Source organism: Physcomitrium patens, chromosome 3 (assembly GCF_059467195.1).
Source record: "Physcomitrium patens ecotype Gransden chromosome 3, ASM5946719v1, whole genome shotgun sequence".
NCBI lineage: Eukaryota > Viridiplantae > Streptophyta > Bryopsida > Funariales > Funariaceae > Physcomitrium > Physcomitrium patens.
Genome location: NC_143412.1, coordinates 24,870,300 through 24,921,030, shown reverse-complemented (window position 1 = coordinate 24,921,030; position 50,731 = coordinate 24,870,300). Strand labels below are relative to the sequence as shown.

The following is a 50,731-nucleotide window of genomic DNA, read 5'->3' as shown; positions in this document are numbered from 1 at the left end:
GTCTTAACTTGTAAGACAAGTTATCTATGTACGTGCCACATACTTAGTTTATTCCACAAGCTGTCAACATGTGGTTAACTTTTTGGCTAAGTTTTTATCCTATAAATACATCTAAAGTCAAAATCGTATCTATAAAGCTTCTAGGAAGCTTTTTTAGAAATCTTCATGAAATTAATTTATATTTACCTACTTCTATCTAATTATATAAGTAACTATTGAGATAAATGTATATGTCCATGACATTACCTCCCCTTTTAGGAACAAATTCCATGAAGAGTAGTCATCATCTTTTATAAATCTTTGCAATTCTTCATCTTGGTTTTGATGGAATTTGTCAATAAAAGGCTTCAAGCTTCTTTGTTGCATTTATAAGATTCTTTGTTGGCTTCCATGTGCATTCAATAATATCATGTCCATGCCAATGAATAAGATATTATAACCTATTTTGGCAGCATCTTAAATCTAAGACTTCTTCTACCTTGAATTCTTAATTATTATCTACTTCTATAGGAAGAAGTAACATTTGTCTTCTTTCCAAGATATTCGCTATCTCATATGGCTCAAAAAAAGACATGTGAAATATAGGGTGGATTTTTATAGACTCTGATAGATATAATTGATAAGCAATAGGATTGACTTCTTTATTAATAGGAAAAGGTCCAAGCCTACGACAATTCAACTTATTACAAATGCAAGTAGTGTTGATATTGTGACAAAGTAATCATACCTTATCTCCCACATTGAATTGTGGTTGTTCCTTGCAATAAGTATCTACATAGATCTTTTGTCATTTTTAAGCTTCTATTAATTGTGTCTTCATTGTTGCATGTAGCTCTAACAAATAATTTGTTAAATCTTCTGCTACAAGATTATCAACTTTTAAAAATTTTAAAATATCAAGTTGTGGATGATAATCATAATTAGGAAAAAAAGATGTTTGTTGAGTAGAAGAATGTACCAAATTATTATATACAAACTGTGCTAATGGCAAAAGAGTTGTCCAATCATCTTAATGATAATTGATACTACACCTCAAATACTACTCCACAACTTGATTCACTCGTTTTATTTGCCCATCAATTTGAGAATAAAAAATCAAAGAAAGCTTTATATCTATCTTTAGAATCTTAAATAGAATTTTTTAAAATCTTGATACAAATTGAGTCCCCCTATCCCATATAATATTCTTTGACAATCCATGATAGTGATAGATATTGTCAATAAAAAGCTTAGTTGTTTCTTCACATGAAATAGATTTTGTACATGATATAAAATGTACCATTTTGGTGAAGCAATCTACAATTATCAATATAGAGTCATATGAACTTGAACTTGAAAGATCTGTAATAAAATCCATAGAAATAGAAGACTATAGTTGTTTAGATATAGGCAATGGTTGGAGAAGTCCATAGGATTGATGACAAGGAGTTTTTGATCTTGAACAAAAATCACATGGCTAGACAAAGTCTTTTACTGCCTTCCACATTTGCAGCCACCAAAAATCTCTAGGTATAAGCTCTAAAGTCTTATTGTATCCAAAATATCTTGCTGTTAGAAAGTTGTGATGTGCTTGAAGAACATGTAAATGTGCTTCTCCTTTTAGAACATATAGGCATCTTTTAAAGTAGAGAAGGTTGTTCTTGAACTTGAACTTTGAAATATGATAAGACTTAAAAGAAAGATTCTTGATATCATGAATAAAATGATCAGAGGATATACTTGATTGAATTTGTTTGAAAAAGGTCAAATCAACAATCAATGTTGATTTCATTGCTCAAAGATGAAAATGCTCTAGCTTTAAGATGACTGTTCTTTGTTGATCAAAAGATATGTCTCCTTCTTTTGGTGCAAGATAAGAGCATCGAGAAAGAGCATCTGATAAACCTTATTATTTTTAAAGTCGATATGTGATCTTGAAATCAAATCTTAATAATGACATACTTCAACAGGCTTGGCAATGATTCAAAACATGTGCCAATATGAAATACTTAAGATTCTTGTGATTTGTATATATTGTAACTAGAAGCGCATTTTAGATAATAATGTCATTCTTAAAATGAATCCACAATTATAAGTTCTTTGTCATAGATCTCATAGTTAATCTCGGCTGCTAAAAATTTCTTAAAATAAAAAGCTACTAGATGGAATTTGTCATCTATTCCCGTTTGTGATAATATTGTATTCAAAGCAAAGTCTGATGTATTTTTTTCTATAAAGAATATCTTAAAAAAGTTGATATAATACAAAGTTGGTGTAAAAATAAATTCTTTTTCTAAAGCAATAAACAATGCTTTGACTTCTTTATTCTACTTAAATTTATCTTTATAAGTCAAATGTGTAAGCAAAGCTGCAACTTGAAAAAAGTTCTTGATAAAAATTTGGTAATAATTGGCAAAGCTTAAAAAGCATTGTACATCTCTTACTATTCTTTGGATCTTCCAATCTTTGATAGTTTGGACTTTCTTTGGATCCATTGTAAGGCCTTCATTGAAAATGATGTATCTCAAAAAGTCAACTTCAATAATGTAGAATACACTTTTTCATCTTTGCATATAATCTTGTATCTCTTAGTTTTTGTAATATAAGTTGAAAATGAACTTCATGCTCTTTTATGTTCTTAGAGTAGATTGAAATATTATTCAAATAACAAATGATAAAATCATCAAGAAATTCATAAAAAACATCATTCATTAGTTGTTAGAAAGTAGCTGATACATTCGTGAGTCCAAAAGGTATGACATTATATTCAAAATGTCCATACTTAGTTCTAAAAGTAGTCTTCCATTCATCTCTTTCTTTGATGTAGATCAGATTATATATTCTTCGTAGCTCTATTTTTGCATAGAACTTTGCTTGATTTAGTTGATCAAAAAGTCCTAAAATCAAAAGTAGAGGATACTTATTTTTTATGGTGATCGTATTAAGTCCTTGATAATCTATACACATCCGCAGAGATTCATTTTTTTTCTTCACAAATAAGATAGGAGCATCGATTAGAGATTTAAAATGACGTATAAAGTTCTTAGCTAAGTTTTCATCAATGTATTTTTTGACTATAGCCAACTCATTTTGTGATAGGCTATAGATTAGCCCAAATGGTAGTTAAATTCTTTCTTGAAGATTGATGGTACAATCATAAGGACGATGCTCCAAAAGAATATCTGTATTTTTCTTTTCAAAAACGTCCTAAAAATCTTGATATTAGCTAGGAATATCACTTGATATCTTCTCGCCATCAATAATAGGTCTGGCATATATAGCAAAAGATAGCCCTTTATTTGCAACATGCATGAAAGCTTTCACACCTACCGATAAGGATTTGGATATACTAGACTCATGAATTTTTATTTGCCTAACAAGACCTTGGGCTAAACTATGTGAAAATTTGAGATTGTTAGAAATCTAGTCTATCTAAGGATTATATCTTTCTAACCACAATAATCTTAAAATGAGTGGATTAGAAGGAGACTTAATCACATAAAATATTTTTTTAACTACTGTGACTTCCAATTACTACTTCTATAGGAATAGTTTTATGTATAACATCCCCAGAAGATAATGAATGTCCATCTATTACTTCTACATGCACAGATTTGATTTTCTTAACTAAAGATATATCTTATTTTTTGAAAAAGTCTCTATCTATAAAAACAAGCTGAGACTCTTGAATCCAACAAGGCTAAGACTTTGTATTTTTTTGGTCATGAATAGATTTTTATTACAAAATAAGGTGAGGGGTCAAAAGAGAGAATAGGACCTTTGCTAAATGTTGCACATGATTCCAGCCGCACGGTCCCTATTGTAGCTAGAGCAACTTGTTTTTTCACACATTGTCTTCTTTGGCAATCGTACTTCTCATTTTATAATTACGTTGTTTCTTTGAATAATTTTGAGCAGTATGTTTAGCTTCTCTATAATATAAGCATAAGCCCTCTTCATGTCGTCGACTCTTTTCCTGCTCTGTGAATGATTTAAAATGTACCCTAACAATTTTCATTAGTTTTGGTTTTGATAAATAAGTTTTAAAAAACTTGAGGGCTGCCATCATTATTTGATTTGTTCCTCTCCAACCATATCTTTGTTCTTCACATCTTTCAAATAATCAATTATTATATGCAATAACTTGAGCAATAAATTATTCTAAAGATTTTATCTTTGGCATTGTCAGTAATAAGTCTTTGACATTATCCTTCAACCCATATCAAAATTGATTGATAAGGATATTTTCATTCCAATCCACATCGCAAGCTAGGTTTTGGAATTTAGCAATATATCTGGTGGCTGACCGTGATCTTTGCTATAAAGATAAGAGCTTGATCTTTGCTATTCTTTCTTAATTATTTTCTTTGAATGTGGCCATAAATACTTCTATGAATGAATTCAAATCATAAAGGAGTTGCAAAACTTTTTCCATTTAAAGATACAAACCAAGAAAGAAATTTTCTTAATAGAAGTGTGCCTATAAATCCAACTTGAGTAAATCCATCGGAGTATTGGAAAGGTTGCAATCTTAGATAGAGCTTGACTTATTGCAAAAATCCTTGAAATTTTGATCTTGCTCCATCAAACTTCTTTGATATACTAATCCTTATTTACGTTATACTTGTAGAAGTAAAACTCCTTGGATTTGATTGTAAGACTGATTTACTTGCTTCGTTTAATTGCACAACTTCTTACTGTAAACTCTAAACTTCTTTCATATGCATAGGCATAGTACTTCCATGATTCATATTAGAAATACGTAAAATTTCTAATCTTAGCATATTGACAAGCTTATGAAGATCTCCAATAATTACAAATCTTTTCTTACTTCTACTAAGAATAGCATCTATAATCTTTGCTTCGATAAACAATTCAAATAAATTCAAAAAGTTAAATTAGAGATGAATAATCTACAACTTTTAATAAAAATTTCCACAAAGAAAGGTAATTTACTCTCTTTAAGGAAAAGATTAGTGTAAGAAAATAAGATTTTTTTTATTTAAAAGTAGGTAGTCTAAAATCTTCAAAATACAACAATAGAAGTGGGATAATCTACTCATTTCTAAAAAAAGATAAAAATAGTACATTAGTACTCTTTTCAAAGAATCAAGGATATAAATCTTGAAAAAAGAAAATCCTTAACACATTCTTGTATCATTGAAAGCAATTAGAAAGTCACTCAAAGATGATATAATATTGAACTATAATGGCTATTGCTAAAAACAAGAAGATAAGAAAGTCTTGAAATAAGATTAAGGACTAGAAAGGCATTGATAAGAGAGAAAAAGGCTTCACTCTTGCTTCCATATATACTCTCTAACTAAGAACTACATGGCCATATTCTATAGAACCTTCAACATGTATTGATTTTGCTAGCCATATGTCTTAACTTGCAAGGTAAATTATCTATGTATATCCGACATAATTAGCTTATTCTACAAGCTACTATACATAATTAAATTCTTCCACAAGCTGCCAATACATGGTTAACTTATTGGCCAAATTTCTATTCTATAAATACATCTAAAGTCAAAATTACGTTTATAAAACTTATAGAAAGCTTCTCTAGAAGATTTTATGAAATTAAGCTATATTTATATATTTCTACTTAATCATATAAGTAACTATTGAAGTGAATATATATGTTTGTGGCAGCTATCACACATGCTTGGTAGCACGAATCTTTACAATCCTTCTAATTTGAATGATACTAACTGTAAGTTGGTTGCATGACTTATTAAACAATAGTAAGATTGTGGAGAGGAAAAGTGCCTTCTTTCTTTGATGTTTATTAATTCGAACACACTCTTGCAATGCATAACTAGCAATCTACAACAAGATCAATAAATAGTAATAAGAACAAGAATCTCAACGTATTATTAGCAACCTACAAGAATAATTCCTATAATATCTTTTGGATGTGTTTTAATAGAAGCACTTGGTTGTGAACAACAACGATGGTTTGGCAAAAATTATATTACCTATAGTATAAATTGTATTGATTTAGTTTGCATGTCCAGCTGAAGAAAAAAAAAGAGACCACTAGGGCTTGATCATATTGGAGAACTTTCTCAGTCGGCTGCAATTGACAAGACTTTTTTTGCGTAAAAGAGTTGTGACTATTTTTTAGAACATTAAGACAAAATCATTCTTCTCTATGACTTATGCCCAATTTTAAGTCATAAGATAACTTCAATAAAGATGGTGTGATGGTGACAACTACCGTCGTCACCTGCCACATTTGACTAGCTAGAGAACATCACTAGGATGAATGAACTAATCAATGGTGACAAGAACACGATCAGCAAGAGGAACAATTCTAAATCAATGAATATCAGTTGCTCCAAGGGATGAAAAATTGACAAAAAAAAGAACGCCACTAGGGTGAAGCAAGAAAATAAATACACAACAAGGTAATGTGGCAAGATCTTGGAGATTAAGAATTAGTGCATGAAAAATAAAAGGAATATTTCTAAAGATGAGTCACTTCCAAAATCAAAACAAAAAAATAAAAATAAAATAAAATAAAATAAATAATAGATTCCTTGGCCACTTTTACAACTATGAGCCATTGAATTGACTCACTTGGATATTTAATATAAAAAATGCACTTATTATGCTTAAAACACAAATTTTATGAGTTAATATTGGAATTTTAGGAAAAAATAAAAAATAGATTTCTAATAGCAGATATGCAATCTAAGATTGAATTTAGTACAAAGAAACTATTAAGACTATATTTTTCTAGTTAGCTAGTAGTAAAAGAATTGCAAAGTAAGTAATCTTGGTATCAAAAAAAGAAAAAAATCTAGTGAGGTTTAATTATAATGGATTTGAAGATTTTTTCCAAATTCAATAAATTCAAGCGGTAAAGTAATTCTTCTAATTTATAGAAGCCTTTCAAATGCAATGGAGGCATCAAATGCACCATGTGGAGTGAAGAAAACAAGATCAGCACCCTTTTCTTCAAAGTACAAGTAGAGAAATGAAATTCTCATTTTTTGAAGAATTTTACAAATATTACCAAAATCTTTGTAAGTAAAAAAACCTTCATAAAAGTTGCAAAGGAGCATAGATTGATGCATGGGAGTAGTCAATTTTAGCATAAAAAGGTGTTTTAAACACAATGGTTAAGTTAGATTTATCAAAAAGTATTTTTTTTCCCACTTACAAGAGCCATGAGCCTTGGTTACGAAATTAGCTCTTAGATGAAGGAAGGCCATAGATCTACATTAGGAATCTTAGAGGTCAAGGGTAGAGATGTGGCCGCCCTTCCACAAGCCACCACTCAATTGTATAAGAGTAGTTTGGTTTTCTAAGAATCTCTCTCTTTCTTTCTTTTAATGAGGGCAAAGCCATACCAAAATGTGGTCTCAACTTTAACCCTAATCTTATTTTTTTGCTTCTTTCTTGATCTTAGATCTCATTGTGAACTTTAGGAACATATGAGCATTGGTTTTGTGTTGTGGGTGGTGCTTGTAGTGGTTTAAAGGCGCCCTTTTGCAATTAGTGGTCACCAACCATTTCCATAGTCAAAAGGGTTTGAGGGGCCTCGGATTTTTCTCAATCAGTTTGTGGTTTTTTATGATTTGTAAGTGAAGATTTTTCATCACATAGCTCTTGTTATTAGCTTTCTAACGAGCTAAAGCTTGCTCAATTTGGAGTTTAAGCAAATTTTTGGAGAATTTTTGAGTGCAAAGGGGGCGGCTGCCTTAGTAGTTTCAATAATCCAATTTTGAAAAGGCATTTCTCAGTACCTTTTCAAGAAATCATTTTTGAAATTTTGGAAGTAAAAGCACCATCAAGCTGAGCTTCTATTGGCATAGATTGCTTTGAATTTGAAGCAATTTCAAATTTTTAACGAATTTTTGAGTGAAGAAGGGTCGGCTGTAGTGATGGGCCCAATGATCCAACTTTGAAGAAGCATTCTCGCAACTAAAGTGCTAGATTTCCACGAAAATTGCAGAGCAGGAGTGTCTTGAAGTTAAATTTCTAAAAAAAAAAAAAAAAAAAAAAAAAAAAAACCTACTAGATTTGGAGCTAATTTGGATTTTTGGAAAATTTTGGAGTAAAAGGGAGGTGCTTCCCTCAATCCTTGGGCGTTGTCAAGGTACTTCTGTTGGTATCTGTCTTTATTTTATTTTTTCTTTTCTTTTCTTTTTTATTTTTATTTTATTTTATTTTTTACAATAACTTGTAACTTCTACATTTCACTTTTGGCTTTAATTTTTAACTTTTAATCTTCTCTCTTTTACTTTTATTTTTTATTTTTTAACTTTTACTTTTTTACCTTTTAATTTACTTTTAAATTTTAACTTTTAATTTTTAATCCAACCTTTAAAAAATTTATAATTACAATGGATTAAGGATAATAACTTAATTAATTACTTTTACCATCAATTATTTAAGAAGTAAAAAATTATGTGTTTTTAAAAATGATAAAATAATAAAATAATAATACATAATAAATACGATCTAATAAAAAAAGTTATAACAATAAAAGAAAATAAATAAAAAATTAAACCAAATTATTTAATTAGAAGTAGAAGAAAGAATTATTTTGCATGAAATTAAGGAGTGAATTATCATTATGAATGTGAGTAATATTAGAGGATTTGATTAATAATTTGGTATTTTAAGAAGAAAAAGTAATAAGTGGATTAGAATTTAAATAGTAGCTTTATTTTAAATTCACATAGTTAATTCACTTATTGTGAGTTAGAATAAACTTCCAATTAGTGGAGGTTTATTTTAGCTTACAACAACGATGTAGGTAATTGTAGCTCTATTGTAGTATGAATACTAATGCTATTTTAGCCACAACACCTCGAAGAAACCAAACTTGTTCCAATATTGCTACAACAATACTAGAATTGATCCAATGTAGTCTTTAATTACTAAGTCATTTGCAAAACACCAGCTACTATAATCAAGCATGATTTTGCTCCCTCACAACCTTTCCAAATATAGTACCACTGTACACGCCTAGTAGAGATAGAGAGCCACAAACTTTGATTCATACAGAGCTCACCCTACACATCAACTCAACGAAGTAAAAAATAGTTCTAGAGCACCCAAAGCTCGTGAAGATGTGAAAAAAAAAACCAAAAAATAAGAGAGAGAGAGAGAGAGAGAGAGAGAGAGATCTAGTAGCCAGATCTTTATTGACAAAGAGGTTGCCGCCATTCAAGGACAGCCTCTTGCTACCTTGATTACTTTTTTATTTTTTTTTAATTTTTTTTCTTTTCTTTTCTTTTCTTTTAACAATGAAGGCTAATTCCATTGACTATCATTTAATGTTAACTATACAAAAACCTATTCATCATGGAAATTTATCTTAATAAATTCTATCTTAGGTTGCATGTCTACTATGAGCAATCTAATTTCTATTTTTTTCTAAAAATTCTACTATTAATTCATAAAATTTGTGATTTTAAGCACAATAAATGCATTTTTATACTAAATATTCAAGTGAATCAATTTAGTAACTCACACTTAACAATATCTATTACTTAAAGATATTATATTAGATAAGGAGACTCAATTTATATCAAGTTTTTAAAGGATCTTTTTTAAGATTTTAAAGATGAATATAGCTCTCTTTGACTTTTCATCTTCAAAGTAATAGACAAACATAATAGGAGAATCAAGTTTTAGAGTAGTATTTAAGATGTACCATTAACTATCATCAAGATAATTGGACATTTTTTTATCATCGGTACAATTTCCATAGAATAATTTGGTACATTCTTCTACTCAATAAACACCTTTCTTTTCCAATTATAGTTATCATCTATGACTTGATACTTTTGACTTTTTAAAAGTTGATAATCCTATTATAGAAGATTTGGCAAATCGTTTGACAGAGCTATATATAACAATGAAGGCGTGATTAAAGGGAGCTCAAAAATAATAAAAAATTAATACAAATACCTATTAAAAGGAACAACCATAATTCAATATAAGTGATAAGGTATGGTTACTTTGTTGCAATATCAAGACTATCTGTTGTGAGTGGATTTTTCTCCCCTCAATTAAATTTGATTTAATTAGATTATAACTTAGATTAGAGTTCAATATTAATTGATGAAGAAATGCAAATCATATATAAGATAGGAAAAATAAAATGATATGATAATCAAGATTAATTCAACAATACAGTAAGTTAATTATTCACTTTTATGATTTAATTTTAGCATTTCTAGTTCATTTAGTTAAGTACATTCCATGACTTATCCCATCAAACTTAAATTCTAAAAATTACAAATTAGAAAAAAAATTAAAATAAATAAATAAAGAAATAAATAATAAACAATAAATACCACACTAGAGTGCTAGTCTAAGGCTTTCCAAGATGGTATTAACCATGTAAATTGGAGTTCTATATAGGAAGTTATCTACAGATGAAGTTTTGATGATAAAACTTCATCTAGAATTGGAAATTCAGTAATAAATAGCCTTAAATATTTAAGTTCACCACTAACATGATGTTAATATTTTTAAGATAAAAGATGAAAGTTGAGAGATTAAAAAATTAAAAATAAAAAGTAAAAATAAAATTAAAATTAAAGTTAAAATTAATAATAAAAAGTTAAGTGAAAGTTCAAAAGTAATGGAAGTAAAAGTTGAAGTTTAAAAGTAAAAGTTTAAAGGTTAAGGTTAAAAGAAACGGGAAAAAAATTAAAAGATCAGATTAATTTTTTTTTTTTTTTTTTAATTTTATCCTTAAAGAGTAAAAATGAATGGAAAGATAAGAATTTAAGATTAATTTCCAGAGTGAGGTAAAAAGTTCTTTGAAATTATTCATTAATATTAATTAATGATAATAAGATGAATGAGTGATAATATAGCAATTTAGGTGTTAAAGGATGTGATTAGAGGGTGATTAGGGAAGGAAAACTTACTTAGAGTATGTTGAGTTGAGGGCAGCAGATTCCTTGTCGTTCAAAAATTTGCCAACATTCCCTTACATCTCCTATGTGCTTGAAATTTTTTGTGGTTGAGGTTGACTTAGAGTTGCTTCTATTTACCAAATTTTATGGTGATCCGAGGTTTGACGTCCAAGATATGTATTTTCATATTAAGGTGACTTGAGTCGCCTAGGCAGCAGACCCCTTTTTACTTAAAAATTCACTAAAAATTGGTTAATGGTTTAAAATTAACAAATATAATTTTTCCTAAAATCACACTTATTAAAGTTCTTTTTCTAATAAATTTCAGTACAAAAATATAGGTAAGTACTAAGATATAATTTTTCAAAGCTAGTTGTTCAAAACTACTGAGGCATCAAATCCCTTTGTATTTAAAAATTCATTAAAACTTTGTTATAGCTCAAGAATTAGTGATTTAAATTTTTTAGTGAACTAAAATTTTGAGTGCATTCATTTCATTAATCTATATCAAAATTGATTCAAAGGTCATTGAGTTATAGATTTTTTAAGCCAACACTCTTACTCTGCCAATGCAGTAGATCCTTACCTCCTTGAAAACTCACCAAAAATTCGTCACAACTTCAAATCAAGCGTGCCTTACACCGTTACAAAGCTAAGAGTGAGTATAATTTTTTTACAAAGTTTTACAAAAATAAAATAAAAAGAGATAGACTGAGCGAGTTAAAACTGAGGCCATACAAGTTTAAAGAAGAAGATTTGCATTCACAAGATGGGGGGACATTTTGCCATGGCTTTGCCACAAGAAGATGGAGAGAGAGAAGGAGTTTGGCCACCCAAGCCCTCTTAACCAGGTGGGAGGAGGCCCAAAAGTAGCAGACACATCTCCACCATCAAAATCAAAAAATTCCTAATGAAGATCAAGGGTCCTCAATAACTATCACCCTAATCCCGATTTTAAGATTGGAAATACCTAGAACTCAAAAACTTACATCTTTTTGGTAAAACTAACACCAAAAATATCTTTAAAACATATTTTTATCCTAAGATCGACTATTCATAAGCCCAAATCTGAGTTCTAAATCATAAGAACCAATTAATTTGCAAATTTAGTTGTAAATTTCAACTACAATTCTAATTCTAATTAGCCTACTTGGAAATCAGCAAGGCTTCTTACAATCAAAGCCTTCATAATCACCATTCTTCAATTTAAACTCTCTTAAGCATGAATTCTTGCCAAATCCAAAACCTAATTGTAAATTGGCCTTGAATTAATACGCTTGTGATTTTTTCCAATTTTTCTTTTTTTCAACTTCAAGTAGTGATTAAAATCACTATGAGAGGAAACTCCACCAAAAAATTTAGCTTGTCTCCATCCTTTTAAGATCATCATTAATTTAAAAATTAGACTTTATATTTTTAATCCAATTAAATTGCAAAATAAAATTTAAGCTTAAAAATCTCAAAATTAATTAAGAAGATAGAGCAATTAGGTTTAAGGGACTTTCTAACCATAGTCAAATTAGAAATTAGCTTTTGGATTGAAAATTAAGATTGTGAATTAATTTAAGATATAATTCCTAAGAATTAGAAGAAAAATTCTATTAAAATTATAATTTTATCACTAAAAAAAATTAAAGAAATTCAAGAAAAAAAAATTATAAACTTTTTTAATTTACTATTTTTTCTTTTGAGTTTTAAAATAGTCAATCAATCTACTAATTAGAAGTATCCATCTAATTAACAACCTAAAGATATGATTAAATTCATAATTAACTAAAAAACTAATTTGGATCTATTAATTAGTCATATTAATATCAAGATTAGTAAAAATATGTTAAAATTTACAAAAAGAATTGTAACTAACCATTGGAGCTTTTAATTATGCTCACAACCGTCTTTGTGACAAGTTAGATTATCATAGGCTTGGACTTTTTCCTATTAGTGAATAAGTCAATCCTATTTCTTATTGATTATGTCTATCGGAGTGTATAAAGATCCACCTCATATTTCATGTATCTCTTCTTGAGTCATATAAGACAATGAATATCTTTAGAGAGAAGTGGATAATAATTAAGAATTTAAGGTGGAAGAAGTCTTAGATTTAAGGGGGCGCCAAAATAGGTTAGAATATCTTGTTCATTGGCATGGATATGATATTAGTGAACGCACATGGAAGCTAGTAAAAAATCTTGCAAATGCAATAAAAAGAGTTGAAGCTTTTCATCAATGACATCCAGTAAAATGAAGATGAAGAATAGCAAATCTTTGCTATAAAAGAAACAAGTTCAAAAGAAAATAACACTCTACCTTCTATTCTTCTTTATAGCTTTTGTGTATTTATGATGGTAAGGATATGGAGAATCAACAATCAATAGATTTTACTCAAGAGCTTTCATTTGTTGACTTACCATACGAGACATTTTTATTGTCACAACCTTTAAGATGATGTAATGAAGATGAAGATCCTCAAGAATGACCTGTCTTTCCTCAAATAAATGGCAAAGTACAACATGTTTGGTATGACGACCTTCAAAGAGAATTCTAATGTTTGGTGATTTTATTGGAGGTATGAATAACTTCTAATAATGATTCAAATGTTTTCTTTGAAAAAAGTTACGATGGCCTCAACAACGATCAAATAACAAGGTGATCTTCTTACTTTGGTATGAGATACTATCAATGGCTGAGATGACCTATCAACTATCTTTAAAGAGAAGAAAGATCAAAATATGTGGCAAATACAATTGATCCGTATATTTGAGCTAAAGAGATATGCAATTATGGAAGATACAAAGAAGGGAGTTATCTTTGATCATATTGTTGCATATGTTAATACTATTGAATTTTAAAAGAGATGTCCACTTTATATACACATCTTCATTTTTTTAGATAGAGAAAGCAAAATTAGATGCACTCAAGATGTAAATCATATAGTTTCTATAAAATTTTCAAATAAAGACAACAACTAAAAGCTATTTGAAGTTATTCTACAATGCATGGTACATGATCCATGTAGAATACAAAATCCTCAAGCGCCTTACATGGTCGTTATAAAAAGAGGTATCTAATCGAGCAAAGAGATTATGAATGAATCAATTTATTTAGATATCATGAATTAATACATCTAGATGTCATTTAAATAAGAATTTGTCATGAATTAATTTCAGATAAAGTTCTAAATATTTTTCATCATGATTATTATACAAAAAAGTTATGATTTTTTTAATATAATTTAATATTTTTTTAATATTTTCAAAATTAATTCCTTGAATATATATATATATATATATATATATATATATATTTGCATATTATCCATGACAAAAACATTGATTTATCTATCCTACTTCATAGCTAAAAGCTCCATTGTGTATTTTATTTTTTTATATGTATTATATTATATTGGTATTTTAAAAATATTCTTTGATTCAAAAAATGCTTCATTTGAGTCACACTTTTTGTAACAACAATATGGATTCACTTATATATATATATATATATATATATATATATACATAATACACATAAGACATTGATTAACACAATAATAATTAAGAATCTATTGTATATTTTAATACTCTTATTATTGAGTAGGTATTGGAAGTCTTTAGCATTAATATATTTATAACTTATTTATCAAAAAAAATTATTTGATGTAAATATAATTAGTTTGAATATTTTTTTACTTAAAAAGTCAAGATATAGGTATTTAGTTGAACACGACAAGAAAGTATTTAGTAATATTTTGTTTAAAGAAAAATTAAAATTATTATTAGGATTATGTGTGTAATACAAATTAGTCAAGAGAAAAATATTTCTTATTACAATAGAACTTGTTCAAGTTTAGAAAGATTAAATGGAAACTATGAACCAAAGTTTAGAAAGTTTAGAAAGTTCTAATCTAGTTCTAACTAAAAAGTTTCTATGTGAACTATTTAGGAAACTAGTTTAAAAAGTTCTAACCAATTCAAAACTATTTTAGAAAGTTTTAACCAATTTAAGACTAGTTTAGAAAGTACTAACTAGTTCACATGGAAACTAGTTTAGAAAGTACTAAGTAAGTCACAAACCAAAATAGCGAATTGCCGATACAACATCCAAAGTCTGTATATATAAGGTGAGCTTTACCCATGGGATCTTCCATTTGCTTCCGTTCCACGTTCGCCCATGACACGGTTCTAAAATTCGCGCATTGTCGCTGCCGTTGTGTTTGTGAGATCCCCTTCTCAAGTGCCTGGCCCAACTGTTCGAGAGGAAGGGAATGAATCCAGATCAGGCGGATTGATTCTTGGCCAGAAGGTAGTTGTTGCACAGGGTAAATGAGACGTAAAGTTAGTTGTGTGTCCTGCTGGTGATTTCGTTGTGAAATTGGTATGTAGATGGTTTGAAGAAGGACCAAGGATTGCGGTGAGGTTATGGGTTGATGGACGTTTCCGGATGTATTTTTTGGTTGGGTGTGTTGGTTTTGGTTGTGTTTTGGTTTGGTTTTCATGTCTTCAGAATTGTCACGGGTAGTTCAAAGCACAGCTGCTTGTTCAGAGTTTGATATCAGTGGAGTTTTCGGTTCCATTTGCACTGAAATTCCAGGCTAATCGACTAGACCTATGACCATTTGTGATAACCGTTTGTGAAGTTTGCATTTAGAACGCACTTGATTTCCAACTTGAGAATGTGCCGGTGCGCAATGCATCACTAATTACTGTAAGTTTTATTGCGCATATCATGCACGCTGATTCGAATGAGAGGAAGATTCGGCAAATCAGCACTGCGACAATTCCTCTGGGGGATTTCCTAGTAGACCGTTGGGAAGAGAGGTTTTACTAAATGGAAGAAACTGATGCCACAATCTATGTAAAGTTGCTGAGGAGGAGGGTTCAAAAGTTGATTGCAGTGGAAAACGCAACACCCGAGGCATCTTCGTCCGAATGGCATGACCTTGCGAAGGGTTTCATCCAAGGCATGAACATCATCAAGTTCACGAGTGATGTCATTGACGTATTCTCACAACAAAACTGACGTTATTTACCTATGATCTTATTATACACCGAGGTGAACCATAACATATATTGTATATATGTTATAAAATTAATATAATTAATATACACCTAGTATTATATATAATAATTATTAATTATATTATAACTGTTAATCTTATTATATTATTAATCATATTATACTATAATTTTATATTATAAAAATATTATATTATAAAATTAGGTAAAAATTCTACTAATTTTTATTATATATCTTAAAATTAAAACTAAGTGATTTATATAGATATAAAAATCAATCAATTGGTGATTAATAGTATATAGATCAATAATTTACATATATATATATATATATATATATATATATGAGTACTAGATTTTTCTATTAATAGGTTTTTAATATTATAATCTATATAGTATATATTATTACAATTATTAATAGATATCATAATTATTATATATTATTATATATATTAGATATGTATAATAATCTATATGGTATATTTTTTAGAAGATTTGATAGATTCTACTCTATATACTTCTACTCTAAAAGTCAACTTATTCAAATTTGAAATAATAGATATATTAAAGTTCTAAATTTTTCAACACTTAATAAATGTAATGAGTATATAAATAAAGATTTATATTTTAAAAAAAATACTTTTATTATTAATCTAGAAGATTTTAGTTTTATTTTAATAAAATCTTGAAAGTTTTTAATAATTATTATAATTAAAAAATATAGTTTTTGAAAGAATCTTAAATAAAGCCATTTATTAAAATTTTATATTAAAAAAAGATATATTTAAGTTTTTTTTTAAACTAATTTAAGGAATTATTATAGTAAAAATATAAAATCGTTTATTTTTTAAAATTAGTTTTTGATGTTTTTTATATTTTTTAATTTTTTTAATAATAATAAGTTTAAATATATAGATTTAGTTTTTCGTCATTTACTTAAATTAATATTTGTTAGTAGTTTTATATTTAAATTAACTAAAATAGTGTATCAACTATTTATTAAAAAAATAATAATAAATAGTATATCAACTATTTATTAAAAACTTTTTTTATTTATTGCTCACATCTTCACATTATTTTAGCCAATCTCCAACATATTTCCAATCAATATGGATGTCAAACCTAGTCATTGGATTAATGGAATTAGGTTGGCTTATATGTCAAAAATGGAGGGGTGGTTGACAATGGGTTGGCTACCTTACTAATGGACTATCTTCACCTAGGCTCTTTACAATGCCACAATAGAAGAATTGTATATAAGTTTGTAGGATTCTATAAATGTGAAGTTCATTTATTTGCAAGAAGATATTAACTTCCATTCATTTATTTTTGTTGCAACTTAGTTTTACAACCCACCACATATCAAAATTAAATTGGCCTATGATTGGAATTAGGTTGGCTTATATGTCAAAAATAGATAAATAAGAATCTTCTACTAAAAATTTAATTAAATTCCATTTTTGGACCAAATTGTATAAAAACAATTAGAATCCTCCTCATTTCTATTTCCCTACATGCAAGTATTTTTATTTTATTTTTACACTTACTGCAAATATACTAAAATGCTTAAGTTATTGGAAATGGATTGTCTACCTTACTACTCTTCCCATTTGAAGAATCATATTTGCCAAATAGCTTGGTTTCTAACAAAATATCTGATTTTGACTTAAAAGCTTATTTCTATGTCAAAATACTCGGCCACTAATTGCTAAGACCCAAAGGTTCACCAAAGTTTGGTCACGCCTTTGACTTAAGCTTTGAACAGTTTATTCCCAGAAGTCAGTGGCTGAGGAATGGTTCGGCTGACAACTTGAGACCACTACTTTGACCATTTCTTATCTCCTGAGACTGATCTTCACGAAGAGGTAACGACGCTGCAACATGATGGCATATGGTTATCGAAAGTTGAGAAACCCAAGTCAACCAACTGCTGACACAGAGTTTCGTGTGCCGATGATGCAGGGGATGAAGAGAAGAAACGATAACAAGGATCAACAACTGGGCAACATGTGGGACGTTGTAGCGTCGTTGGCACACGCTCTCACTGATGCACGAAACCAGTTGGTGGGCCTCATACACTACCAGAGGAAAAAAAACTCAAATGCATTTAGACAGGTTCATGGGAAGGAAAGTGGCATATCTCGTAGCAGTGAGGTGAGAGAATGCATCCCCCGCACCACCAACAGTATATTACGCTTTAGGGGAGGCGGTAATTGTGGCCCATACTACCAAAGTTTCACATCAAGCAACCGGAGAGCAATCGAGCAACATTGCCAGAATGAGCCGAACCATGTTACATTCGAGAACGAGTCGAAGTTCAAAGCTCTCATGCCCAGCCAAGGCAAGCCTGGAGCCAACAAAGAGATCCAAGCCGGGTTAAACGCAAACCCCACGCTCAATTGCTTGCGAATCAACAACAGCAGTAACAAAGGTGGCAATCCTGTGAGCATTAACTTACACCCGAAGCCATGTCCAAGCCCACCTCAGCTCGTCTGCTTCAAGGATGTCAACTGCAGGCCCCCTTCCCCCGATCGCAAGAGGCACTGCAAAGGCACCCAGTATGCGGCGTTGCTGAGGGAGGAAGCTTTCCGGATTCGAGAGCGCAGACTCGCGGAGGAGTATGTACCAAGTTCCAAACCGAAGTGGACACGCTGTTAACAACAGGATTAGCAGTGGCAGTTGTATAACATGGTTCCTTAGAAAGTACACTCGAATTTCGAAAGGATACGACGTGTCCTTGTCGTTATATTTTTCATGAAAGACTGTGATAGCATTGTAATTGACACTCTTTGGGTTCTTGAGAGCAGTGATATAGTATCCCGAAATCAACCATTGAAGAAGCAGCTACAAACTGGCTGCAGCATGCAAAAAGGTATGTGGCTTGAAACTTCAACATTGAGTCCCTTAACTTTATCACAGTAAGTCAGAATTGTGCAGAGAATGTGTCAAGTACCAGGGACCTAAAAATATGCAATATCCACGTCAGGAGATATTAGAATTCACCAAACACTTCCACTACTGCAGAATGTAAGCCTCAATACAGCTTCGGATCATGTCTGTGGTCTGATCTACGAAAGGCTCCCATGACACTTTGTCATCAAAAATTGCATCCCGTCCTTCATTCAATGCAGACACAAGCAATGAAGTCGTTGCTTCATTGGGGCACTGATATACCCACATATTGGATTCAACGCTCTAATGCAGTGACGACTGTATTTATCATCAATTTTTCGAAAACGAAACCTTTTCCAAATCATCAGACTTTCTTGCTGGAATCTCGCAAGACTCCTTGCATTGCTTCAACCTGCAATCAACAATGCTGTTCCAGCATTGTGTGTGCACGTCCTAGTTTCTTGAGTTTAAATCTGGCAATGCCGATGTTCATGGACACCAAATTGAGGGTGAACATTCGTATGAGACTGTGGACTGGATTGAGTAGTGCTGCTGAGGAACGATCCACAAACGATTTCTCGGGACGGGGGACGGGGTGGGGACAGGGGACTGGCAATGAGAACGGGGATGTATTAAAAACCTGGGTCTATTTAACATTCCCCTTAAAATAATCTTACAACGATATTTTTAGATTAAATCAAAAAATATTTTTATTTCTTAACAGTTCCAACTTAATATTGACAATTAATTTTTTGCCACTATTGTGGTTGAAGTAATTTACTTTTAATATCTTCAGAAAAATCTCAATTAAAGAAATATTGGCATATTTCATAATTTGTTTAATGTCTTTTTAATAGATAAGTCTTTAAAAAGATATTGTAATAAAATATTTAAATTGTATATGGTGTTTAGTGAAAAAAAAATTAAATTAAATCAAATCAAATTACCAATAAATCTAAATCAAAAAATGTCTACTAATTGATTTTTTTTTAAAAGTGATTAGACAATCATCTTTAATAATTTTAGACCAAATTCCAAAAATGTAGTTATTATATTACAAGAATCTACACAACATTGTTGAGACAAAAATCACATATATGTTTTTTGATTAACACAAGATTATGATCATATCAATCACAATATGTTTGTAAATTAAGATTTGGGTGAGGATGTACCTCTACAATGTGTGTTGGAATTGGGTACCCAAGAGTGCTTTAGAATCAAAGCCATCACAAGGCAATACAAGAAAAACCCCAAACCTCTTCTTTTAAGAAGAATCTTGGGTTTATTTTTGTTGTTGTCTATTAAGTCTACAAAAAAAATTATTCTAAAATTTAAAAAGCAATCAGAAAATTTGAATACCATAAATAAGTATAGAATTATACAACTTGATATACCAATTATAAAATATTTGTTTTAAAGACTAGTAAATTATTTAATCAGCAAATAAGAGGCCTAGATGAAAAGTCACCTTGATAAAATCATATTGGAAGAAAAAAGTCATATCTTTAGAAATTACCATATATATATATATATATATATATATATATATTTCTTTAATTATATTGCCATAAAGAAAAGAAATCTTAAAGTCCAATTGATCTACTTTAAGATTGTATCGAATAGCTAAAGCAAGTATTAGCCAAAGCATGATGTGATTAAATCACATCTCTTTACACCATTACTCTTTTTTGTCGTTACATTACTTCTCTTTACACCATTTTCATTTTATGCTTCTTCTATTATATCTCTCTACAGCGCCTTCTGTACTATATTTTTATTTTATTTTTGTTTTGTTTTGTTCGTTTGTGGTATATGTTTTTTTGGAGTGTGGTAAATGATTCCATGGTGAATAATAAACAAATCGACGTCCAGCAGGGCTGGTGGTTGGCAAGGAACCCAGTAGATACGTTGAAGCGCGGCACAACTATTGCGCAATTCCAACAAAAGATCCGAAGTCAGCAGGAGGAAAACTTCACCCAGTGACTACCGATTACTACCGTTTCATGTTCGTGATTGCCAGAGTTCTTAACTTCAACCCAATTACGACCCCTCCTGTACCGCGCAAGTTTCCGCAGGACACATCACACACTTTGCATATCAATTGCCTCGTATCAAGAATCAGTTCGCCGAATCGGAAGGCATAGAGATCGGCATGGTCGTCGGTCATTGAAGCATGGGCACAACTGAAGTGATGTTGTTTTATAGTGAGTGAACTGGAGGTGATATTGGTTAGAGCTGTAGCTTAGAATACTTCTGGAGTGTGATGCGAGTTCTTCGAAGTGGCACAAAAGATCAGAAGGGGGTCTGTACCGACAGCAATTTTTGCCCATTATCCGATCATATAGGATAGGTTGGTCGTGTACTATGTTTACACACTCTTATTGTGTTTGGCTGTAGAGGAAAGGTCAAGATTGAGTTTAATTTATAGACGATTCGCTTCTACTTGAGCTTCGATCACGCTGATTTACGAGGTAGAGATATGTCGAATGAAGGTCCTGGAGGAGTTGTCTTTGCTGGTACATCCATCATGAGAATAATTACTGACGAATGATGAAATGCTGAATCAATAGTTGAATCTATGTTTTCATTTTCAGCCAGGTTGGTTTGCTTCAGCGGATATGCAGTTGCCATCTTGGATGTCTAATGCAGGATGGGTTGCATATCTTGACGCACTGGAGCATATGGTTGTTGCAGCAAATTTCACAGATGCAAGTTTATGTGGATCTCAGATTAATGGTTCAGTCACTTCCTTCTTTAGCATATAATTTCCAAATTGAATTTTTCATCAATTACACAACTTGCAGCAGTAGGTAATGGCGGCATTGAACAATTTAATCAGTTTAGTACACATGATAAAGTCTCAAAAACGTTGTGTGGCTTGAGTTACAGGGGCAGACATTACAGTAGCTGATTTCACAAATGCTCTTGCGGACAGTTATCAACTTTACTCGAGGTTTGGCAATCCAACCCATGGTATGCAGCAACTGTGCTAAAGCACATCTAGCTCCAATCTTTTAACTGTAAAAATCATCAGCGTATCTCTTTAACATGTCCAGGTGTTACAAAAGAAAATTGCTCACTCACACTGAAAAAAATAACAAAGAGAAATCGGTTGTACACCAACTCTATATGTATGTGGTTCACTTCTTTAGGAGCTACATCCATGAGAGAAATCTCTAGCTCACAGCTTTATTGATGCCACACCTAGGGTACAATATGCTCCCTCCAAACTCACTCTTGTACTGCAAAGTCTACCCAATCCACAATTCCAAGTCCACTTAGGATTATATCCCATTGGGCCACTCGAATCAAAAATCTTAAACATGATTCTATATATTGGAATTCATATTTCTATATAATAGGTGATTCATATTACAGGATGTACCTTGCACCCCAGCTAAAGAGACTTCCACCTCCATAAACTCTAAATCCCAAATTGCTATATATACACCCATTCCAAGGCAAAGAAGAGAGGATGGAGATATGGAATCCACATCAGGGTAAGGAGAGGAAGGAGGTCTAAGACTTGCACTAGCATAACATTTGGTAAAAATGTAAATTAAATCATTGATTATGTATTTTTACAATTGTTTTTCATTGGATTAGACTTATAAATATATAAAAATATCTTGATAAAGTGACAAGTCTATTTTTTCCAATAAATTCATTATATATTTGTATAGTATATTAAAATAAATATCTTTTAAAGCCAGCATGACATATTCATTCATTACATTATTGATTTTTATTGCAATTGTGTTTTTATCGTCGTTCTTTTTTTCTTCTAACAATTATATTTCACAACTATATAAAATAATAATCAAATAAATTTATATTATATAAAAATAAATAAATAAATTTCATAAAAAAATACAACAAAGATATTTTTCCTATTAAATTTAATGTGGAATGTAATAGTTTTATATTTAATAGATTTTTTTTTGAAATTTAATTCAAAAAAATAGTTATACAAAATGCATTATGAAAATTTCATCAAAGTACACAAAAATTTAATATTTCAACAATATTTGTATAAACTTAAGTATAAATTTGCTCTATGTACCTAAATGCAAAATAATCCAATATAAAGATTGTGCCAATTAGAACCAATACCTCATATGCATTTAATTTTATGCGATGGTAAAATGACTATTCAAATTAAGATTGGTCTAAGCTTATTATCAAAGTCTAATATAAATAAGTAGATTTAAACATTTACACCTAAGAAACTTTTACATAAACATTATAGTGTATCAAAACAACAATACCTTTCAAAAACTAAATGTCCAACTATCTTACACTATAAGCTGTAGGCCCATAATCTATTAAAAAAATACAAGAAGCAATAAAGAAAAAAAATTATATTTATTAAATAAATAAAATAAAAGATATATTTTTTCTTATTTAAGTTAGTTATTTATCCACCATGTAATAATTTTGTAAGTACTTTATAACCACTATGTAACATCAAGATGGTCTTTATTATAATTTAGACTAGAAATTTTATTTCTTTCTAATCATTCTACACTTTACAAGCTTTTGACCAAATCATGTGTTTTTTAACATAAAAAATAATGTTTTATATCATATTATAGATCTAATTATGATTACTTAATTTATAAGATAAATTTTATGCTACTATATAATGTTCGTAACTAATTATTTATAAAATATTAAATAATTCATAATTTATTTATTACTTCTTAAATACATAAATAAAACAACATTATAAGTCATCATGATTTTTTTAATTTAATCTTACACTTGTATCAATATGTAATTATTAGATAATAATCAAAATGTCACAGAGTTTAAAAAATAATTCTAATTACATATTAATACTCACATAACATAAACTGTTACAATGTTCTTAAACTTTACACAATTAAAATCTAATATTTTATTCACTCCAAAGTTTATTTTTTTCTTTTATTGAACATTTTACTTGATAAATGTTTTTCCAAGGTGAGTTTTCCTATCTTCTAAGAAATCATTAAAAAAATTCTTAATATTAATAAATTTTAAGAAATTAAAAATTCATAAAAAAATTATAAATAATTTCCATATCTTTAAAAACGATTCTTAAGAAGTTAATAAATAGGGATTAAAGTATTTAAATTTAAAGAATTTATCGTAAATTTTTAATCTTTTGATTTTTTGAATCAATAAATTTAGTTTCTTTAAAGTTTTTTATTAATATTAATTAGTAAAATAGATTAATTTAAAATATAATTTAAAACTATAAGTTAAAACCTTAAATTAAAAAAATTATTTATGTTTAAAATTAATATAAAAATGATAGTTTATTAAAAAAAATACATTATTTTAAAACTTTTTATATCCTTCTAGATTTTCTTTAAAATTTTAAGTAAATACCTACAAGCCCTTTATATGTGACTTAGAACTAAAGTTTTGGTAAAAGATTTTTTTAAGCATCTTGGTCCAAAAACTTCATTACCAAGTTTTTTTAAAAAACTTGGTGGCAAGACATTACAGATGTTGGCCAAGATTTATTAGCCTAGCAAGACGTATATACTTAACTGAGATTGAAACCATCGTAAAAAAAAAAAAAAAACTTCTCTTTAATCTTGTTTTTGTTGAGGTTTTTAATTGGTTTGTGCCATAGCAAAAACCAGTTGGAGTGCTCCAGAAGGAAACTTCAATCTTCTTTCTAATTGCATTGTTGAATACGAGCATGGCAATCAAAACGAAGAATCACATTGCAAAGATTGCCATGTAGGTTGCTGTTTGGTAAAGTAACCAAATTGGAGATCACATCTTTTGAAAAGCTTCGAAAAAAAAATGAGGTTGCGATGAGGCAATGTGATATTCCTGGCGAAGAACATGAGGACCAGGAAATGGATCAGGGACTAAATCAAACATTGCTTGAATCCTTCCCTTGGGTCGTTTTTTAAACCTTTACTTCCTCATCAACCCACATGTGCAATCTGAATAAGAAAGCCTTGAGACTTACTTACCAGCGCTACAAAGGTTCAAAGATGCAGTAGACCCGGTTGAAAAAAACATCATTGTGTGGATCTCCGGCACTAATTCCCGAACCTGAACTGGAATGGAATGTTTCTAGAATTGTGCAGTGTGGCTGTGCGTCCCCCTACTCGAGCTCACCAGACCCAACCCTCTTAAGGATGTTGCCTAGTTTCGCTTGTTCAGCATGCACAATATCAGCTTCACTAGCCTGTTTCCGATGGACCTGAGGAGCTGTGCCATCCTGCAGGTGGTCTTCCTGGGTCCAATCCATTATCAGGTCTTAATCCGGATTTCACTGGCTTCTAGCCACGGTTGAACTAATTCAGTGTGAGGTTTAGTAGTTTAATGTATGACACCCCTGCCTCCGTTTTCGTATTCCGTGATTTGCACCCCCTGGACTTGCGGAGCGATCCTTTCACAGATGAGATCGCAACCGTGTGATTCAACAATCTAGTGAGTTCCACTCTTGCCATCAACGAACCCGAGGATCCTGTGCCGACTTCGCCCCAGAAGTCATTGATCATTAGTTATCTCAGCTATGACGAGCTATGCGGCCAGCCGACGTCAACACGTTCCCCCTTCGCTACACCCCGACACCGCCCCTACCACGGAGGTTCCTACACTAGTTGAGGATCCTCTTTCAGGTTTATCACATGGAAACCCATCAATGTCAACGCAGAAGCAAAGCTAGTTCAAGCTTGGTGTTGGAGGGATTGCGAGTATAGCAATGTGCTGCCTCCCGGCTCTAATCATCCTTTGCTACTTTACGGCGTGGGGATGGCAACCCACACAAAACGCAGGTTGAAAGACAAGTGTCGCATTACGCGATCACCACTTCCAGCGAGTCCGCCAGTCGTGGCAAGCTTGTATTTGGAGAACAAGGCAAACGGAAGAAACTTGGCTTGGACCGGCTACTGCAAGCGTCGGCCAAGGTGCTTCGCAAGGGAAGCACAGGGACTGTGAGCAGAGCTAATCAGCAGGGAAACCGTGTCGTAATTGTGAATATTACGGCTTAACAATATTGCTGCTAATCAAACCAAATCGGCTTAATGGCGATGGCGTTGGCTTCCATTAGAGTTGTCAACGTCTTAATCGATGAGAAGGCCTTGGAGTTGAATGCGTACGAAGGGATGCTTATAATAGAATTCTTTTTATATATATATATATATATATATATATAAAACATAAAACTAAGCTGATATATTTGATATCACTTTTTTGAGATTGGTGCACAAAAAAAATTGTATGTCAATGTGCAAATTGATTTCTATATATGCACAAAATATAATTTTACATACAGAATTCTCATTCTATTTTGTGATAGCAATAAATATATATATATATATATATATATATATAGCTATATATGAAAATATTTCTATTGGTTTTTTATTGGTCCAAATATAAAATATAATTGTGAGATTTTAAATATATCCTAAATAATTATAAGCTATTAATATTTTGATTACAATAATATCAATTATATTTAATCATTAAGCCATGTTTTTTTTATAATCTCAATTTCAATTATTGAGTTGATTAATCATTTATCTTGGATAAAGATTCTTTTCTTTTCTATTCTAGCAATTCTTGTATCTCTTACTAAAAATAATATACTAATTTATTACTTGTGATTTAATTTTTTATGTTATATGGTTATTTAAAAAAATAAATCAAATATATACATAGATCTTATTTATTATATGAATAGTTATTTTTTAAGGAAAATATAATTGTAGTATTTTTAAAAACAAGAAAATAAATTTAAACAAAATTCAAAAGATATTATATTCATGTATTATTAAAGCAAAAAAAAGTAAGAAGAAAAGATATAGTAATGATATAGAAAAGAATTAAAAGACCTTGTTAGTAACTACAATGCAATAAAAAGATAGTAAAGAGACTTGAACCAAGGCTAGAATACAAAAGAATATACATTGACAAGATTAAAAATGGCCTTATTATTGTCTTTAGATATACTAGTTACTGACAAGGCCTTATATAAGCTTTTTAAGAACCACAAGATTTTTGGCCCAAATACCAAGTTATAGGTTGCTTTTGATGTAGCTTTCTAAAAGTACAAAACATAGAGTATATTATTCAATAGCCACATGGCATATCTATAGGAATTCAAAGATATAATTTATAATTAAGAAATTTCCTCAAATTTCTTTTAAATAATATTATTTATCTAACATATTTTATTTATTTCTAGTTATTTCTATTTATAAAAGATATATAGACATTTATTACATTACTTCACTTTTTAGATATAAGTTCTACAAAGAGTAGTCAAGTTATATCATTAGTTGATGAAGTATAAGATCCATTGTTGTATTTTTACATGAATAGTATGTAAAAATATGAATAAAGCCCAAAATATGTAGAAGGGATTAATTAAAATATTATAAAATATTTGTTTTTAGAAATCACAAATAAAAAATTAAATGAACTAAAATGTTATATTGTTTCATTTTTTTATAATTAAAATGGACTTCTATTTATTTTTTAAGACCTTAAATAAAGCAAGACATAGTAGAACAAACATGAAACTAAAACACTTATATTTAGAATAAATATATGAGTATTTTTTTCCTAAAATTACTATTAAAATTTATTAATAGAATTTGATGAAATTTACTTAGAGGTAAATAAAAATTCCTTTGGATATTTTTAGATTAGATAGAATTGTTTTTGGTTTTTTCTTTAAAATATTTGGATAAAATTCTTTTAGAGTTTGATTGAATTTTTTTCAAATTATCTTTAGATTTTCTCAGAATTTTTTGGGGGTTTGATAGATTTTATTTAGGTTATATATATATGATTAATTTAAAATTTAATAAATTTAGTTAAAAATTCAGCAAGAATTTATCTAGGATTCTTAAAGATTTTTTTAGAAATTATGTAAAGATAGTTTAAGATTTGCTTAAAATTTGATTAGATTTATCTAAGATTTATTTTTAAATTATTAAGATTTAACTAGATTTTTGGAATTTATTTATGATTTATTTAGAACTTTTAGACTTTAGATAACTTTCTTTGTCAAGTTCATGTTTGATATATTTTTGAGCTATAATTTATATATTTTATATAATTGTCACATATTGTGGCATCAAGGGCCAAACCACAAGACAATAATGTGTTTAGTAGATTAATCTATTTTTAATAATTTTTCTTCAGCTTTAAGAATTTTCATCCATTAAATATTTTTTCATCTATTAGAACTTTCATCCAACTTAGGATTGAAAGAGTATAGTAGAAAAAACCTTTTGACTTGACATTTTTATTAAGCCAAGTCTAATGAGTGTTATAAGAGGAAAGACTTTTTATAAAATTTTCTTGAATATGGTAGATTATCATTTACTAAAATTTGGTTTCTTCCTACACTTATATTCTTAGATTCTCTTTTTGTTGAATAAGCGATAGCTTGATTAATAGTGTTGTAGATATCTACATTTTTTCTTGAGGATGTATTTATTATATTTTTTATTGTCATACTAGATGTTGGTTTATGGCATTCAATATGTTGTATATAAAGATCTTTATTTATACAATATATTGCAACATTGTCAAAAGATGTTAGCAATAAACCTTCATATTTATTTTCAAATAAGATGGTTAATAGGTTCCTTTATCCATCGATAATATATCATACAAGGTAAGAAGTCTACCTTATTATTTAATCAATTTTAAGGCATTTATAACTATCATTAAATAATATCTTTTACATATTATTGATTATAGTATCCACCTCTAATAGTATCATTAAGTATCAATTATTTCTTCAAAAATTATAGTACCATACATATTATGTCATACCATCTATTTGAAAAAAGACATGTCTCTAAAAAGAATCCTCATCTCAAATTTTGATGCAAAGAAGGTTGAGACAATATAAGTGATTTATTTGGAAATTCTCCAAATGTTTTTTTTTAAATGATTTAATGGCTATTGATTATTTTATTTTTTAAAAAAAATGTACAAGCTGATTCTTAAATTTTTCTTTTATGTATTTATACTATTATATTATCATTACTTGGTTCTTAATTTTAATAGGTATCATTGATAAAAACCAATAATAAACTTTGATGTAGTTACAAAATTCTTTCAAATACATTTATTAATATTATAACTCTATAAATATATAAGATATTTCAATTAATTTTAGCACTACCTTAAATCTAATACCTTTTCAACTTCAAACTCTTGTTTTTAATCTTTTTGAATAGAAGGTGGTGGCAATTTCTTTCTTTTTGATAGATTATAATATAATGCTTGAAAAAAAATACATAGAATATCAAGTGAATTTTTATTGATTGTAATGCTTGTAATTGATATGCAACCAAATTAATCTATTTTAGATAATAAATGAACCAAATATTTGATTATCAAGTATCTCACAAGATTGTTGGGCTTGAGATGAAGACAAAATAATTATATCCTATCACCAACTTTAGATACCAATTTTTTTAAAAAAACATATTCGTGTTAGTTTTTTATAATTCTTAAGCATCATTTAATTATATTGTCATTTTTATGTGAAGTTCTATTATTTAATTTTTAAATTCCATATCTTCTAGAATTTTGACTTTAAAAAAATCAAAAGTAACAAATTATAAATAAAAATCTTAATTAGAAAAAAATAGAATTCATTAAGTAAAAGAACATAATTTATTATTATATAATATTTTTACAAATAACAAGAAAATTATCTAGTTGTCTTTATGATAATTGATAATGCATTGCAAACATTATTCCAATATTTAATAGATAGATGTTAAAGAAGTATATAGCATTAATAACACAAAATCTTTAATTAAGAACATGTATCATAAGATTAAATAAATTATTTGATATCTTTTAACATTTGAAACTACCAAAAATCTTTTAAGTTATGCTCTTAATTTTTTCTATATTCAAATTGTTTTGTTTATAAAAGTTAATGTTGTATTTGTAGTACACATAATTATGCTGGACTTTCTAAAATATATAAAAATATTTAAAATAAAATAAAATAAAAATACATGAAATTAAAATTGTTAATGTCATTATAAAGATTAATTACAAGTTCATTTTGTAAGTAGAGTGATAAATCAATAGAAATATGTTTATGAATATCTAAGAATTGTTTTATAAATTTAAGAAGCATTAGCCATTACATACCATTTTTAGAGTTGTTTAATCTATAATATTTTTTTATTTTAGAGTTGTTTGAATTTTCTTAGAATCTATTTGAAAACTACCATAGGATGTTCTAAACATTTCCTTGGATTCTGAAAAATATACATTTTTCTATTTTGGCATATAATCTTGCATCTCTAATTTTTTTTAGTTAATTCAAATATGTATATTTTTCTTTTATATTCTTAAAATAGATAAAAATTATATAAATAATAAAAAATATTTATTTAAAAATTCAAAAAATAAATTCTTTGTTAAATGTTAGAAAGTTATTAGAGCATTAGTAAGCCCAAAAGTCATGAAATTATATTTAAAATGATCATACATGGTTTATTTTTTTTTTATTTTTTATTTTTTATTTTTATAGATACCAAATTCGAGGCTCTTTGTAGATCTATTTTATTATAGATCTTAATTTCATTCAATTGATCATAAAGCTCCAAAATCAAATTCAAAGGATAATAATTTGTAATGGTTAATTAATTGAGTCCACAATGGTTTATATATATATATATATATATATATAAGAATTTATTTTTTCTTTAGAAAGAAAATTGATAGACTTACAAGAGATTTTGAATTTTGAAAAAAAAAATTTGCAAGATTTTTGCCAATGTATTTATTTAAAACATTATAGTCATTCTACAATAACTTATAAATTGGTCCAAAAGGTGACTAAGCTTGTTCTTGAAGTTCAATTGCATAATTTTAAGTTCAATATTTTGGAAAAATATTAAAAAAATTCTTCTCAAATACATAATCATATTCTTTAAAATGGTTTAAGATTTTATTTAAATTTATTCTTCAATAAATACTTGGTGTTGTATAAATGACAAATATATCATCTATTTATAGCTTGCAGTCGTTTTTTTTAACTTCTAAAGATATAAATTTTATTTTTCTTAAAATAAGATATATTTTATTTTATATTTTAAAAATAAGTAAAGAAGATTTTAAGACTATAAGATACCCATGTCATCTTTTAATTATATGTTTTCAACCTCAATAATCATAAAATAATAAGATTGATTAAAGAATTAAAATATTAATTATTACTAGACTTTTTTAACCTTTTATAATTTTTTTTATTAGTATAAATTTGTAGGTGACATCATTAAAGATAAAATTTATTTATTAATTATTTTTTATGTATATTTTTGATTTTTTTACTAATAATATTTTATAATACTTAATAAAATATTTAGCAAAAAATTAAGAAAGTGCACCAAAATCTAATAAATTAAAGATAGAAAAATGAGGTTTTTTTTTTTAGATTCCAAATAGTTTTGTACTAAAAAAATAGAGGATTAAAAAGATAATTAAAGGTCATCATAAAATGATATGGTAGAAGAATTCAATCCCAAGGTCGTCAATTTTCTTAGGAAAACTTATTTTCCAATACAAGTATATTTTTTTAAGAATTAATCTTCATGACATGTTATTTTTCTGTTTTTTAGGATATTATTGAGCACTACATTTTGATTCTTAATGATATAGGTCTAAGGAAATTAAAAAATTTATTATTAATTTACATGTATTTTAAATTTTATTGTATAACTTAATTAATAGAAGTATTTCTAATAGTAATACAAAAGTGTTGATGTGTTAACATACAACTTTTTGATTAAATTGCATCAAATTAATTATTGTATTTAATAGAAAAATCAATAGCTTGATTCAAAGTTTTAAAATCAAGAAAGTTAAAAATATAAAAATAAAAAAAAATCTTCACAACAAGTTCAAACTTAAAATTTAAATTGATTTAAGAGTGTAGTATTATTCTATTTGATATCAATTTCTATTTGTTAAAATAGTAATGCATAGATTAACTCAAATTGATTTTTTTTTCTATAAAATTTAGATTTTATTAATTAAAATATAAGTTACATCATATTTTCTATATTTAGATTAAAGTTTTACAAAAAATACATCTAAATTATTCAATATATCATCTTATTATTCTAAAAATGATAAGAATTGAGAAAGAACAGATCCACTAAATATTATTCTATTAGATTGAACTTAAGATACTTTGATAAGATAACTTAGAAGTTTGAGTTGAATAAAAAATTATTATTAGTTGATAAATCCTCAAAACTAATTTCAAGTAGCATCAAACTTCTTTATAATGACAACTTTTGATTTTCTACCTAGTAATTTAGATGAATTACTTGAAGTGGTCGAATTATTGAAAAAAATCTGTTTATTTTTATGTTTTAAAGATTAAATACTCTTTGGAGTTGGTTGATGTGATAGGTAAATTTCATATGTAGAAAGCATCAAATCTCTCATTTGTTCTTACTTTTCTAATATAAAATTTTTTATTTTCTTTAAATTTGTCTTATTTAAAACGACTTTAAAATTATTATATAAAATTATTAATAGTAAAAAAAATATCTGTTTAGAAGAAGATAATTTGTAAGTTCTAAAATATTTTATTGCTTTTAAGAGAAGATGAAATCTATTCTTTATTTTAAAAAATCAAAAACTATTAGTAGAAGTATTAATTTTATCGAATTATCAAAGATATGAATCTAAACAAAACTCAAAAGATATTATACACATATATCATTAATAAGAGAAGGAAGAAAGGAAATAAAGAACTAAAACAATTATATTCCAATAAAAAGATGCTAAAGAGACTTGAACAAGGGCTAGAATACATATAATAATAATAATAATAATACATTGACAAGTCTAAAGATGGCATCACTCTTGTTTTTTGATATACTAGCTATTAAGAAGGCTTTATGGAAGCCTCCTAAAGACCATGTGATTTGTGGCTCAAACATCAAGTTGTAGGTTGCTTTTATTGTAGTACTGTAAAGATATAAAATATAGAGTACAAATTTCAATAGTCATTTGGTATATCTATTAGAATTTAAATATTTAATTTATCTCTAAGAAACTTTATTAAAGTTTCTTGAGAAAGATATTATCTACATAATATACTATATTTACTTCTACATATATGCATTTATTTAAATAATATTAGCATTGATTCCATATAATACAATCATTTTGATTATTTATACAATAATAGATAAAATATTTATTTTTGAAACTTAAAGGACTATAAAAACATGTAAAATAAGTTTTTTTTGAATATATATTTTATACTATTGTAACAAAGATTTTAGAATTTATTTTATTTTCTAATTTTAATATTCATATATAATATTTTGATATGTATTCATAATATATATTTTGCAATAATTAATGGTTTGAAGAATACATAAATATCTAAAATCTCACACTTTCATCTTTAAAACAAATCTTGAAACATATTATTGAGAATTAGTTTTTTTTTTTTTTTTTTTTTTTTTTTTGTATGTAAGTGGTCTTTTTTTACCATTTACATTATAAATTAGGAATTATATCACACAAGAGAATTTGATTCATATGATAAGTCTTTCTCAGAAGACTTGCTCTTACAAGGTTTATGGTGTTTACAATGTATTATAAACATATTTATAATATGTTTGTTATGTTAATTATGATGTCTCTCTTGCTTTGTCTCTAATCTTACTTGCACTTGGAAGGTAATATTTAGACTCTATTTCTCCAATACCATTGCAATGCACCTCCTATAGACAAGACTTTAAATCTAGTTAAGTGAAGACAATCTAGCATAAAGACAAGAAATTACAAGTGAGGCTAGGAAAGATAAGGTTTTGTTTATTTTCTTTGCTCTTGCTCCAAAAACTAACTAATGTTTAAATTTTGATAAATATCATGATTTGACTCAAAAACCTATATATTATATTCAAAGTTGTCACTAAATTATTATAAAATATTTCAAATTTTTATCTAATATTTATCTATTTTTAGATTCTATAATATCTTTTTTTATCTCTATTTAATTTTATCTATTTAGAAATAAAAAAAATATTTTATAGTTTTGTAAGATCTTTAGTTTGGTGTCTATTCAAATAAATTTAGAACATCCTTGAAAACTTTCTTAATTATATTAATTTTTTATTGCTTGACTTATTTTCAAAATTTATAATATATTTTTTATCCAAATTATCTACAAATATGTGGCTTTAAATTATATATATATATATAATTATTTTTTTTGGAGGAATTATTTATTAAAAATCTTTTATTTCTTTTAAAAATACCTTACTACATCATCTATCTTTAAAAACATGTAACAAATTTGTTCAAGATTAATGTTTTTCAAATCTCATATTTCCTTGCTTGTGTATATTCACAAAACTCAAATATAATTATTTCAAGAGATAGGTGATAATACATGCAATATTGTAAAAAAGATCTAAATTAGTAATTGCACTTTATAAATTAATAGCAATTTCTTAATGCCTATTAATTAAACTTATTAATTTTTTTTTCTTTGCTTGCAAAACAACCCGTAATTCTTGCCATTTTGACCAATATAATCAGGATTAAACCATATAATCAAGATCTAAACTTCTCTTTTACTTGATTGATATCAACTTATTATATTCATGGAAAGGTTAAGTTAGTTTTGCCATATTTTAGTCAAGGAAGTCATTATTGGAGCTCCGAGAGTTAGTGATGTGATGGTTCAATGGAAATAATCCACAAACAATTGCTATAGAATAGTTTCTAAGCATCAAGAGTATGTAGTAGGTACAAAGGTAACCCCACTAGGGCCCCTCATCAAAATGGAAGGGAAAGAGAAGAGAATATATTAGAGGGAGGGAGGGACTTGCTGAGTCAGCAACCTCCAACTGTCTGAATCCCAGAAGGCGGGGTGAGACTCCGGCTTTGATGGTGAGACCTCGCAAGATACTACATGTGCAATATTTCGCTGCCATGAACAGGCAACGAAGGAAGGAAGGCAGGAGGAGAGGACTTACAAAGTAACGGGGAAGGGGAACAACGCTCGTTCCAGGCCAGCAGGGCGGGGTCACCGGGGAAGCCCGGTGGCGTCACTGGCCTTGGCAGGAACCCTAGGAGGGAGGAAGGGGGGAAAAGGGGGAAGGCAGGAGAGAGGGAGAGGGGGAGAGCTGGGTTCGTTCCAACAAGGCTTCAACTCCACCGCAACACGAACTACCAACATCAGACCTAATGACCGCGACTCGGAGGCGTTGCTTCACATCATCATTCAACATTAGACCAGCATCCTCCTCCTCCGCCTTCGCCGACTGACGACGTCGCACGCCTTGTGAATCCTCCTCCTCCTCTTCCTCCTCCTCTTCTTCTTCTTCTTCTTCTTCTAATTTCTTCTCTTCTCCCTTCTTCCTGACATCCTCCCTTTTTTTCCCCTCCCTACCCCCTTTCCTTCTGCTCTTCCTCTTTCCCCTCCGGAACGTTGCGAAGGCGTGATCGTTAGGGTTTGGTTGGCGAGGTGCCGTGAGGGGAACCTTCACGTGGCGATCTTTGCATCTTAGCGTATTGGATGCATTGGGCGTGTGGACGAGAGGCGAGCCGAGCGAGAGTTTCAATTTTGGCAATTCCAGACGCGCTGAGATTTTTGAGACGAAGATAAGGGTTTGGTGAGCGTGGCGGGGAGTGTGTAGGGGCTTGGTTTGGGTGAAATGCGCGAGTGCGGACTGGCGTGAGACGGGAGAGACTGGGGTGGTTGTTGTCTTGTGGTGGTGGACGGGTAGGTTGCAGTAGGCGGATCGGTAGATTCCCTTAAAGAACCAGACGAGAGGGGACGAAAGCACCCATATATGTCCCATTACCTAAGCAAGGGAGACCGGAGCGAGGCACAGCTGCGAAAAGCTGGAAGGGGCAGTGCTGGGCACCCAAGAGCCGGGGGCGGTCAACCGATTCCTGTGAAGGGCGGAGGGCCCAGTCCCTTCAACAGCGCCCCAAGTGGTGGGGGGCCGCCGCAGCCATCTTCCTTTGTTGCCTCCTCAGCTCGCCCGGCCGCTGTGGCCGCTTCCATCAACCGCGGGTAAGCTTTGGATGCACTCGGTTTCCTGAGTTTACTGGTTGCACCTTCCTTTTCCTGCCTAGTGATTACAGTGCTGTGGGATCGGAGGAAATCACTGATAGCTTGTCTCTTCGCGTCGGAGACTTTCAGTTGTCGATCAGGTTATCGTATTATTCAGTTATTAGGGCTTCATTTATGGAGCCCATGATTGCTAAATTACCAGGATCTGGTGCGTTGGGAAATGTTTGCTGTCAAAAGTTAGGAGGTCCCGTCGCCTGCGCTGCAACAGTGCCGTTCGTTGGGAATTGCATGGTTTCAACGCTTTCTTGAGTGTGTTCGTCTGGGTGGAATGCTGTTCCAATTTTTTTTCATGAGGTAGAGAAGATGTTTGGCACTTAATGGATGCATCAGTGAAAGGATGCACTGAGTTTCCTGGTACAATCTTCAGTGACACAAATACCAATCATGTTACGAGAAGCCTGGTTTTGATCCCTCTCTATGCTGATATCAATTCCATTACCGGTGCACGATAGCTCTGCGGCTGACTTGCATTATGGGAGGCGGTTAGCCCTGTGAGTGGTTGTTTGTTCCGTTGGTTGAGGTTGTTAAGGAGGCACCCTCCGTGTCCTACAAGCTGTGTGCAATTTCATTATGGTTGTGGAAGCGTCACAATCGGAGGTTTTAGAGTGCCCGCTGGAAATGAGGCTTAGCATCACTTCTTTGAATGAGGAAGCTTAGGGTTGGTGTAGCACTTGGACACCTCTACCTTGGTTCTTTGTTTCCCTAGCATTTTTGTGACGGAACATCTAGTAGATACTCATTAAGCTGGAAACATAAGAGATGCGAACGTGAAGGCGAGAGCACGAAGAAACATTAGGTGGTTACACTTCGAAATTGATTCCTACAGATTCCTGCGTCTGTAGGTTGCTTTGGGCAATGCCTGGCGAGCTGGGAATTACTGCCTTCGATTGAACCTTTCCGCATGCGTCGTGTTAGAGGGTGTCGTGGCGCAGCAGTGTTTCTCTCTTGCATCAGTTCTTTTCTTTTAAAAAGATAAAAATAAAAATTAGAAGTGTACAAAACATGTATAGCGTTTTCGTTCATATTACCGCTTTCGGTTAGGATAATGAGTCGTTCATTCCTGGGGATGTGATTTTGAGGGACTAACCGTGCTGAAATATCCATCGGCGTAGGTTGATGATCGCTCGTCCGGTTTGTTCTGACGGGTGGCCTTCTCACTCTCGTTTAGAAATCGTGTAGAAATTGGCACTTATTTGTCACGTCTTTATATCTGGCAGTGGAAAGCGCGCGAATGGACTTCCTGCTTCTGGCGGAGGGCCTCCGGAGCAAGGTGCCAACAACAAAGCCCATCAGCAGGCGGCCCTACCTCTGCACCATAACAATCAGCAGCAGCAAGGTGAACAACTACATGGTGTCTAGCTTACCATGATATGTGCCGCTTGCATCTTGTCCGTTTTGTAGGACTGAAGGGATACACGTTTTTACTTGAATCTTTTGTATGTATGGGCATGTGGGTTTCATTGCATGACTGCCGGTAGATCGTATTGTTGGGTCAGCACGGCCTGTACGAGTGATCTGCCTTGAGTCTGTGGGCCTGTTTTAGGGTTTAAGTCCGCGTTGTAATAATTCAGTGCGTTGCAGGCTTTATTGAGAAGTTCCGATGGCCTTCTACCCTCTAACTTTCGTTTGGTTCGCAGCTACCGGAGTGCGCCAAGGTGTGGGGTCTGCTGATGCAAACCAACACTCACAGATGGGAGCTCCACAACTAAATTCTGACTCCAAGGGCGTGACTACTGCAAGAACCTCTGGAAATGCTGGAACTGGGGCTCCGCCAGCCATTAAGCAACTTCAGACTAGTAAACCGCCTGCTCCTCCGGCTAGCATAACCACTGGCTCTGGAGCGGACACGCCCTCTGGTAAAGCTGCCGTGCGATATTATTGTGTGCGCTAGAATGTAAAATTTGCATAATTGCTCCGTTTTGCCTTGCTCACTGGGTAATAATGATACTTACTCAGCGTCACTAGTAATCGGCTGTTTTTCGAGCGCAATGGTGTAACAAGAATGTTCAAGTCAGTAGAGCCTTCTTGTTTATCGACGTTGGTGTTGTCTCACGGGGCATGTGTGCTGTTTCTGGGTCTTCTATGTAGCTGCACCACCTCCAGTTTCGCAATCGTCACAAAATCCAATTTCCTTCCAATTTGGAAGCTTTGAGCCCAGTGGTTTTGGTGGTGCTTCAACAAGTGGAAAGTCTTCTGTAACGCCAGTAAGCATTACGAGCCATTGCCTTTCTTCGCTTGAGGTCCACGAGTGTAAGTTTACATTGTGAGTCGATGAGAGTCCAATAATGTTCTTGCTCTAGGTGTGTCAAGTTCACTGCTGATCCAATGAAGGACTGTTCTTTTTATTTCGTTTTAAGTATTTTTAAAAAAGTAAAAAAGGAGAAGCTGAAGGGTCGGGTTTACATTGATGCATTTTGTCGATTTATTTTTAGATAATGTAGGTTGGCCTGGGTGCTGAGGATGGGCTTGTGTGCTCTGTGCATGTACAAAGTATCCATTGCGTACAAACTCTGCTCCACCTAATCTTGACGAGCAAAGGCGTGAACAGGTTGGTTTACCATCTCTTTTTCTATGTCAGTAGTTGTAATTGGGGCGGAACGATGGTGACGATTTCTTTATTCAATCCCTAAACGACGAACCGTCAAACACGGATGTTATGTGCTTGACCCTTATGGCATATTTTGGTCAATCTCGGTGAATCAAAACATTGAGTCCGTGAGGATCTTGTATGGAACAGTTTCGGTCAACCCTGATCTAGAGTCGGGCTCATAAATTTAAAAGTGACTAGAATTCTTTTAGTGTTCTCTGTGACCTGTCAGATCATTTTGTGCCTAAAAATGACTCCGTGCTTATCTAACTTGCCTGATCCGCTTCTGCATCTTGAAATTTATTGTGAGCGTGCTCGGTGTGTTGTGAGTTCCTCAGGCGCGTTTTGAGCTCAGGCCGTCGTCAATCACACGTGTGTCGGCATCTGGGCAGCAGCATAATGCGCAGGTAGGTTGGGTGCCTTAACAATGACAGAACTTCTTGGCAGTAGCCTGTGCGAAGAGTGTAGCTGCTATGGTCCTCATCGATCTGTAGCAGGTTATGTAGATGTGCGTAGTTCCTGGCGGTGATTGGGAATCTTTACTGACACCAGTAGCTGGCCGCATAATTTTGTGGTCTTGTTTACTCTGTCACCAGTTTTAGTAGAAATGGGACGTTCGCTACTGTCAGCTATGTTGCTCATTACATGTAGTGATATTTAAAGCTGGAGTTGTGGTTGTGTTATACTTCCGGAACCAGTAATTTGTAATATGGCGTTGCGGTGGTGATTTAACGTCCAGACATGCGCACCGTTGCCACCGAGGAGGTGTAAGTTGGTGTAGGATTAGTATTTGTGTCGGGTTCTGCTTACTTTTCGTGACCAACTTGATGGTGTGGTGATAGGTAACTACAAGAAATGTGGTTAGTGGAATGGAGCCTTCACCGACAACGGTGCCCCCTGTACAAGCGGCTACGAGTTCTCAGGGACCAATACCGGTGGCTCCAACAGCCCAGGCACTTCCGCCCCAGCAATTGGGTCAATCACCACACTATCCTCAGCATCTACAGGTTAACAGCTTGCACATGCCATCTCAGCACATACTCCAGGTATTGCCACGAACACCGTCTCAACGTTGCATCTAGGTGAATATGTGCTCCCTTTAACCGTGAGCTGAACCATCAATATTGTCGGTTTGAAGGTGAGGACTAAAGTGAAGCATGTAAATAAGGACAGTGGAGAGTCTGACTTGTTATGGAGAGCAACGTGGTTTGGTGTTTGCTTGTTGATCGTCTCCTTGTTATGCCATTTCTTACTGACTTTTGTAGATTTTTCTGTTAGTTGAAAGAGGGATACACAAGAGTTTAATGTGGATTATCTTCCGGGGACTAAAAGCTTTCTTCCGGAGCATTGGTCTTTTTGTTTCTGATTATTTGATTTTCTGTGGCGGCCCCGCTGTTGGATACTTTCACGGTGGTAACATGCTCTTCCAACCTATGATTCACAGATTCAAATGCAGCAGCAACAACATCATCAGCAGCATCAGCATCAACACCAACTGCATCAGCACCAACTCCAGCAGCAGCAACAACAACAACAACAGCACCAGCAGCAACCAATGCCGCCGCAGCAGGGGATGGCGCAGCAAAGTTTGAAGTATCCGCAATCTATGATGGCAGCTCCTCATCATAATTCACAAATGCTAGGTACTCACCCGGTAGTCAATCCTCTACCTCCACAACCCATGGCTCAAATGACTCATCAGCTAGGTCCCGGCCAAATTCCGTCGGGTATTTCAGTAGGTGCTTATGGGACTACTACAAACCAATTTGTGACCAAACAACGCAGCAGGGCGATTCCAATTGTGAACCCACTCACTCACGAGGAACTGAAAATTGATTTACTAAAGAAGGACAGTGTAGAAAGTGTGCCTTCATCTAGTCTTGGGACTGCAGGTAGAGTTCCCAGTAACGGTCCCATGCAACAGTTGAGAGCCCCCGTAGGATACAGCCCCCCAACACATCCTGTATACTACTTTCCTTCTCATCCTCAAATGTACCCGCCAAGTATTCCCAAGACAGGTACCTTTGGTGGAGCACCACTCTCTAGTTCTCCGCCTGTAAGATACAGTTTTAATCCTCCTCATCCTGGACAAGGTGTGCATGCAGGAACTACTCCAGTGCCACCTGGTGCTCCAAAAGTTGCCCCTCAATTGGGGCCCGGGCCTCCGTTAGGGTCAGCAAATCAAGTCCCCACTTCAGGAGAGATCTTGAGTACACCTCCTGTGGCCCCACTTATTATGGTGGGACCTCCTTCATCAGTTACAGTTCCTGGTATTCCTGCTGTAATTGGCAATCTTAGACCAATTCCCCCTCCGCTGGTGATGAACCCCCCCATTGTCTCTAACGGTAGACCGCCTAGTTTGACTCTTCCTCCTGTTTCTCCTCCTGCGCCGCTGACCCCGAGCTCTGTGCTTCCCTCACCGAATTCAACAGTTGGATTCAAATTTGGCGATGTGGAAGCATCGGGCTCCACCCCAGTTGCCACTGGAGAAGCAAGTAGTGAAGGTTCACTGAACGGTGTAATTGGACATGCATCCACACGGGTAGAACCTAACAATGCCAGTGGTAATGCCCCAATTGTGGGTGTTGTAGCCAGCTCAACCTCTCCTGAGGCTTCAGACCTTGTGAATCGACCAGCTGTTACTGTTATTCCTCCTAAGCCGGGTTCAGGCAATTCAAATGCAAGTGGTATCAGTCCAAAAATTAAGACTCCTCCTGGCACAGGCAGTGCAGGAGCATTCGGAGAGAAAGTTAAATCAGAGGCTGTGAAATCATCTGGGAACCCAAATACGAGAAAGAGCAGCAAGAAGGACCGGCAACGGCAGCAGCAGCAGGCTCTTGCAGCAAATTTGCCCATCTCTGAAGGTGCAAAGACTTCGGATCAGCTCATTTCACCAGGTTTAGGTGTTTCCGGCGGCCATAAATCGGGCTTGCAAAGGACTCAATCTGGAGCCCATGGTAGTAGTGCGGTTTACACGCCAGTGAAGAATTTGGGAAGTAAGCCGGAAGAGCCCAAATTGCCCAATGTCAACTTCGGTAGCCAAAACTCAGTTCAAGGTATGTATGACCACAATCAGGGTGATTGCCTAAGCTAAATTCAGGTGCAACTGCTGGTCTGAGATCCATGACATCTTTCATAGATTTTAACTGAACAGGCTGTGGGTTTGGTATTTTTGATGTGTCAATATGCCTATGGTCTTGGATGTATTCATTCGGAGGTCTAAATCCAAGGTGGTTTTGAACTTTGCTTGATGCTTTTATGAAGTTTCGTGTTCTCACTAGTGCACATGATTGTGGTTCTGTCTTTCTCTAGATACAACTAAAGAGAACACGGAGTCTCTAGCGGTTGAAGAAGTTGTTGCTGGGAAAGATGAGGTTGAGTCCGTTCCTGTGCGGCCTCTGCATGAAGAGAGTAAGGGAGAAACGCCTGCCGAAATCGAAACCTCATTGAAGACGGATGCATCAGTATTGATTTCAGATGGGTCCACCGCTTCCACTTCCTCCACTGGTCTTCCTTCGTTGTTAGTTAAGGACGAACCTGCAGAGGTTCAGGCGAATGAGTTGGCAGTTGTGGAGGACGATGTTCCTGAAGACGTGAGAGTTTCTGTGAACCCTTCCGCAGCCAGCTCAAGTTTTGATCAGGAACTGGTAAAAGTTGAGACGAACAGCATCGAAGTAGAGCCTGACACTATTACATCTGAGCCAACATTTTATAAGGCCAGTACTGAGATGGCAATTGAGAACGAGGGTGTTGTTAATGATGCGGAGCCCACGGTGGCTGACTTGCGTAAGGAGAATGCGGGTTTTGTTGAGCAGGTTGATCCCCCATCATCAGAGGCTGATCATGCGCTAACTGGTGAATCTGCAGTAGAATGGGCTCCTGATGTGCCAGACGTAAATGAGGATGTCTCCACAATGAAAGACTTACCCACACCACTACACTCGGAATCAGCTCCTGGAAGCAAGGGTACCGGTGGGAGTGAAGTTGTGGTAATTGAGGAATCGGGCGTTTTGGCCGTTGATATAAATTCAGTGGAGGAGAATGATGTAGCAGATATACAGGTTACAAGTAGTAAATACGTTCCTGAGGTAGTTCCTGGAAGTCCTTTACATTCAAATCTGGATACATGTATGTTTGAAAACAAGATGGTGTCTTCCCAACAAGACTCTGCTACTGCTTTGAACACAACCGAAGAGACTCCCCAGGCTGTTGAAGTAGCCACTGCGGAAGAGGCTTTACAGTCGAATCCATCATCGGGTGGCATGATGATCTTCACATCTGAGGAGGTGCAGAGTAGGGACTCGTTAGGCCCGCTGGATAGCATTAGGGGCTCACTTGAGAATGGAGGCGAGGACTCGAGGCCGTCGGAACATACGGAGTCTGCTGCGAGCAATTCTAGTAAAGCTGAAGACACTGCTCCATTGATAGTTGGAGAATCTCGATCTGAGGTGCAGACCACTCCGTTGTTGAGTAGTACCTCAGGAATGTCATCAACAGAAGTAATTGAGACTCTGAATGCAGTTGAAAGCGAAGCAGATTCAGTGGAACCTGCAGTCGTTGGGAATCCAACTTCTGGCCAGGGAGAGGGTCCTAAAGTCGGGAGCAGGAAGAAGAAGAGTAGGAAAGAGTTCCTTGCACGGGCAGATGCAGCCGGTAACACTGCAGATCTGTACAATGCATATAAGGCACCTGAAGAGAAGAAGTCAGTGGAGGTGAAGCAAGCGGAGGTTTCTGGTGCGGGTCCCTCAGGTAATGATGCGAAGGATTCTGCTATAACGCCAGATAAATCTTTGCCGAATGAAGTGGATGACTGGGAGGATGCTGCCGAACTTCCAACTCCAACCATATCGTTCCCTCATCTTGTGGATACTGGTGATAGGAAATACACACGTGATTTCTTGATGACTTTCAAGGACCAAAACAGGGAATTCCCTCCCAATTTTGAAATTAAGCATGACATCACTGATGTTTTGCTGGACAAGGACAAACTTTTCAGTGATGGACTGACTAGTCCTGCTCGAAACCTGGATTGGCAGCCCAGTGGCGGACAACGACTGGAGAGAAGAGGAAGTGGGATACAGCTAGGACCTGACGAGGATCGCTGGATCAGACAATCCGGAGTAGTCCCATCTCCAGGAAGGAATCAACCTGGGGATGCACGCATGGGCATGGATATTCCAGGTGGCTTCCGGCCAGGACAGGGTATGCAATCCGGTTTGATTTCGCAACTGCCGCAACAATGGCCTGGAATGCCTGCTCAGGCTGGGTTTCCGGGTTTGATTTCACGAGGCAACATGCCCCTAGGACACTATATGACACCTGGTCCACCTGCCCGCAGCCCGAATGGTGTGGATGGAGACAGGTGGCTTCGGCAGCCAATGTCAGGAGTGAAGGGTCCTGGCCTAATCCCATCGCCCAGGACTCCTCTGCCTGCAATTCACAAGGCAGAGAATAGATACGAGGTTGGTAAGGTATCAGATGAGGAGCAAGCTAAGCAAAGGTTAATCAAGGGAATACTGAACAAGCTCACACCTCAAAATTTTGATAAGTTGTTTGTTCAGGTTCAGGAAGCCAAAATCGATTCTGCTACCACGCTTACCGGTGTCATCTCACAGATTTTTGACAAGGCACTTATGGAACCCACATTTTGTGAGATGTATGCCCAGTTCTGCGTCAAACTTGCTGCAGACTTACCAGAGTTCAACGAAAACGATGAAAAAATTACTTTCAAGCGTGTCTTATTGAACAAATGTCAAGAAGAATTCGAGCGTGGGGAAAGGGAACAAGAAGAAGCAGAGAAAGACGAAGAAGAACACGTCGAAATAAAGATGACACCGGAAGAGAGGGAGGAGAAACGACTGAAGGCCCGGAGGCGAATGTTGGGGAACATTCGTTTCATTGGAGAACTTTACAAAAAAAGCATGTTGACTGAAAGGATTATGCACGAATGCATTAAGAAGTTGCTAGGCGAATACCACAATCCTGACGAGGAAGATGTGGAGGCTTTGTGCAAGCTAATGAGCACTATTGGTCGAATCATTGACCACCATAAAGCCAGGGAGCACATTGATGCCTACTTCAGAAGAATGGAGTCACTTTCAAACAACACAAAGCTCTCGGCCCGGATTAGATTCTTGTTGAAAGATGTCATGGAACTTCGGAGGAATGGTTGGCAGGAGAGAAGGAAGGTTGATGGGCCAAAAAAGATTGATGAAGTGCATAGAGATGCTGTCCAAGAAAGGCAGAATGCTTCGCGTGGGGATCGCCTAGGGCGAGGTCCTAGCATGGGAGGAGGAGGTAGTCGGGGAAGGATGGGATCCGGTCCAGATTTTGTCATCCGAGGTCCTCCATCGCCCATGTATTCCCCTGGTCCTATGGGGTCTGGTAAGCTTCAGATTAATAATCATATCATTCCTTGGACTGTTCAGTTTTAGAATGATGTTATCTGTAGCCATCGCAGTTTTGTTTGTGTGCGAAGTCGCCATCTAGGTTCAATTACAGCAGTTTTAGCCGTCACTTTAGATTATCATTTTCCGTGTGCCATGCTTGGTTGTAAACATTTGGTAGTGTACAACCTTAATTCTTAAACTCACTTCAGTTTAAATGGTTCAGTTGCCGGTTATTCTAAAACATGTTAGCGTTTATTGTCCACCGCTTGGTCAGTTTAATCGCTTAACGTGCAGACTTTTATGACGCGACGTGCGCATTGTCTAAACAGGACCGCCTATGGGAGGAATGCGAAGGGCGCCATCTCCACAAGGAGGGATGCGCGGCGGGGGTGGGTTTATTCAGGACGTGAGAATGGAGGATAGATCCCTGATGATGGATGCTCGACCTGTCCCCATGCCTCTGTCGCAGAGGGGTGCTGATGAGGGCAGCATCACTTTAGGCCCACAAGGTGGGCTTGGTAGGGTGGGTGTCCGTCAGCTGTCGTTAAGTACCGGGCGCAGTGCGTTGTCAGATGCGGTACCTACATCGGGTTCTGATACACGTCGATTAAGTTTAGGGTCTATTTTAGGGCATGCCCAAGATAGATCACATTACAGTAATCGAGATGAACTTCCAATGCGACCTTCTAGTGCTGAAAGGCCCAGATCAGCTGAAAGACCCGTACTAGACAGACCAATTGGAGCTGACAGGTTGAGCCCAGGTTTACGAGACTTCCGAAGTACACTGGAGCAGCAAAGATTAGTAGAAAGATCTAACTCATTGAGCTCGTCTTCCAGCACTTTCCAGCCTCATCGGACGGAGCACACCGCACCTTTCGTGTCAGTTCGTCCATCTTCCGCGCCCTCCGCTTTAAGTGTTGAAGAACTTAAGAAGAAGTGGGAATCTACTATAAATGAATACTATAGGTAAGCCACTCTAAGGTGAACCTTTGGCTTCAGGCTTGTTTTTTGTTCAGGAATACTTTGTGCCTTTGAAGTGAGACTCAATGTTGATGATAATCTGAAGATTGGTTGTTACAAGTTCGATGTTCGTTGTGAGTATGTTTTGTGGGCATCTATCTTGCTACTGTTTCTTTTTGTACTAGAGTATAGGATCGATTTCGGTCATTCCAATGTACAAAGTTGTCAAGAGCTCTACAGGATCTATTTATAGGGGATGTTCTTCTGGGGTGCAGCGTGACAGACCTAAAGGAAGCGGCATTGTGCGTGGAAGAGCTGAAAGCTTTCAAGCACCATCCTGAAATGGTGGATATCTGGGTGTCGGAGTCTTTTGAGAAGAAGGATAGAGAAAGAGATCTGCTTGTGAAGTTGCTCCTGCATCTTCACAGAATAGATCCTCCCTTCCTATCGCGTGATCAGATCGAAATTGGGTATGCCTTTTACGTGGTTCACCTATGATCAGTTTGTCCCTTCGTGTTTAAGTTGATTTGCGAGATCATCCATGCTTTTGTGTCGTAGGTATTTTCTGCTTTTTATCGGCTTGTATGCGTATCGTATTGACAATGATAGTTTGGGTGCAGCATTGACCGCGTTTTGTCAAGATTCACAGATCTTGTAGTGGATGTCCCAAAAGCTCCAGAGTTCATGGGAGTCCTGTTAGGTAGGTTAATCTGTGCTGGAGTATTTACTTTAAATGAAGTAGGCAATCTACTACAAGTGGCTGGTGAAAGTCGCGGAGAAGTTAGAGAAGAGGGTTATGCCTTGCGCATTTTTGGTGCTATGGTTGACACCTACCGGGAAGAGAAGGGCGAGGAGCAGATGGTTGATGCTTACAAGAGGTCAGATCTTGATGTGGAGAACTTCGTGTCACCATCGGAGAAGAACAGGGAAACTGCGTTGCAGCAGTTTCTGGAAAGAACGAACTTGCATAAGCTGCATCCGGTGAGGAAAAGGCTGCTCCTTTTCCGTGTAGATTCTGGATTAAAGATCATTGCAACATTGAGTTTCATGAGTGTTGGTCTATATAGAATTAATTTGTTTTGCTCTTCGATTCTGTTTGCAAGAACGTGGAGCTGATGTTTTCGTTCCCTGTGTACAATCAGATGTTGCCTTTGGAAAGGTATATCAAAGACTCGCTTGACAGAAAAGTGCCAGTAATGGATATTATCAAATGGATCGAGGTAACTTGTTCGGACTTCATGTCAGTTTCAACTCATCTCCGTCAGTTAGTTATCACTATCGCCGTCTTGCTTTCTGTGTTGTTAGCGTGTGCGCCACGTAACTTCCTATTGCACTCTGACTGCCACCCAAAAGCAGTGCCGGAATCATGAATTGAAATTGGTTCAGGACAAACCGGGAATTTTAGTTCATAAGCTTCTGTGTATCTACCCATGCTGTTCTTAACTGATTCTTTTGGTTGAATTTTTCAGAAGAATGTTCCAAGCGCATACTCGGAACCTTCATTCATGCGAATGCTCATGACTCAAGTCTTGAGACGTGCGTTGCCTGACCCGCAATCAACCGATATTTCGGTAAGCAAGAGATCTGCCTTAGTGGTAACTTTGTTGTCTAAATGAGTTGATTGTTGTACTGCAGTCTTTTATCACTGTTGATGCGATCCAGTTAACCAATGGATTTTACAGTCCGTATTTTGCGAAACAAAGACGTTTACGACGTCTACATTGAGTTTCATGGTAGTCCTGCCTGTTCGTAGCGGTCAAAACTCAACGTCTTGGAGCTTCTATGGGTTTTGGTATACCGAGTAGTCTTTTTTGATTGTGTAACAGCGGAATATAGGGAGACCTGAAAGACGATGATCTAGTTTCAGTTGGATGCGTTGAAGCGGTGGAACGTGACTGCGGTCTTATGTGCATTTGTGCTGGTTTTTGTAATGCAGTCGTCAAACTTGAAAGTGGACATTAAGGCATATGCACCCTTGTTAAAGAAGTGCGCTTCAGGGGGTAGAGCAACAGCCAATCAAATACAATGTGAGCTTTTGCCACTCTCGTCCTTTTGTGTTGAACCATTTTTGGTATGCGAGTTGAAGTGTATGATGCTTTACAAAAAACTTGCACTAGTTTTTGAGTTCTGTGAGATTTAATTGTCTCAAGGGTAGTTGGAGAGGTTCTTGCTGGTGAATTTGTCTTAAGTAGCTAACCATCTAGCTAATGGTCTTTACACAGCCATTTTCTTATACAAATTCTAGCATGTGGGTTACTTCTCAACCCGGGCAACATGAGACGATCTTTTGCTACGTATTCAACCGTAGGGCATATTGCTGTTGCCGTTGCTGTTGCCTTAACCCTTGTAGATGTGCTGTATCTGATAAAGATGCTTTGTACCTGCAGATATTATAGCAATACTGTTGTTTACCAATGAGTGTGGTCATCCGCAAGGTCTGATGACCAAGCTATTTGAGAACTTCTCCCAGGAAGAGGTACTTCAGTTGAAACGCAGATGATCGTAGAAATTTTGTTGTGTAAAATGATTGTTTTGGGTGCAGTATTCTTTTGGTCAGGTCTCTGAATCCTTTTCTTACTCGGGCTTTTTGCTCAATCCTCAGTTTGAACGATATTGGATAACAATGCTAGAAAGGAATCCAGTATCCAGACTTGCTAGGTCTCATATTTGTTCAAGTTCAACGCTTCATCATCAATTTTGCATGATTTTTGTCGCAGTAGTGTCTTGATGGATACCTTGAGGTAGTTCAATAGTTTTTAGTCAGTTTTCAATGAAGTATTTCAAGATGCTGCCAATCTGGGACTTGTTATACTCCTTTTGGACCAACAAGCTGCTGGCATATAGAATGTAGTCTGTCTCGACTTTGCGAGACGTTTTTCTGTGAAAGAGCCGACTTTGCCAAACATGTTGAGGCTTTCGCTCTTAAGTTTCTGCTGTCCTAATAGATTATTTTGGTAATTGGTTTGGTCAGGTTATATCTAAGAAAGCATACACTGATTGGTATGATGATGTTAACGATTCGACACCAGGAAGAGACAAGGTAAACTCATGCTCTGCTTGAAGGTTGAGGGTTAAGATTTAATCAAATTGTTTATAGATGTACTTATTCTCCAGTTTCTCTCAGTTTCAGGATTTTTTCACACTTAACTTTTTTCAATTACATTTGCCTTGTTCGGTAAGCTTGCGCCACGCGTGTTAATATAGGTTTTTTTTTGAGACACTCCCGTCGAGTATGTATACTGCCAGTTATCAAGAATGTGATATCAGTAAGTAGAGTCACACTTCCAATTTGCAGTGTTGGCAGTCCAGGTTTAGGACTGTCTGTGAATGATTAATTTAAATAAGAAGTGGGTTGAGCAGGCAATTAGGGAGGTGTCCAATTGGTTGAAGCAAAAGATAGAGGAAGGCGCGGAAGTAGAGGATGAAGAAGATTGAGCTAACACTCAGAGAGGGGTACTAAAACTTCCACTCTTCGCCTTTTAGAGGAGAGTGTCCTGGAGATTGTGAAAGCGGATTTTTGTACAGCAACGGAAGAGGCTGAATGTCATAGGTTACAACTTATCCAATTTTTCATTGATTACCTCTATAAGATGAGGTGTCCCCATGAGCTTTTGTAAATTGTATGCTGTACATCCAATATATGATGGAATTTTTTGAGTTATTTAAGAAAATGTTGTTTCTTAAGAAAATACTGCAGCGCTACGTCCTCTCTGCTTTTATTTTATTTTATTTATTTTAAAATTACTCTTGATTGTATTACCTTACATGCTCTTACCGTATATTCGTCTCTACTTGTTGAAGCGTATGAGTTTTCTTCTCCTCGCAAAGGTTTTAATATAACTTTTAACCCTGGCCGGTTCATTTGCGATATTCATAAGTGTTCGAATTGGTTTACTAATGGTATGTGAAGGCTCTGCATGTACAATGTTCAATTACAACGATTTGTACACGAGTTGTGAACATCTCATCATTATTTGGAGTCATCTGCAACTTTATTTTGATTGTAACGATTTTGAACAACAGTGGATTCTATTATTCTGTTGTGCTCAGCAACTGTTAAAGCAATTCTTTGATTAGATTATCATGATCACATTATTTGGAGGTGTGGAGGTGTGAACTGAATGTTAAGGTCTCCGAAGTGGTTAGTTGGGAACAAATATGCCAAGCAACCGTTATTTGTCCTCAAGGATATTTAGTGACAATCATACCTGAGTAAGAATCCAGCTTGGCCTGATTCAAAAACCAATTCCTGTACTAAAAATGGTACCATAAAGTAGAGATGACGGCTCTTCATTGGAGTATATTGGCACAGTGATTGAAATCAAATATACATAAATATATCCAAGGAAAAAATGATCACAAATTTAGGTGCAAAGTTCAATTTTGATCATGATATTTGAGATGGATCCATTAGACAGTCCATCTAGCATTAGTCCTTATTATAGCTCTAATATATTTTTGCATGTTTTTATATAATTTCAATAATCTTCTATATGAGCCCAACAATCTTCAATACAAGTCCATAATTCTAACATTCTTTTGAGGGGTCTCGTATTGATTCACATTTAGAATGTTAGATTTGTTGTTTAGATTACATTGATTCATTGCAGCCCAAATATGAGAAAAATTGAATTTGAGAGGTAGGTGAACTAATCCACCTGGTTCTCTCCCATTGGCATTATTAAACTTGTACTTTGGTTGCTATATAATTGATTTATTTTAGAGGCTAATTCTCTTTTAAATTTGATTTTTGCCACAATATATCAGTCATAGTTTAAGTTAAAATCAAGATTATTAATTTCATACTCACTTATGATTGTCACTATACTATTCTTTTTGAGTATTATAAAAAGCAAGTAATTATTTTTTTAATGTTATGTAAATATCATTTT

The 50,731-nt window shown here is 33.7% G+C and overlaps 1 protein-coding gene across 1 annotated transcript; it reads left to right on the top strand.

Annotated features, from left to right (window-relative positions):
• Positions 1 to 35,068: 35,068 nt before the first annotated feature.
• On the top strand, positions 35,069 to 49,528 carry LOC112280367 (uncharacterized). Its single transcript, XM_024515799.3, has 18 exons — positions 35,069 to 35,843; positions 37,121 to 37,239; positions 37,541 to 37,759; positions 37,992 to 38,107; positions 38,395 to 38,451; positions 38,829 to 38,897; positions 39,333 to 39,536; positions 39,935 to 41,546; positions 41,803 to 44,874; positions 45,209 to 45,845; positions 46,115 to 46,309; positions 46,460 to 46,820; positions 46,982 to 47,059; positions 47,309 to 47,410; positions 47,776 to 47,866; positions 48,227 to 48,315; positions 48,811 to 48,879; positions 49,200 to 49,528. Exons 1-18 carry the CDS (start codon positions 35,617 to 35,619, stop codon positions 49,272 to 49,274), a joined length of 7,392 nt encoding a protein of 2,463 aa, XP_024371567.1. The 5' UTR covers positions 35,069 to 35,616; the 3' UTR covers positions 49,275 to 49,528.
• Positions 49,529 to 50,731: the final 1,203 nt, after the last annotated feature.

Coding starts and splice junctions, on each gene's coding strand:
- LOC112280367 (XM_024515799.3), top strand. CDS start 35,617: ATGTCCCATTACCTAAGCAAGGGAGACCGGAGCGAGGCACAGCTGCGA. Junction 37,240..37,540: donor TAACAATCAGCAGCAGCAAG/GTGAACAACTAC, acceptor TTTGGTTCGCAG/CTACCGGAGTGCGCCAAGGT. Junction 38,898..39,332: donor GGCAGCAGCATAATGCGCAG/GTAGGTTGGGTG, acceptor GTGTGGTGATAG/GTAACTACAAGAAATGTGGT.